We start from the raw sequence: 60,948 nt of genomic DNA, 5'->3' as shown, positions 1-60,948 counted from the left end.
CATGTATGGAGACATCTTGCTAGGAAATAATTTTATTCATAAATAATTATTATTTTTTGTCTTAACAGATCGTCTTACTTTTACTGTTGATAACAAATCAATAAATATTCCTTTACTATCCCAGTATAACCATGTTTGTGATACTAATTTTCATTCATAAATAACTAATATTTTTGAAATTAGAGCTATCAATGAAAGATATTGACTTTATAAAATTTTACAAGAAAATTTTAATGAACAATCATTGAAGCTTTGGAAGCGTAATCCAAGATATTGTGAACTTTGTTGAAACAGCAAAATCCGATTCCGAATTAAAGTTTCCTAAAGCAAAAAAACCAGAAGGGTGCGAGTCAATTCAGTAATTTTTTTGGGTCTTTTGGCCCATTTTTATTGTGAACCGCTTATGTAGCCTAAGTCACTGGCAAGCTGTTCCATCCTTGCCCGACAAAATGAGTTGGGCCCAAAATGCCCAATCTCATTCCCTATTTTTAATTGAATTTTCTTCTGCTTTGTAGCAAAAACCCTAATTTCCATCAGTCTTGCTCCAGGCTTCAGCTGAAAAAAGTGTCTCCTTTTCGTCATCCATCGGATCCTTCTTCTGTAAGTGTTAATCTCAAGCTTCAAAATTTTGTTTTCTTTTATATCAATCAATTTCACCAAACACATTTTATTAAATGAAATTTCTTTTATCTCAGGATCCAAAAAGGAATTATTTTTAATGGCCGGCAAAGCAGCGCAATCTGTGGTGAAGGCAGTTGGGGAATACCAATATCCATGGCGTGAGAAATTGGCTAAGTACAAAGTTGAGTTATCAAAGGGAGTGTGGGGGTATTGGGAACTTGGAGCCTGGAAGCCTCTGGGCATCAGCGCTAGACGTCGAGCCAGGCTCCGAAAGGAAGTGCTTTTAGCAGGCCAAGATTGGCCGTACGATCCAGAGAGGAAAGAGATGAAAAGTAAGATGAAAGGTCACAAGTGCGACAGAATAGCTGCTGAGAAAAGGGAGAATACTGCAACTTTGATGCAGAAAATGCCTGAGATGTTGCTTGCTTATAAGAAACGTAGGTGGGAGAAGAAAATGAAGGAAGAGGAGAAGTTGAAAGAAAAATAAATCTGAATATTTTTAGATTTTTTCCCCTTTTTTTGGATGAAAATAAGAAAAGATGTTGGGTTTCGAGTTTGCAAATGCTAAAATCTTGTACTGATGATGATCAATGTTAGGTTTTATTTATTTATTTATTTTTGGGATTATGTATACGCTGAATTTTGATACAGATCTTTAATGGGAATATTTGAAGACTTTAAAACTGAATTTTGATGCTGTATTTGTTTTCCCAAATGAATGCGGCAACAACCAACAAGTTCAAAGCGATAAATAATCATATAGTATATGCCAATCCATTGTAAATTACAGAATCCTAATGCCAAATAGAAAAAACAGGAATTGTTGAGGAGCGATAATCCAAGTTGATACCTAAGTGAGGCCCAGAACCTCCAATGTCCAACCATTCTGCCAGTAGATTCAAATGGCCTCGGAGTGACAAAAACAATCACTGGAAGGTTCCACCGAGATTTGAACTCGGGTTACTGGATTCAGAGTCCAATGTCCTAACCGCTAGACCATGGATCCCATGTTCACGGAACCTATGTTCAACGAGATGAACATCTATATTTCCCTAACCTATGTCCAAGTAAGTCTATGGGCGCAATGTGGTGTCGCAGCATCTAAACGTGTTTACTTACCAGCGAGCACTTACCACCTTTGAATTGTCAACAATAAGTACTATTTAGTGGTGGGACCCCTTACTGTCCTTTGGTCCAAACATAAATAAATTCGCTGCCCTTTTCCTAATTCCAATTTAACACAGCACAGCAAAGAACCATAAACCCTTATTTTGTTTGACAAGTGAGATTTAACTGATGACTCCGGGTCTCTCTTTGTCTCTTCAGAATTGCAACATTTACTGACTGCTAGACTCCTACATCTATTACTTGTATAGCATTTACTACTTCTGTTTGATGACTCAAGGGATGTCCTTTCTTAGGTTTTGTTGTTCCTACTGCCTTAATTTTAGTTAACTTTTATAGGTTGTGCGGTAGCCAGCTGATTTCCTTCAATATTTTGTGCCGAAAGCGTTAAATTTCAATTAAACTAACTGCCCTTTTAAAAGCTCTTCCTTGTATAATGATCAACATCAATATCGAAGCTGCACCCAAACTGGAGGTGTAGGGAGAGAGCTTAGACTGGTAAGTCTTTGTGCCATAAACGGTCTCTCTCTCTCCATTCCTTGCAAAGAAGTAGCAAAAAAGGTGGAGTTTGGGAAAGATGAGTGCAAGTGGCAGTGAGGGTAGACCTCAAGTGAGTACTCAAAGAAAGAAGCGAAAGCGTCAAGAAATAAGTCAAGGGAGTACAAGTCCAGTGGTGGAAGAAATTGGGAAGCATGATGGGAATGAACAAGTCAAAGTCATTGCTGGAAATGATGGTGATCAGGGAATTAAAAGCTGGTTTGGTGAAGGCAGTGGTGGTGTTGAGAGTGTTTTCGAGTGGTTTGGTGAAGATGGGGGTGTGAATGGAGGTGAAACTTTTAAGCTTTGGGGTGTTGAAGCTGGGTTTGGACTTGGGATTGTTGGGTCTCGTGAAAGTGCTCATGGGGTTCAAGGAGGGTTTGGTGGAGAAACTGGTGGAAATAATGGTGAAGTTGTTGATTGCAAAGGTTGCAAGCCATGGTTTGTTGAAGATGGTGTATTTAGGAGTCTTGGTGGCGGGGAAATTCAGATGGGTGGGTCTGGTGGGGTTGCATTTGGAAATAGTGGAATAGGTCTTGCTGATGGACTAATGCAAGGCCTGTTTGGTGGAAGTGGTCGATCAAATGAGGCTTTGAATGTTGGTGCTGAAGGAATCCAGTGGTTTTCTGGTGAAGCTGAGTGTGGCAATGTGGATGGTAAAGGCATTCAGGGCTTGTTTGACGAAATTGCATGTGCAAACGGATGTGAAACTGAAAGCCTTGCTGCTGGTGAGCGAAACGGAGGTCAAGGTGGTTCCTTTGAAAATGTAGGCGCGCACCAAGGCAGTAAAGATGAGGGGGGGCAGGCTAAGGGTAAGCGTGGTAGGCCAAAGGGTTCTAAGAATAAGAAGAAAATTCTTGGTGATGAACAAAATATTGAAGGTTTAAGTGATAATAAGGTTAAAAAGCAAGATCCTCTTAAGGGCTCAAAGAAAATGCGAAGTTTTTCAGGTGAATGCATCAAAGGAGGAGAAGATGAAATTGAAATTGTTAGAAGGAAAGTGAATCTGGGTCAGCAAAAGGGGAATGGGCAGGAAGATGTTAATGTTGAGGCAAATGACACTGTGCAGTTGAAGCCTAAGCGTGGTCGGCCAAAGGGTTCAAAGAATAAGAAGAAAATTCTTGCTGCCGGACAAGGCATTAAAGGGTTAGGTGGAGTTAGTGATGATGGTACGATTAAAAGTGAGATTTTTTGCACAGTAGAGAAACAAGCTCCGGTAAAGGGCTCAGAGATAAGTCTTCCAGGTGAGAATCGAGACATGTATTGTCATATAGTGGGGGGCATTAATAATGGCGGAAATCAATCTGTGAGGCCTATGGCTTTGGAAAACGAGGGAACTAACTTTTTATGGGAAGGAGATGGGGTAATACCTTCTGAAGTTGGTGGTGGTAGTCAAGAAGGAAATGATCGGGGTAGAAGGATAGAGAAACAAGGCCAACAAAGGGGGCATGGTGGACCAAAGGGTTCTAAGAATCAGATGAAAATAATTGCTGAAGAAAATCACGATCTGTCTGGTAAAATTGTGGGTGAATGTGCAGATAGAATTCAGCAGGAAAGTTATGCTGTCCAACCAAAGAAAAGAGTTGGCCGGCCAAAGGGTTCAAAGAATAAGCAGAAAAGGCTTAGTGATGAAAAACTTGGAATGTCAAGTGAACAGCAGACATTGCAATCAAAAGATAAGCAATGCTTGCCCGAAGGTTCAAAGGATAAGAAGGAAAATAAAGAAGGTAGTGAGACTCACGGAGTGCCTGTTGAAATTCTAGAGGGCTATTATGTTGATAAGGGATCTGTTTTAGTGAGGACTGCCCTTGAAAGGGAGGAAGATAGGGTAGTGCCTGTTGAAGCTATTACTTTGGGTGAGATAAATACTGTTGTAGACAAAGAAGGTAGGAGAATTCACTCGGATGCTAATGAAGGTAACTCTGAGAACATGGGTCCTATGGTTAAACATTGGTGTAAAGAGGATTTGAAGAATAAGGAGCCAACTGTTTCTGCAAAAGAAGAAGCCCATCATGGTGGGGATGTTATTGGCAAGAATGATGGTCGAAAGCAAAAGTGGAAACGAGGCCGACCAAAAGGTGCAAAGAATAAGAGAAAACTTTTTTTTAGCAAGGAGTCTGTGAGAAAGAAGTATAGAATTGACAAGTCTCAGGCACAAGTAGAACAAGGAAATAACTTGAAAATGGGCAAGGGTGTTTCAGGTAAGCATCTTCAATGCAGTTTAAACATGAAGAGGAAAGGGTTCACAGCTGGTGTCCGAGGCAGTTTAAACATGAAAAGAAATGTATTAACAGCTGGTTTTGGCAATGCTCAAAGGAAGAGTAGAGGGAGGAAAAAGAAGTGTAGTAGTCAATCAGAAAGTTCAGTTTCATTAGTGAGTCTTTCCATAACCATGTTTTTCATAATCCTGATGAGGTTTTTGAAAGAGATTATTAATTTAGGGCATGTCAACATGTATGTGAAATAACTAAACCATAAAGCTTTACACCCAATCTGTTAGTGAGGACGACTACAGGGAATGTTAGCAAATTTGCTGCTTTTGAATACTGAACATGTTGATAAATTAAACTTCTGATATTGTTGTTTCCTGATACCCCATTAGGACATACTCTTTTGCCAAAAGGAAATCCCTAAACTAAAAAGAATAGAATTGAAGATTTAGCTTGACTTGCGAGTGCTGTAGAAGGTTTCCAAAATATTTGAACTGGTTGCAGTTATATTTTCTGTATTTTGCTACATGGCTCATGTATAGTGGAGATTTGCATAAAGAAATAAACAGATATTTCTTTGAAAGAATCAATTTTTTTCTTTGAAGTAAATTTTACACTCTCTCTCTATCCTCCCGCACCCCCCCCCCCCCCCCGGTCTTTTTTTTTTTTGGTATTGGTTAGGGAGATTTTTGGTGTGGGAATATAGAAGATCCCTGCTGTCAAGGCCAGTCACATTTCTTTTGAGTGGTAGGAGATGGGAATGGACATCATACGGGCTGTTAGGTTACTTTATTGTTCCTCCCCCAAATGCTTAAAAAGATATCAGAGGCCCATAAGTTACCAGGCATCTCTTGCAATATTTGTGCTTGTTTACTGTGTCCAAATTGTTTGAGTTTGCTATTTTCTCCCCTATAACTGTGTAATCATTGGTTAAGAGCCATCAGGAGGGGAGCCATTTTATTTATAAAATGAGAGGATAAGTTACATTCACTTTTAAATTTTCTTTTCCATTGTCTCAGCTAAATTCATTGTAAAATCACATTGACTGAATGTCTCAATTCCAATTTCTGGTGGCAACTGGCAAGTTATTATAGCTTGATTTCTTTGTCAGGATGATACCAGCCAGAAGAATGCGCACAGGGGTTTGATGTGCCATCAGTGCTGGAGGAGTAAGAAGAGTGTTGTCAATTGCTCCAGTTGCAAAATGAAACGCTATTGCTATGAGTGCCTTGCAAAATGGTAAATAGATCTTGCAAATCTCTTCTTCTTGTTATCTGGAGAACAGTTAAATTCTTCAGCTTTGGAAGTTAAGTTGGCTTATTGAATTAGCATCTGTATTATAATTGATATTTCATTAGACCATTGTTTTGAACACTGATATCCATTCTGTAAATATGAAGGGGATCTAATGCCATTTCAAATGAGTTATATCAGGTATCCAGAGAAAACAAGAGAGGATATAGAAGTTGCTTGTCCATTTTGTCAAGGCAATTGTAATTGCAGATTATGCCTCAGGGAGAATTTAATTGTCATGGTATGTGCCTTCTGTTAGTTTTCTTCTCTCTTTCTGTTTCATTTGCTTAACTTCTGTGGCTATACATGGTGATACAAACAACAACAAAGCCTTTTCCTACTACTTGGTTTAGTTGGCCAGCATGAGGCTTTATTTTGGGCCATTACCTGAGAAGACCAATAGGAGCAAGGACCTTTTGAGCAGTGCCTAGTTCTTTGTCTCCGATGTTCAAGCTATCTTAAATTTGTCTCCTGGCATATATTCTGATGCCAAATGTCACATGCTAATTTGACAGGATGAACATGATGAAGCAGATACAAATATCACACTGCAAAAGTTGCTTTATTTGCTACATAAAATTCTGCCTCTCCTTCGGCATATACAACAGGAGCAACACACTGAATTAGAGGTGGAAACCAGTATACGTGGTACCATAATGTGATATGACTACTTTCTGTAAGTTTTGGTTTTTATACGAGATGATGTTCAGAATGCTAAGTGATGTGTGCCTCCTTATTGTTCATAGGTGAGCAATTGACAGAACAGGATATAATGGTATCTGTGTTAGATGATGACGATCGAGTGTATTGGTATCATCTCATACTCTTTGATTCCCAAGGAGAAACTTTTTTTTTTTTTTTTTTGTTCTCTTTATATTGATTGTCTCAAGTATTTGTTTTATTTTATTAAACATGGTCGGCAGGTATTGGATTATCATGTTGGTTACTTGGAAACAACTTATATTCTTTACATCTTATCTCTCTCTTGCTTTTTTAATAAACATGAGACTGAATTACTTGTAAACCTAAAATCAGGACGGAAGGAATGGCTGGTGTCTGGTTCTATATAAATAGAAGATGTCATTTAGATCCATGGTTATCTGTTTGCAGTTTAGTTTTATTTTTTTTCTAAATTTTTAAGATAAAAAATGGTAGGGAAAATAGTGGATGTGGCTCTGAAAGATGGGGTTGTTTGTAAGAGGATAGGAGATGTAATATTTTCTGATAATACTAATTTTAGGGAAGAGGTAATTAGTGTAGTTATCTTATATTTCAACTAGTAGGATGTGATGGGAAAAAGGGTTAGCCTAGGACAGTGCAGATAAGATGAGATCAATTCATATAACTTACCATTATTTTGTCCTTCACTTGTCTGCTTGGCCCCGTCTAAGTTGTCTTGTGGAAATCAAAACCATTTCATGCCATTAAGAAATGTGGGCATTTATTAATGATCCTTTCTCTGGAGTAGAGAAATTGTTTATTAATAATGGCATGCATCATTGTTGACAGTTCTAGCTGTCTTCTATTGCCTTTTGTATTTTCATCTTTATTATGAATTTTGCATCTAAAGATATTTTTGTTATAAATAACTATTTAATGATACTATTTTCTTGGCTGGAGAAAACTGGATGTGTGGTTATATTCAATAGTTGCAAGTTTTTAGCTTTGCTGTTAATGGTACTAGCAGCCATGACTATTATTTTTTCGAGTGTCAAAAGGCAACACATATTTACATGATATTATGACTATGAATGTCTTCTTATTTGACAGTGACAATTGCAATACATCCATTGGCAATTTCCACAGAAGCTGCCCGAATCCTGATTGTTCTTATGATCTATGTATCACATGTTGTCATGAAATTAGAAAAGGATCTCAGCCTGGAGGTAATGAAACAAAATCTTCTCACCAGCTGTCTGTTGAAAGAGTAAATGGTCAAGCTACAGATTCAGATGACCAGATTCCTGCAGTGACAGTAAGATGTGGTTGGAAGAGCTTTGTGTCAAACGAGTGCATCTCGGATATGTCATTTAATGCTCTTGATTGGAGATCTGAGGCAGATGGTAGGATTCCTTGTCCTCCAAAATATAGGGGTGGTTGTGGTAGTGAGACACTTTCACTGAGACGCTTCTTTGAAGCTAATACAGTTGACCAACTGATTCAGAGTGCCGAGGAACTTACCATTAATTTTCAGTTACCCGATATCGAGTTTTCTGAAGGATGTTCTTTGTGTCAAACCAACAGATCTGCAGGAAATGAAGCAAAAAATTTTGAAGTTAGACAGGCAGCTCATAGAGAGAACAGTCATGATAATTTTATCTACTGCCCAAATGTTATGCAGTTTGAAGACAAAAAAGTTCAGCATTTTCAAATCCATTGGATGCGAGGTGAACCTGTTATTGTTAGAAATGTACTTGAAAAAAGTTCTGGTCTTAGTTGGGAACCAATGGTTATGTGGAGGGCTTTTATAGGTGCAAAAAAGATATTAAAAGAGGAGGCAAAGAGGGTTAAAGCAATTGATTGCTTGGACTGGTGTGAGGTATCTTTTCTTCTTTAGCATGTTTAAAGGCTTCTTTTGTGATTCAATGGTTTCATTTTACTGATCCATTTCTAATTCTAATTCTCTTTTTCCTTCTTTGCTATGTGCTTCATGAACATCTTGACTTTTTATAACTACATTCAGAACTTTTATGTCTTCTATGTGATAAAACTAAGGTATTTGATCTATGGTTTTCAACCTGGTTATCAATGGTCTAAGTTGGTTTTTATTGAATAGCATGTTGCAATTGAATAATGAAAGCATTTATTGTTTATGCTATCAATTGGTGAGATCATGTTTCATCTTGTCTAGTGCTTACTGTGGAAAAACTAAGAAATAAAACTGTGTGGAAAACTAAGAAATAAATTGAATGTATATTGAAAAACTGCTCATTTAGAATTATACAAGAACCTTAGGTTTATATACAACTAACTAGGGGTTAAACTAGGAAACTAAATCTTCCTAAAAACTGATCCTATAATTGAGGGATTGTCTATCCTAATTTTTTATCCTTAATTTTAGGGATACAAATACTTAATTCTAGAGATACAAATATAAATATACAGATTACAAGATTACAACCAGCTGTAAATAAGTGTTTTCCCACACTCCCCCTCAAGCTAGTGAATAGGTGTTTTCCATTCCCAGCTTGGAAATAATTTCTTGGAATGTTGCACTGCTGAAACCTTTAGTCAATACATCTACAAGTTGACCATTGGTTGATATATAAGGTGTACAAATCAACCCACTGTCTAGTTTCTCCTTTATGAAATGCCGGTCTACTTCAATGTGTTTTGTTCTGTCATGTTGCACAGGATTGTGTGCAATGCTTATTGCAGACTTGTTATTACAGTAGAGTCTCATTGGTCCATCCCACTTGATTTTCAAGTTTTCTAGGATAATCTTTAACCATATTAGTTCACAAATTCCTCGAGCCATTGCTCTGAACTCTGCTTCAGCACTTGATCTTGTCACCACATTCTATTTTTTACTCCTCCAAGTCACAAGATTATCACTTAAGAAAGTGCAGTAGCTTGAGGTGGATCTTCTACCAGTTATTGAACCTGTATAATCAGCATCTGTATATGCTTTTAGAACTAGCTTCGAATTTCTTTTGAATAAGATACCTCTTCTAGGATTGGCCTTCAAATAGTACAATATACGGTAAACAGCCTGTAGGTGCACTTCTTTAGGACTATGCATTAATTAACTTACCACACTCACAGCATATGCTATATCAGGTCTAGTATGTGAGGGATAAATGAGTCTTCTAACTAATCTTTGGCACATCTCTCTATCTACAGCAGCATCTTCATTAGCTTCTCCAATTTTATGATTAGGCTCTATAGGGATATTTGCAGGTTTACATGCAAGCTTCCCAGTTTCCTTTAGAAGATCCATCACATATTTCTGTTGTGAGATGAAGATACCATGCCGTGAATGAGCTACTTCAATTCTTGGAAAGTACTTCAATCTCCTTAGCTCTTTTATCTCAATTCTCTAGCCAAACACTATTTTAAAGATTCTCTCTTTTTCATTATCTCCGGTTACAATTATATCATCAATATACACTAATATAACTGTGACTCTCCCTGAATCAAAGTGCTTGATAAACAATGTGTGATCTCCTTGACTCTGTTTATATCCCATTGCTAGCATCACTTTAGCAAATCTCCCGAACCAAGCCCTAGGAGACTGTTTAAGGCAATATAAAGCCTTTTTCAGCTTGCATACTTTGTTTGCTTCTAGATGACCCCCAAATCCCGGTGGAATCTTCATAGATATTTCTTCTTCCAAATCACCATGTAGAAAAACATTTTTTGCATCAAATTGTTTAAGCTGCTAATTGTAATTTGCAGCCAATGATAACAAAATCCTAACTGTATTCATCTTGGCAATTGGAGCAAAGGTTTCCTGATAATCCACTCCATAGGTTTGAGTGTAGCCCTTAGCCACTAACCTGGCTTTATACTTTTCAACAGTACCATCTGCCTTGTATTTTACAGTGAAAATGCATTTACACCCTACTGGATTTTTTCCTTTAGGTAACTCTACCAATTCCCATGTCTTATTTTTCTCTAAAGCCTCCATTTCTATTTTCATGGCTTGCCTTCATTTTTCACTGGATAATGCCTCGGATAATGTAGTTGGAACAGAAATAGTGTTTAGGCTCACAAGAAAATTTTTGTGGGATGGTGAGAATTTTTCAAATGACACAAAATTAGAGATTGGGAATAGTGGATACTTAGTACATTCTTTGGTTCCTGTCCTAATGGCAATAAGTAGATCATAATCACTAGTTATAGTTTTAGGAGATTCATGCTCATTTTGAGAAACAAAATAAAAAACTATAGTTACCTTATTTCCAAAGTTAGGATCAGGGTTTTTGACTGGCACTGGTTCAGGATCTGAAACTTTCCTTCTTGAGTACACCTGTAATTCCTTCATAGAATTAAGAATAATATTATCCTTTGTCACATCTTCTGTATTTGGAATGGGTTCAGACTCAAATTCAGTGTTTGACTTGAGCTTAGCAGAAACAGATTTCGACTCAGAAGAATTAATGGGTGAAAATGTTGAAGAAGAGGACAACTCAAGCAAAAAGAAGTCTTTATCCTTATCTTCCATGAATGAAGTCTCCCCCTGAAGATAAGGTTGAGTAAAAAATGGTTTACTTTCTTCAAAAGTGACATCTGTAGACACATAGAATTTTTTGGTAGGAGGATGATAGCACTTATATCCTTTTTGAGTTGAGGAATACCCCATAAAGATACACTTAATCGCTCTTGGATCCAATTTTCCCCTGTTATGACTGTGAATATGAACAAATGATGTACAACCAAATATCCTAGGTGTGAGATTGTTTGTGGTATTAAGGTTGGGATAGAATTGTGAAAGTAGTTCCATAAGAGTTTTAAATCCCAAAACCCTTGAAGGTAACCTATTTATAATGCGTGTGGTAGTGAGAACAACTTTCCCTAGTAAGATTTGGGTATATTTGCTTGGAAAAGGAAGGCTCGGGTTGTGGCTAGTAAATGGCTGTTTTTTCGCTCTGCCACTCCATTCTGCTGTGGAGTATTAACATAAGATGACTCATGGATAATCCCCTCCTTTTGGAAATAGGTGGATAGACTCTGGTTGAAATAGTCTCTTGTATTATCAGACCTAAATCTCTTGATTCTCACTCCAAATTGATTTTGGATCATGTTTTGGAAGTTTAAAAGCACACTATTCACATTTGATTTGGATTTAAGTAAAAGAACCCAAGAGACCTTGGTACAATCATCTATGAATGAAACAAATCATCTTGCACCAGAAATATTAGGAATTGTAGAGAGACCCCAAATGTCACTATGAATAAAGGGAGTAGAACTTTTTTTGTTACTAATTGGAAAAGACACACGTCTATGCTTTGCAAGTTCACAAACATCACAATGAAAATCTTCGACATTTAATCCTTTGAACAAAGAAGGAAACATGTTTCTCAAAGTTCCAAAAGAAAGATGTCCAAGATGAAAATGATAAAGCCAGATTTTGTCTTTATTGGAAGATTTTTCAGAAAGAAATGACAAAGATAAACTATTCTTGATATTACTTGTGTTATTTGATGTCTCAAGATAGTAGAGTCCATCCTTCTCCTTAACAAGTCCAATCCTCTTCCCTGAACTCTGGTCTTGAAATTCACAATAAGAGGGATAAAAGTCACTTTGCAATTCATATCTCTGGTAAGTTTTTGTATAGATATCAGATTAGTAGACAATCTAGGAACATGAAGAACATTTTTAGAACAAACGAGGGATTCACTTGAACATCTCCTGCCACTGTAGTAAGTGAACCATCTGCAACAACAATTTTCTTATTACTAGGACACAGGGTATTTATACTAAACTTTTGTGAGGAATGTGTCATATGGTCTGTGGCTCCTGAGTCAATGACCTAAGAACTCGTAATAAGCTTAACCGAGACATTTAATCCATGAGAACCAGAAGCTTTACCTGAACTAGAGACCTTACTCAAGGAACATACCACAGTAGGCTTTTCAAGGGTTTTCAATAGGTTTTTTAGCTTTTCAATCTCTTCCTTGTCGAACTCTCCTTGTTTCCGAGACATCTGTAGTACTCTGGTAATTTTCTCAGTTGATACTTCCTCAAATTGGGTGGTAGTGATATCTTTTTTTGAACTGAAATAAGTCTTAAGATATAACTAGAAATGACTCATAGCAATGAAGGCTAAAGAAAGGAAAAATAGAATGGCTATGAAGGCCTTAATAGGGTTTGACAATGAAGGCCTAAACAGGGTTCGGCAATGAAGGCCTAAAATAGAAGTCAGCAATGAAGGCTGAAAATTTTGCTTCCCGATAAGAGCCTAAAACTCTGATACCATGTGAAAAAACTAAGAAATAAAACTGTGTGGAAAACTAAGAAATAAACTGAATGTAGCTCATTTAGAATTATATAAGAATCTTAAAGTTTATATATAATTAACTAGGGGTTAAACTAGGAAACTAAATTTTCCTTAAAAACTGATCCTATAATTGAGGGATTGTCTATCCTAATTTTTTGTTCTTAATTTTAGGGATACAAATACTTAATTCTAGAGATACAAATATAAATATATAGATTACAAGATTACAACCAGCTGTAAATAAGTGTTTTCCTACACTTACAGAACTGAATGAAAACTTTATAACATCTGCAATGAATTCAAAAGAAGCTAAGAAGTTATTTCCATTTTCATTGTTTTTAGTAGTTTCAATAGTGACATACATACTCACCCCAGCGGGCCATTGTTGCCTTTGTCTCATTGCTATTATCTTCTTTATTTCCTTCTTGGCGTGTTAGATCCATGAGTCAAAAACTAAAAGAAGTTTCAAGGGATAATGGTTGGTGTGCAGAGGTAAGGTTCACATCATAATTGTATAGCATGTCTAACAGTCATTATTATTTGGCTTTTTTTGTGTAAACTCCAGTTTCCATTGTCCTCTACTTCTAATTATCCAATTTCTAAGGCATTTCTTGGATCTTGTCTATGAGTATAGATTAGTACCTCATTATTTGTATATGCATAACGTACATGTTTTCAGTCAAAAGTATCATTTCCTTGGCAAGACTTTTGGGTGAGTAGAGCAGGAAATGAAAAATTTTTAGTAGTAATGTTTATTAAATGCATTGGCCGTTTTCAGGTTTTCTGATTTTTTTTTTTTTTTTTTTAAGATTTGAATGCCTCTTGAGTACTTTCTGTTCTTCTGTGTCTGTCTTGCATATTTGCATATGCCTGTACATATTTAGATGTCACCTGCTACTTTATGTGGCAGAATGGCACATGGATTTATGCTAAAAGTAATTTTGCACAAACTGAAATGTGAACTGCTTTTTTGTCTGTTCTTGATGCTGTAGGTTGAAATAAATATTCTTCGGTTCTTCAAAGGCTACTTGGAGGGTCGTAGGTATAGGAACGGATGGCCAGAAATGTTGAAGTTGAAGGATTGGCCTGCATCAAATTCATTTGAAGAGTGTTTGCCTAGGCATGGTGCTGAATTTATTGCTATGCTTCCTTTTAAAGATTATACTCATCCAAGTTCCGGTATCCTGAATCTTGCTACCAAACTTCCTGCTGTCTTGAAGCCGGATTTGGGACCCAAAACGTACATTGCCTATGGATCTTTGAAAGAACTTGGCAGAGGTGATTCAGTGACAAAACTACATTGTGACATTTCTGATGCGGTATGCAATAATCTTTAGAATAACTGTTGGTAAAGTTTATGTGTAAGGCATTGTTGCTTTCTACAAAGGTATTGATTTTTTTCATCACTTTTCTTCTGTTCATTTACCTTTGACAGGATCAACTAGTTTGTTCAAGACTTACATATAAGAAATGCCATTTCTTAAATTGTCTGTTTTCATGTCTCGAAGCATGCACATTCGTAATTCTACCAATCCTATATCTTTTGATATTCTATGACTAGGAGAATGCTTAAACTAATCCTTGATTTATTGCTTGACTTGCCAATAATACAACTGCCTCAGGACAATTGTTATTTCACTTTAAAAGCATGATCTGCTTTTCTGTTTCCTCACCTGTCTACGATTTGGATAATTTCTCACTATGTAATTTGGCTTTTTACTTTGATGTTATTGTTTCTCTTCTCTTTCTTTCTCTGCCACTTCGGATCAAGAATCTCTGAACTTTTCTCTTTCTCCTATGTAGGTTAATGTGCTGACTCACACGACTGATGTTAAAATTCCGCCATGGCAGAATAAAATCATTGATAAGTTGCAGAAGAAATATGAAGCTGAAAACTTGCATCCATATTGCTGTGGTCAGACACGGAAGGTGCCACGGATATTCAGAAGAAAGAGGCAAAAGAGACATCATAAAGATGAAAGCAAGAATCCTGAATATTCTGCAAAACTAGACAATAGTGTAGGCAAGATTCAGGATGTGGCTGAGCATATTTTCTCCTTGCCAGGTGTTGATTCATGCTCGAACTCCACTGCCACTGGAGAACTTCAATTTTCACATCAACTTGATGCTAAACATGAGATGGAGGAAATGATGTTTAATCAAGAACATAATCAAAACAATGTGGGTGAAACACAAAATATCAGCAAGGGGGGTTCTCTTAATGGAATTGAGGATTTAGGGTCTGTAAGACCTGATACAAATACGACTAGAGAGTCTGTTACAGAAAACCAGTCTTCAGAGAATGCATATGGTGCTGCTGTTTGGGATATTTTCCGGAGGGAGGATGTACCTAAGTTAACTGAGTACTTATGGAAGCATCAGAAAGAGTTCTATCACATTAGTAATCTTCCTGTAAATTCTGTGCGTATCACTGCCTTCTCATGCCATTGCCCGTTGGGATTATATTTTTAGGAAAATTATTTCAAATTGATGTGCAACATGTGCTTTAGGTTATTCATCCTATTCATGATCAGACCCTTTATCTCAGTGAGAGACATAAAAGGCAGCTGAAGGAGGAGTTCAGTAAGAAATTTCTTATGTTAAAGTCTTTTTCACTATACACTAAATCAACTCTATCCTTTTTAATGGAAAATTGTTCTATAGATGTTGAACCTTGGACATTTGAGCAACATGTTGGTGAAGCTGTTTTCATTCCTGCAGGATGCCCACATCAAGTAAGAAATAGACAGGTGAGGTTCCTCTGGCAGTCATTAGGCCTCTTTTTGATAAGCTTGTTATATGGCAATGCTAGAAACCCTATCTAAACTTGCTTTCTTGCATGATGTGGTTGTGTTTTGTCCTCCACCGAGATGCATGTTTCTCTGAGGTAGTTTGAGTGCCTGAACTCAAATTCTGATCTGTATTTACATATTACTTTATTTCAAAGGCAAGGGATATTGCAGATCTGTTTTGATTATAACCACTATCGGTAATTCAGCATTTATTCATTAACCTTTTGATATTGCTTTCTTATTCAAGTTAACACTTTCTTACCTTATTTTCCAGTCATGCATTAAAGTAGCCCTTGATTTTGTGTCCCCTGAAAATGTGCAAGAGTGCATAAGGTTGACAGAGGAGTTTCGCTTGCTTCCGAAAAGCCATAGAGCTAAGGAAGACAAATTGGAGGTACATGTTTTTTTTTGCCAAAATTGGAGGTACATGTTACTTTACTCATTTTTAGGCAGCACATAGTTTATCTGGTCCCTACATATTAAATTAATTTTGCTCTTTGCACATATAAAACACAAGTGATGACTCATGTGTACAGATAGCTGTACTATCAAAGTGCTCATTATTATTTAGAAAGACTGGCTTTGATGTTCATGAGACAAAATTACAGATGTTTGTCAACTGCATATTATTTATGGCATGCTTTTTGTGGTCAATTCTACTCAAATTTGACTGCTTTAGTTTACAAAATATAAAGATGTTTCTTATTCAAGCAAGGTATTCTTTGTATAGGTGAAGAAGATGGCAATATATGCTGCAAATCTTGCAGTAAGTGAGGCCAAAGATCTGAGTACAAAACTCAAGTAAGGTCATGTTTGCTCTTTACCTCTTATCTCCTACTCATGATTGTAATCTAGTGTCAGTCTCGTCAAAAAGTGTCTGGGATAATTGTTAGATGTCTTTTTAAGTAGCTGCAACATGTGAAGTTGCTATCTCAAATGAATATGTTTTGACTGGAGTACGTCCACCGTTTCTTTAGTTAGGAGGGCAGCTTCACCATTAGAGAAAATATGCAGATTCCTTAGAGCTTCCTTAATTGCTATGGGGAATTTCATTATCTGATAAAATTGCAGATTCCTTGAAGCGTGCTGTTAATAGAATTTGATGGGAACCAATCACAACATAATAGCAAAGAACTATTTTATGAACAAAGGCAAATGAACGTAAATTTGACTCGTTATTAATATAAAATAGATGAATAAAACGACCATATTGAAGGCAGAAAGCCAACATGGCAATTAATCTACTAATTTACTATTAACTGATGTTTGAGTTATATCCTAACATAATTTTGACTTGCCCTGCATGTTAGGGTCTACTTTGAATCTACTGCAGACAAATTTTCTGTGTAGAGACTTATTGAAATGTTGATCAGAGATTGTATGGTGAAATGATGTAATTGTTGTTCTTTATCAGAACTTTATTCTTTGTTAACCAAAAGTATGCTTGCCTTTCAAATTGTGAACCCAATGGCAAGTGGTTAGAACTAAAACCTACGACAATATTTCTGATGGTTGAGTTTTTACAACCAGCATCTAGATACTATTTGCTTGCTAACAGAAATGCCACATGCATTCATGATGCAGTGATGGAAAAAACATTCTGGTCAGTTTTGCATGGATTGGATCAAAAATGTAAAATTTAAACTAGACTTTACATACCATTGAAAACTAGGATTTACTATTTTCATTTCAGTTTTTCATTTCATTGACGAGGGGATTTCTTTTAAGACTTTCTCATGTTGTTGTGGGGGAGGTGTTAAGCACCTGATAAGCCAATGCAGTGGGGGATCTACCTTGTTGACTGGCATGATGAATATGCTACTCTTGTTGCTGATACTATGATGGCAATTCTAAGCCTCCCACGGAAGTTTATAGAGGTAAGCAGTGAAAAACTTGAGGGAGGGTAGACATCAACTTGTCCCATAGAGCTACTCACTTATTTGAGCGTCTTTTGACAAATTGGCAAAGCTGGATGCATTGAACTTTAGAGACAATAGATGTGGATTTCAGTACTGGGCTACTTATAACAGCCAACAGCAAGGTCTCTTTTTATGTTGATGTTGATGTTGAGACTAAGTTTGCATACATTTGTTTTAGATGCAAGAAAAAGGGGAAAAAAGACAGAAACCAATAAAATGGTTGCTTTACTTTCTAGGAATTATATGACAGATGACTAGTTAAGTTACCTGCAAAGCCAATGCTTCACTTGGTATGTAGAAATTAGTATGTTGTTTAATATCAAATTGTTTTTCTATTAGGCCTTAGATTTGTTGGCTTGAGATTGTCATCATCAGTCACTTTGCAGTGCATGTAATGGAGATAAGCAAGCCTAATTGTGGCTGTGCCCTCCACAAACACCAACCCATAAAAGAAAGTAGTTGCAGATATGTTAAGAGCAGGTTTTACTAACAAAGCCTGCAACAATATTATTAAGTTGTTTTCCACAGCCTTGGATGTTGATTATTTCTGCTGCATTGTGCAGCTGGTTTTTGTGTCAAACCTGCCCAAATACAAGCCTTCATTGCTAGAATGAACTAGACTACTCGAGACATGTATGTCAGAAATTTTTTTCTTTTCTGTAATGCAATATTGTGTGAGAATTGAGAAGGTTTCATGAACATTATTACCATATGATTTTACAGTCTTCCAACTTTTTCATTTTTTTTTTCCTTTTTCTGTTGTCTGCAATTCTATCGTTGGCTGGTGTGTCAATGTCATATTAAGACAAGAAAATCATTGAATTAGCTTGATGAAAAAAGAACCTTTTCAATCTGTTTCTTTCTTTACTTTAACCATTTCTGGCTACCATCCAGAAAAAAATGGGTAAGTTGTTGAAAATCATGTCAAAATTATATTGACCCTAGCATCTTAGTCTCCTTGTTTGAAGGCTTGGTCCACCTAGGGTTGCCAAATGTGATTATGATCAAAAAAAGATTTGGAGTATATCCCTTTACCCCTCTATGGATGAATGCCCATTAACAAAGCAATAGTGAGACATGATTTAAATATTTTGCCCATTTGGACATTTCTGCATGACAAATCTATAAGGGGAATTTGCAGCATTAATCAAGCCAATCCTATACCAAACGCCTTTATCAAAATTATAAGATTAAATGTTACATTCAACAGAAGACAAATGCTATTTATTCAACCTTGATTATTTACCATTACTTAGATTCAGATAATGTTATCCATTTGGAAAGTGTCCATACATATATTGTTATCAAATACACTAGAATTTGACACAGTGAAAAAAAAATTTGTCTTAAAAAGAAGCGTTTTGAAAATAAAAAAAATGCAAAGTTGGATAGCTTTTTTTAAGTGAATGGACATGTATTATCTTTAGTTTTAAATTTTTTACAGTAGTTTTCTTTGGTTCTTCGTCAACTTTTCAATTCAGTTGGTGCCATTTGATTCGTAATTCCATAATTATAAGTAAATTATTTATAGTAGTTTTTAAGAAGTGCGCAGTTTTTTAAGAAAAACAAGTACCTTATTTTAAAAATATAACATATAAAAAAACTTAAAAAAAACCAAATTCTTATTTTATTATTTGATATCATGATTTAATTTATTTTTTTATATTTTGTATAACTAAGTTGATGTCAATTTTTTTCCAATAATCTTTCTTTGACATTTTGTGCTAACAAAATTTTGAATTATCTTTTGATATTTTAATTCCAAAAAAGTCGTCGTTTTATCTACTTTTTACCCTTTTTACCCCCCAATATCTCGAAGGATATTCCTAAACTTACATGTCCTCTTCTGTAATTAGATATTTTATTTATTTTTTCTTTTTCACATCTTTTATCCTTAGAATAAAATATGTCTGTTCTTCACATTTTGATCTTTTCTTCCCCTTCTATCTACTTCCAACAAATAATTCCCTCTCATATTCATGATAATCGCAAATCTAAGAAAAACCCAATTTCAATTCAACTTTTAGATTTTCTAGCCCCTTTAAAAAAATTTCATCTTGAAGAACCCTTGAAATCTACCATCTCTTTGACCCCCAAATTTCCTTTGAATTGTCTATCTTTCTCCTTTCCATGGCTGCTGCTGCTGCCCTCAGATCCAAATCTTCCGTCGAAACAGCCTCTTTAACGGTCTCTCAATTCAGGCATTTTTTATCTAATTTCATGCACTATGGCCGCATGGCTAGCTCCTCTCACTGTACCGCCAACCGTACCAAATGGGACGACCACTTTGTCAGCACTCCTTATCACTTCACTTCTTTCAAGCCCGTCTCGCTTCGCGGGGAACTCATGGAAAAGGGTTCCCAATTATTGGATATTAGGAGGAACTCCCACGGTTTAAATAAGGATTTCGATAGAGAATTTAGAGAGAAATTGAGTTATAATAATTGTACGGTGTTGAGTTCTCATGGGGACCCACCGGAGGTTTGGCAACCTCCTGGGGATGGGGTTGCGATTCGGGGGGTGAATTTGGGCCGTGGTGCTGGTGGTGGAGGAGGAGGAGGAGTAGGTGGAGGGGCGAGTACGGGTTCTGGAGGCGGGTTTGGGCCAAGTTCAAAGGATGGTTGTTGGGGGGGATCTAATTTGGGGCATAATTTTCCGACTCCCAAAGAGATTAGTAGAGGATTGGATAAGTTTGTGATTGGGCAGGAGAGGGCAAAGAAGGTGATGGTTATAATTGTTTTATTGGCGTTGGAGGTTTTTTTACTATAATTATTTTACTCCATTTCAACAAAAGTACTTAGAAATTAGAAACTACATTGATTGATTAGTTCCTTAATTATACTTGATCGGTTTGAAGCTGTATGCGTATCATTATCTTAATTTGTGTTTTTATTAAGACGTTGAACTATGTTCTGCATTTGTCATAAGGGTTGTTAGTACACTGCCACTTAGGGGAGTAGGTTTTTATCATTGATGAGGTGGTCAAAATTGAATGATAACATTTTGTTTTTTGGTCTAATGTTATGCCATGAATGCAGGTTCTATCAGTGGCTGTTTACAACCACTATATGAGAATCTACCATGAGTCTTTACAGAAACGGTTAGTTTAGTACCTTCAGGATATGCGGTTCTTGTTTTAATCTGTTTCCTTCATTTTATTCCTACACTTGTAAGTTCATAACAGTAGATGGTTGAGGTAGTTAATTGTTAGACATGGAGCTTTGCAAATGTCTAGAAACCATTTGATTCACACATCTGAAATATTTAGGAAAAAAGAAAAAGAAGAGAAAGGAAAAGGAAAAGAAAAAGGAAAATGTCATAGCAATACAAAATTACAAATGAAATTTTAGAATATTGAATATCCTTAGATATTTTCTATTCCTATTAGTTGTGACAGTTAGTTATTGCCAGTATTGTTTAGTGAGTTTTGAGCATATCAAGGATAGCTTTGAATTAGAAAGTCAGCTTTCAAAAAGGTGGTAGCTGTGTCTATTGTTTCTTATGGTTAATATCAGTTATTAACATGTTTCCTTGGTAAGCTAGGCCTACAGGAGATTCAGGTAGCAGTATAGCAGATGTACTAGATGATGATATGGTGGAACTGGAGAAGAGTAACATTCTTTTAATGGGGCCAACCGGATCAGGTAATTTTTCATCATACTAGGCGTGCAAACTGAGCTTTCTACTTCTATATATCCACTTGGTGATTGTTAACTGTTTGACATAGGTTCCTTTCAAGGGAGGTTTTCTTTGATTGAGTTGCAGTTAACTTAATTTATTACTGTCTTAACCTCTTTATTTTAACATTTAAATACAGCTGTTAGGATTTATAAACCTCCATTTTTACTCATTATTTTTTACTACAATGGATATCTTATTCTTGTTTTCCAGTCAATTCTAGATTATCTTTGGTAGTTTTGATATTTATTTGACTATAATCATCTTTATTTTCTGTTACTAGTCTCACATCTTCCCTTTTGACATTGTTTCAAGGACAGGGAAAACATTACTTGCCAAGACCTTGGCTCGCTTTGTGAATGTTCCATTTGTTATTGCAGATGCAACTACCTTGACTCAGGCAGGCTGCTGGCTCTTGATTGTTTTGATTAAATGTCTTTATTAATTCCCTGCTTATATGAATTAATTTCCTCTTCTGGTGCTTTTCACTTTCATTTAATTAGCTGTGCGATAAACAACTTAGTCCTGTTTTATTAAGTGTAATAACCTACATGGGTCATGGAATTTTGTTTTGTTTTCTATATTCCTGATGTGCTTCTAGGATTATTTTTGGTCTTCTCTGTGTAAAAGAGTATCATTTAGATGAAACTTAGGTAACAAAGATGATCAAATTGCTCAATGGATCATATAGACATTGATAGTAAACTGGGTTTTCCCTTCAATTGTACCGTCTTCCCCACAAGGATCTTCATGGAAGGAGTACTATTTACTACCAGAGTTTGATGCTCTCTCTGTCGGTGTCCCCCTGGAAGGGAATATCTCTTTGCCGTGCATCAGCTGTAGACAATCATAATAAATTTGAATTTCTTTGGCATTTTTATTTTATGAAATTAAGAGTGAATATATGTTTTTATATAATTCCTTGTTGTATTCTTCATCTATTTTATGAAAATATTTCATCATTGATTATACCTCTTCTTTTGAAATTTGGTTATTTACTTAACAGCTGTATGGAACTAAGTTGTGTCCTTCCTATGCTATTTGCAGGCAGGGTATGTAGGTGAAGATGTTGAATCTATATTATACAAGCTTCTTGTGGTAAATTCGAGAGCCTTATGTACTCTACATGAATTAAAAAGCTTTACCTTTTAATGGCATGCATTTTCTATCTTTACTGAAGTTAACTTTATTATTTATGAATATAAACATTACATTAGATAGGTCTTCATATGATAAACTTTAAAGTAGAATTAGTAAGAGTGAAAGATTTTTAGATTAGCATATCAAATTCACTTGCGGTAGGGCCAGCATAATGTAAATGGAACTTCTTTATCTCATGAGGAATTTGTTGGCATTGTACTCTGATGCATGTTGTTGATTGATACCCCCTTTTTGAATATTCTTTTATGCACTTTTTAGGTTGCTGACTATAATGTAGCAGCCGCACAGCAGGGCATCGTTTACATTGATGAAGTTGATAAGATTACCAAAAAGGTTCCTTTCCTTCTTCTGTGCAAAATTCTTTTGCTTTTTTGTTGTTCTTTCTTTATCTCTTACATTTTGCTATGCAGGCTGAGAGCCTTAACATTAGCAGGGATGTGTCTGGGGAGGGTGTTCAGCAGGCATTACTAAAGATGCTAGAAGGAACAGTAAGTGCATGGTTTGCTAACTGTGGAGTATTATATTGTAAATGACAATTAGAAGTTGTGGCACCAGATTTTAGGATTATTGGCTCTAGTTATGGATCAACTCTGGATCAGATGAAATTGCAAATTGTTATCTATTCATAAACCAACTAATAACTAATTGTAATTAGTATTTAATTGGGTTGATTTATAAGTGTTTCACTATGCTGATCCATGGAGCTTTTTTTTATCCAGATTGTTAACGTTCCTGAGAAGGGGGCTCGAAAGCATCCTAGAGGTGAAAATATTCAGGTACATACACTCAGTTTTGTAACAGTGTTTGATGGGTGTTTACTTATTTGCATTATGCTCTATGTCAAGCACATGGATAAGATATTCATGTTGCTGTTGTTGTTTCAAGATTTGATCAGGATTCATCATGGCAAAGTCTCTATGACTCTAACTTCGCTGGGTCGTGCATTGTCATGCTTATTTCCACCTCTATTCAGAACCGCTTTGTTTCTGTTGATTTCTTAATACTTTTTCACAGATTGACACAAAGGATATACTATTCATATGTGGGGGTGCCTTTATTGACATAGAGAAAACAATCTCAGAAAGGTTATACCAATATAGAAATTACAATATTTCTATCCAATACTTTTAACATGCTGCTAGTTTTTTACCCAATATCAATTTAAAGTTTCTTGAATGCATTTCAGACGTCAAGATTCCTCTATTGGTTTTGGAGCCCCAGTGCGTGCAAACATGAGAGCTGGTGGTGTTACAAATGCTGCTGTGGCATCATCTTTAATGGAGACTGTAAGTGCGCTATAGCATTCAATAAGAAAATTATTCCTAAATAGTTGAGACATAACATTTTAGATACTCACATTCTATATGAACCCCTTTTGTTTTGCAGGTTGAAAGTAGCGATCTCATTGCATATGGTTTGATACCAGAATTTGTTGGACGATTCCCAGTTCTTGTCAGTTTATTGGCTCTAACTGAAGAACAACTTGTTCAGGTGAATGTTTTACTTTGTTTTTGGCTCTCTAGTCTGCAAATTTATATTTTTCTAATAAGATTTTAGTAGTTTATTGTGGGGTGATGAAGAATGGCAGGAAGTGGTTGCTGTCACTGTTGCAGTCATAATTTTAATTTCTTTTATTAGTTTTCAAGAATGAAAAGTGCACTTGTGTTGCCTTATCCTTTATCTCTAGACATTTGTTTTTTGTTTTTTTTTTTAAATGTAATGGAAGATTAATGGTCTATGCAATTTGTCTACTTAACTATAGTCTTCGAAGGTGCTACTATTGTTATTTTAAAGTATTCCTTGCTCGCATAAGTGATGCGATTGTTTAATTCAGCTCCTATATTACTCTTACTGAAACCAATACTTTTTTAGGTCCTAACAGAGCCAAAAAATGCCCTAGGCAAGCAATACAAAAAGATGTTCCAAATAAATGGCGTAAGTTGAATTATGTCCCTACTTTGAAATGCTAATTCCGTTTGTATTCAGTACATTTAATTTGTCTGCAATTATGTACAACCAATTAATTTCACTTTGATCTTCTTTCCCTCAGGTCAAACTGCATATGACAGAAAATGCTTTGAGATTAATTGCCAGAAAAGCAATAACTAAAAATACAGGGGCCCGGGGATTAAGAGCCATCTTGGAGAATATCTTGATGGATGCCATGTATGAGGTATGTTGTGTTATGCTATTCTTATTTTTGTCACCTGCTATTAGCCATAGATTGCTGGTGTTATGGTGGAAGCCATTGTTGGTGGATTTGGTGATTTGAGTGAAGAAAGTTATTAAAGTTGATTTATGCTTGATATGGCCTGTTTATTACATGACTCTAAATGCTATCTAAGAATTTCTGAATGCATAAATCTGTTGCTTGCCCCCAGCTTGTGGCAGATTAAATTACGAAATTTTGGTGGCTATCAGAACTATTAGAACTGTGGTCGTGAATAGAATTATATTCTAAGCTTCTCTTATTAGAACTAAATGACCTTTCTTAATAGGACTTCTCTGTTTCTCTCGCTACAGACCCTACCTTGAGAGATATCTTCGGTGGAGTTAGAACTATCTTATGTGGCATGCTTTGGCCTCTTATGGACTTGAGCGTTAGTATGACAAGTCCTCTGAATGGAATGACCATTTCCAGTTCATCCCTTTATGGGCCCCACGCTGGTGGGACCATAACTGTTTAATGACCTTTTACTCTCTCCAATCAATTATCCAAACAGAGTGATGGCCAAAATAAACCCTGATTCAATGCCATTTTTGAGCTCAGCTTGATGCTTTCACAGGCGTGCATTTGGAGATCTTGCAACATACAGCAGAAAGTTTTGCTAGACTTTCAGTTTATGGGGATAAAAAAACACGAACCTCTGACTAGAATGAATTTAGAACAAGGTGTCAGTGTCACTGAGTTAGATTGTATCTGTGTTCCTTCCAGTGACTCTTAAATTACTTATTTGTTTTGGACCAATTGCTTTTAGATACCATGCAACTGTAATATCATGGATTTTATTATATCTCTGCTTGCAGATACCGGATGTTAGGACTGGCGATGATTTAATAGATGCAGTGGTAGTTGATGAGGAAGCCATTGGATCTGAAGGCCGTGGAAGTGGAGCCAAGATTCTTTATGGTAAAGGTGCATTGGACCGTTACCTTTCACAACAAAAATTGAAGGACTTGGAGGTGTGTATGACTTGGTCATTATTATATTTATGTGACTGTAATATAGGTCAGTATTTATAATTTGTGAGTAGCTAATATTAAAAATTCTGGCGTTGCAGACAACTGTGGAGGGATCGGATGGGGAGGCTGAGGTGGAAACGGAGCTTCCTTCAGTTGTTGCTAGCATGTGATGATTTTGATGAAATTGTAGATGTAACTTAAATTGTACAGCACATTAATTTAATAGATTATACATACAGTTACCACCATTTTATGAAACAACATGCTGTTTTAATTCTACTTAGCATGTAGCAAGTAGCAAGTAGCAAGTAGCAACCAAACCCATCCCCAAAATGGATATTTTGGTTGATTTCAGTTCAGTTTTAGCAATCAATAATAATCAGATAGTGTTTGGAATTCAGTGCTGTATGAGTTATATTTTCAAGTATCACATATGGTTTGTTCTTGCTAGCTATGGCATTTGATGATTAGAATGAAAATTTTGGAAGATATTTATATATTTTGCAGTTTTAAAACGAATGCATACTATTAAATCATGATTTACGTCCGCCAATTGTCATAGTATTTGTGTAGACTTTGATTGCACTCTTCAGTCCTCGCCTTCGGCAGCTCATAATTTGTGGCACCTTGTGATTTAAGCTTTTTATAATTGCGCTTTTTAATGTAGTAAGCACAAACCATACCCATATTATATATATATATATATAAAATCAAATACAATCCCTTATACCCTCATTATTAATAGTTTATTTAACAAATGTTTAATTTAAGTAGTAAGAATTCATAAAGTTCCTAATTAAATAAATAGGATTAAATTTTATATGTATGCCATCAATTAACATATGCCATTATGTTTTCGGTAAATTTTAGAAAAAGTCAAAATTAAAATTATTATAATAAAATGTAATTATAAGAATTTAGGTTTTTTATTTTTTGAAAAAATTTCCCACACATTTAGCATCATTTTTTTTTTTTTTTATTTATAACAAAAAAGGGAGAAAAAAAAAGACACGAGTTGAGAGTGTTGTCCTTACCGGTTAGGGCAGTTACCATAGATTTACCTTTTTGGGGTGGGGTTTGTTTTATGTTGTAAATTTTTTTGGAATTTTGGGTCTGTTTCAAATAAATAGTTGAACCTTGGACGATTTTTGGGAGGGGATGTGTATGAATGGAGTTGGATAGTATCGAGTGTGTGTCATCCATGGATGGAATGGATGAGGATGAGATCCATCACCATAATCTGCATCATCCACACCCTCATCATGGACAACATCAATTCTCATCGTCAAAGCCTCACAATGGCACTAACAACACCAACAATGCTAATACCATCAACAATATTGTGGCTTCTACGGCGATTGCTCCGGCAACCAGCGTCCATGAATTGTTAGAATGCCCTGTTTGTACCAATTCTATGTACCCACCAATCCATCAGGTCTGATTCAATTTTATTTTAATCTTTTGCATTGCAATTTTGGGGGTTTTGCCTTTTTATTTTTGTTGTTACTTTTGCTATTTTTTGTTGATGCTGAATTTGATTGCTTGATTGGTTTCAATAGATTTGCTGTGCCTTTGAATGGAATTTTGTTATTTTTTGTTGCTATGAAGAAATTGATTTGAGATTGTTTCTTGATTGGATTTAAGTTTAGGTTTTTGTAAACCCCCTTTTGGAATTACGGAAAGCATTATTTGTGTTATGGTCTCTTTTTAAAACATGAATTCTGGATTTTTTAACATATTGTTTTAGCAATGCTGTGGTAGAAATTAGAGTTCTTCATTAATGTTGCAAAATGGTTAGCAGCATGGTTTGCAAAATTGAAATTAATTGTGTTGACGCCTAGAAAGGAAAGATGAAGAAGCACTTATGATGCAACATGTGTCTTAAATTGGATTTAGCCATTGGATTGATCTTGCTGCTAATACATAGTCACTTCCTAGAAAGTCTTTGACGTATATTTACTGTGAGAAAAACCAGTTAGATTGCATATTTGAGTTTGATGGAGGTGGTTCTTAGACATTGGAATATTAATTTCCCTAAAGAAATATTACATTGACAGGTGTAGTGATCCAATTACTAATGCACTTGATTAAAGTTTTCAGGGAAAATTTTGGGTTTTGGGATAGTTTTTCCCTGACAACTTCGTCAAAATAGACAGCCACGAAAAACTGCAAGTTCCACTCTAAAGGAGGGAATTGGTTAATTTTTCATATTGAGAATCCTTTCAAATTAGAAATGTTTCTGATCGGTGGAGGGATGTTTTTCAGTTTTTTACTAGCTTTATTGGAGAGATGTTGTGCTGGAACCCTGCAATCTTAAATTTTTGTTTGATTAGATAGCAAGGGTAGATTATACTGTTAGATAGCAGGGGTAGATTATACTATTAGGTAGCAGGGGTATTTGTAAATAATAGAGGATAAATTGCTCGTTTTAACAGTACAGCTTTTTGCAGTGCCACAATGGACATACACTTTGTTCTACCTGTAAAACAAGAGTACACAACCGATGCCCCACTTGTAGACAGGAACTTGGTGATATTAGATGTTTAGCATTGGAGAAGGTGGCAGAGTCCCTTGAATTGCCTTGCAAATACTACAATTTGGGATGCCCGGAAATATTTCCCTATTATAGCAAGCTCAAACATGAGGCAATTTGCAACTACAGACCATACAATTGTCCATATGCTGGATCAGAGTGTTCTGTTGTTGGGGATATTCCTTTCCTGGTAGCCCATCTGAGGGATGACCACAAGGTGGACATGCATACTGGTTGCACATTTAACCATCGTTATGTGAAGTCCAACCCCCGTGAAGTGGAAAACGCTACTTGGATGCTAACAGTAAGTTTTATAATTTTTGTTATCTAGCATTTATTATTTTCTGAAGTGGCCCACTACATTTGAAAACAATAATAAGAAGTGCCCTATTTTTCAGCCATGCCATCTTTTGATGAGTTATTCTGGGATGGTCAGATACAATGGGGCACACTGCAACAAGCTGGAGAAAACGGCAATACTTTCTGCCATGAAAATAAAATGAAGAAGAAAAAACAACATTATTTTCTCCTAGAAACGAAATCTTTTGGTCTGTAATAATCTTCCTAATCTGAGCCTCAATCTGCTGGCTTATCTGCTCTTTGTCAGGTCTTCCATTGTTTTGGTCAGTATTTCTGCCTTCACTTTGAAGCCTTCCAGCTGGGCATGGCTCCTGTCTACATGGCATTTCTCCGTTTCATGGGTGATGAGATGGAGGCTAGGAACTATAGCTACAGCCTTGAGGTTGGAGCAAATGGCCAGAAACTTATATGGGAAGGTACCCCACGTAGCATCCGTGATAGTCACCGGAAAGTAAGGGACAGCCATGATGGTCTAATTATCCAACGTAACATGGCACTTTTCTTCTCTGGTGGGGACAGGAAGGAGCTAAAGCTGAGGGTTACTGGCAGGATATGGAAGGAACAACAAAATCCGGATGCTGGTGTGTGCATACCAAACTTATGTAGTTGAGAGAATTGATTTTGACAAGCTTTTTTCTTGATTTGTTTTGAACGATTTCCGCTGTGTGTTCTACCTCCGCCAACCCTTTCAGGTATGTTGTAATGGATGGAAGTTTTCAGAAGGCTTGAAAAGTTTTCAGCTTCAATGAAATGTGTAATAAGCATATTTTCCTCCCTATCCATCTGTTTGCAATAATATGATCAATTTAACTGATGCTCGAATAGAGTATAACTCAGGCATCCTGTCATTCTACACTTGGTGATGTTGCTAAAATGTGCGAATGATCGTGCATTCATCTATAAATCGGTAATGAAATTATTCAAAGTCCGGATTAAAATGGTTTCTGAAATTTTCAGCTCGATCGGTTTGCAGTTTTGCAAGTTTTCCATTCTTCGTTGAAATTTGTTCCCTTTTTTTTTTGGTCTCCGTACTCTCCAATTCACCCCTCCGCAGTTGGGATCAAGACGTTGAATTAAGACCTGGTTTGCCATCAATCCATTTTATCGCTGCAAAAAACAGTCTGGCAGAAATCAACCCATCCTTCCCCCTTTGTTTACCAATGAAAACATGAATCCACCTTCTTTGCAGCCCCCAAGAATCTTTGCTAGATTGCTTCTCGTTGTTTATACTTATCAAGTTTACTTCAAGCGGGAATTGCATCGATTAATGGCTTTCTCAGTGGGCCATTTAATTTTGTAATTTTTCATGAAGAATGAACTTATAGGATTTTAGATATAAGCAACAAGACCGAGAAAGTTCAATTAACAAATGGGCAACGTGCTACAGCTATATTAATGGTGGAACCTTTTCGTGATTAGAGTGAGAAGACTAGTCCAAGGGAGACGATCTGTTTGACGAAAGCCCGATGCTTTTTTAGCGATGAACCCAATTCATATGAAAATCGCTGTTTTGATTTATAATGGAAAGCCAATCTACAAGTCCCTGATAATCATTAATTACATTGATACCATAGCGTTTGGAATGACAAGTCTCCATTGCTATCCCTCTGATGCTTTCCAGCCAAATCAAGCTAGATTCTTGGCAGATTACACCGACAGAAAATTTAAGTCCTATTTTTAACTTTTATTTTTAATGTTATATTTGATGGATGGATTAGCTTGCATATATATGGTCTTTGCGAGTAGGAGGATGCAGACGAATAAATGGGGAAGAGCAGAAGGAAGAAGAAAAAGGAGTCGCAAGGATGCTTGAAGATTTGGGAAAAGGGGGGGGGGGGGGGGGAGGGACAAAATATTGGCTATGTGGAGCTAAAGCTTGTGCCTGACTTTCTAGAATTTCAGTGTAGACTGAAGAGACTGTTCCAAACTCATCCAAAGAAATTTAAGGCGTATCCAAGTCTCTTGCTGTTGCTGATCTCCTCAGTCCTCACAAAATCAATGGTTTCGCAGTTACAAGTTAATAAGGGATTGAGGATAAGACTAAACAACTTCAAAAAGGGAAAAGTTGAATTTTGTAGAAATGATACTGCTTACCAAGCCCGATAAGATTCCATCCTCGGTTTTACGCTTGATAGCCAAAATAAATGAAAACAAAAGAAAAATCTTGGGGGCTGAAAATCCACCCTTAAATAAAAGCTATGCCCACTATTCCAGCACTAAAAGAAGGGAGCTCAACACATGATCTACAGCACTCCGAACAAATTGTGCCATTTGAAATAAATTTTCAACACGCATTCCCACCAACAATTATGACCGTACAGCCAGATTTGCAATATCCCTTAATTACAGATAAATTGATTAGACAAGCAGATAACACTACGTCCATAAAGGAACACAAGAAGAAACTTTCTCCTTCCAAAACCAACGAGCTATTACCTGCTCTCTATTTGCAACACCAGTTTTAGACCACGTTTCATCAGAATGGCTTCGTATCAACAGCATCAGAATCTGCAACCGTAGCTTCAGTCATTGTATTTGCATCAACAGCAACAGACTCTAGAACATTAGCTTCCTCAATAGAACCTTCACTCCCATCTTGTGCTTGCGCTTCACTCCCAGAGGAAGCTTCAATGGTGTTTTCAGTGGCTGAAGTAGACTGAGATTCATCTTCTTTTTTCCCAAACAACTTAGATGGAAGTAAAGAAGCGACAGCAGCTTTTGCACTTCTCTTGGCTGCTTCCGCAGCCTCAATTTCTCTAGTCTTAGCTTCGGCCTTCAGTCTCTCTTTCTCCTCCATAAGCTTTGTCAAATCCTCTTCTCTCCCTTCCTTTCTTAACTCTTGTTTAACAAATGCTTGCAACTCCTCACTAAAATCAGCATGTTCATCGTCTAGCATCTCATTAACCATTTTCAGCACCTCATCCAACTTCCCCACATCACTAAGTGCTTTCATCATAAACTTACAGCTTGCATCATCCATCTTAAGCTTCTTGACCATTGTATCATAGAACGATTTCGCCTCATCCACCTTCCCTACTTTAACCAATTCATCAACCAATCTATTATAAACAGCCAAGTTTGGCCTCAAACCCGACTCCACCATCTTTCTAAAATAAGAAGCCCCATCATCAATCCTATTCACTTCAAAACAAGCATCCATCAGCAAAACATAAGAATACTCATCAGGGCTAACCCCCTTATCATCCATTTCACCACATACCTCCTCAGCTTCACCCAAATGTCCATTTTGACACAACTGATCAATCAAAATGTTAAATGACAAACTATCCGGACTACACCTATAATCACCCATTAACCTAAAAACCTCCATGGCTTCCTTAAACTTACCTTCTGCGCAATATCCATCAACAATCACATTAAAGCTTCCCAAATTCACTGCTAATCTCCTAGGAGGACTATGCTCATTTTTCATCCTATCAAACAACTTTAAAGCCTCGTCAAACTTCCCATTCTTACTTAAAGCGTCGAGAACATAATTATAAGCAATAGCACTCATTTTAACCTTTGAATTCTCCCCACAAGCTTCTTCATAACACTCCATAGCTTCCTTCTCCATTCCCCTCATGAAATAACCTCTCATTAAACAGCCATAGACCACCCCATCTTTCTTCTCTTTTAACTCCTCAAAAAGCTTAAAAATCCCATCTGAATCCCCACTCTTGGCACAACCCAACATCAAATAACTATAAACAACAGGGTCACGAGCCAAACCTTTCTCCACCATTTCCTCCTTCATTTCCAAAGCCTTCTCCAGTTTCCCATTATCCACCAGCCCTTTCACTAAAATCCTATAAGTAGTAGGAGAAGGATTCACGGGGGACTCATTGCTAAACTGCTTGTAATGTTCGAGGGCAGTATCGGGTTTTTTACAATCAAGATAAGTTTGGAAAATAAGATTGTGGGTAATCACATTGGGGGCAATTCCGGCTAGGGTTATGAAGCGGTGGAGAGAGAGGAGATCGGCGTATTTCGATTGGCGGAGCTGGGCGTTTAAGACGGCGTTGACAGTGTAAATTGCGGGGCGGCAATTGGAGTAAACAGAGTGGCGCGTGTAAAGAGCGGCCTCATCGAGGTCGTTGTCGCGGATGAGTTTTAAGATCTTGTTGTGGAGGTTGAGGCGGTTGCCGGCAAGTACAGTGACCGGTTCGGGGATTTTAGGGGCATTAGGGTTTTGGATTGGCTTTGGTGGGGCCACCCGCTGAGCCAGTTGTTGAGGGCGTTGGACAGAGGAGAGAGGGGGTTCAACGCGGAGGCGACGCTTGCGACGACGGCGTTCGGCGGCGGCTTCTTCCGGGGTGTTAAATGAGAGGTGGCGGAGTGCAATGAAAGAGGGAGGTGAACGGCGGTGGGGTTTGGAAAGGGTTTTGAGGCGGGTGAGGAAGGTGGGCTTGTAAAGTGCCATTTTTTGGGAGGTTAAAGAAAGGAAAGGGAGGGTTTTGGTTTTGTTGACGGTGAAACTTGGTAGGGTTCAGCGGAGGGTTTAAGGGATGGCAAGGGGAATCGCTTGGGTGCTTGTGTGGTAAAGTGACTGACGAACACTTTGTAGTCTAGGATTTGGGTTGGTTTAGGCCCAAATCCATGACCCACACTAATCGCTTCTTATCTCAATATATGGTCCTAATTCCTAATTCCCATGGGCTTCATCAACACACCATTGATTTTCTGTCAAATTTTGGTCCCTTACCTTCCACTAAATAAACTGAAGAAGAAAGTAATAGTATTCGCAATCAAGTTCATTTCAAACTCGAGAACCAATTTACTATATATGGTGAGCAGCGAGTTAGGATAAACCATCATATCGCATAGCAGTCACAATTCAACAGCTAATTAATTAATCTATGATTCTATTCTATATGCATGCGTGGAATTCCTCTTCAATTCTTGAATTCCGAGTTTAATAATCTAGAGATCCAGATCTGCAAACACTGCTTTATATCATTTATATTTTGCCATTGGAATATTTACAGTATATAAGATTTTGAATCATGCATCACCAAAAAAATATGCAGAAGAACGTGTTCATGAATGAATGATACCATAAAATTTATAAAATGTGGCACTCAAATCTTAAACCAAAGCATTGTTTTTTTTTTTTTTTGGTCCTTTGCAAACTTACCAATTTGTGATATACATCGACAAGCAGACGAGTGTAAAAAAAAGTAGATGCCTAATATTAGTTGTACTACCATTGCTGGTCTTAAATTACCAATCTTTTTCGCTTTTCCTTTATATCAAATAAACTGTTTTTTAAAAGACACAATCCTCACTTATATTTCATTTGAATGGTTGGCCAAAACAGGATTCTATCGCATCACGAAAATACCTTGTCATGAGCTATACACACGAAGCCCTAATTAAATTAAGACACTAAAAGACGGACACTCAAAGCTTTACCTTGAAACTAGCAAATCAAAGAAACCTATCTTTTCGACTTTTTTTTTTAAATTTGTAATTAAAATTTATATTTATTAAATATAATTTTTTTAAAAATAATTATATAAATCAATTCAATTGAATTAAAATAAAAAAAATAGGATATGAATAACTTGAAGTTTAGATTTTTACTCAACCTTAACTTTGGATTAAAAGTGATTACTGTTTAGTGTTTACAAAGTAAATTGTCATATTAAATGTAATTTTGTTATATTAAACAATTAAATTTCTATTTAATTGTTATTTTTACTTTTTTTATTTATCTTTTATTTTCATTTTATTTTTGTAGTTTTTTATTTTTACTTTCTACTAAAAAAAAAAGCAACAACTAAACTAAACCAACTTAATTCCATTAAATAATAGTAAATTTATCAAATTAGTGTTGTCTTTTTTTTTTTAATTGTGGGACTAAAATGACTACTTTTTTCCCCTTTTACGAGGAAAGGTTGTTGGGGGTTCCAATAAGTGTTTACAAGCAGAGTTAGGTTTGATTTAAATATAACTAGCACAAAGGCCTGTGTGATATTATAGATTTATTTTACTGATAAAAATAAAATTTTTTGTTATCAAAGAAAAGTTGTATTATTTAATCATTGAAATGAAACAAAGCAGTAAAAGTAATTGCATCAAGTCAGTTATAGATTAAAGAAAATATAGTAATTCAGAGTCAAAGTTTTATGCCGTTCAATATTATAATATCAAAATGGTTCTAAAAATAAAAAGTATATCAGTTAAAGTCAAAGTTACAAAATAATAATAAAGAAGTTCATTGTCATGATAGATAATCATTTCAAAAGTATTGTGTGTTATCATAGCAAAGAAACAATAATCACCGACCTTCAGCTAATTGTCACTAACAACTTTCTTCCATCTTCCTAAATATGACTTATTTTGGATATTGTAATATATAATTCATGATTGTTCTCTTTATGAACCAACAAGGTGATAAAGTATGTCGTTAGGGAGATACTAGTAGAAATAAGTTGGAATATGCTACGGAAACAATATGATAAAAAATTATTAACAAAATTTGTAAAAAGTGATAGGTGATAATTTCAAATGTATGGTTCATTCAATTCAATTCATTATTGAAACTATACAATAATATATGACAATAGTCTATGCATAATTTATTAACAAGATGGAATATGATTCGACATTTGTGTTGGTCATTAAGTAATGAAAACTAGGAGGATACAATCAATGCCATTTTCACTTTCCATAGCTCTAGCATAATAAGATTGAGTATCATAATTTGAGCCAAAAGTTGCCTAATTTCTAAAATCTTTTTTAACTAAAACAATAGAAAATATAACAAGTATAATGTATGTCAAATAAAAATCTTACTTTTTATTTCTTACAGGTTATTTGATGTTATAATGATGGTTGATTCAGGATGCAAAAAAACTTTAAAATTCATATAATTATTGTATGTGAAAGTTAAATATATCTTGGTATTTAAAATGATGTATATCAACAAATTCCTTCCATCCATTTTGGAAGCATCATTGGCTATCAATTTTTGTCAACTCCATTTTGAATGAATTTGGAAGAAAACTATTAATATGCATTGGTATTGGAGTTTAAATAGTTGACACACACTTTTAAGCAAAACTTTATGGAAGTTCCTGTAATGGTATTTCGTTTTTAGTTTATCGATATAGTTTTTAAAGTACAAATGAAAAAGTATAATGAAGATAATTGGTTTATGATTTTGTTAAAATTAACTATTTGTAAATAGTTAACATTATAGATTCTAAGGTGACAATATTTATAAACAGTTAAAGAATTAATAACAACAGGGTAATAATAAATAAAGTGATACCAAAATTAGAAGAATTATAAAACGTAAAATAATTATTTTTAGAGAGAAAATGCAATGATGACAAAATAAATTGGCATAGTGCTACAATCGGTTGAAGTAGTGCTAGATTTAAATTCAGATATTTTATATCAGTAAAGTTATTGTACTTTCATCAGGTTTTGAAATTCATAGTATTAATTTGAGATTTTTTTTTTTTACAAAAAACATGTAAACAAAAAAAGGGACAAAAACTCCAAATGTCAAAAAGAAAGCGCTAAACACTTTTAGTAATCTGAATCAATCCCATAAAAAAAGAGAAACTCAAAGATTAAAATTTTTACATAAAAAATGTTTTCTAAAGAAAAGAATCTATAAACAATTAGTAAAAATACTTTAGATCTCAAAACCCTAAAAAACTATTTACAGAAAGCAGAAAAGTCACACCAAAGTGAAATTGAATCTATGGTTTCTTTGTTAAGATATAGAAATAAAATAAAATCCTATATTTGAGACAGCAAAGTTGTTATTGTACTAGTGAGAAAAAATAAACATAAAATTATCAAACAGAACAAAGTTGTTTTATAAATTGAGTCATAAGAAAGTTTAGAAATAAATATAAACAAATACAACTTTAAATCATAAATCAAATATAAAAGGAGAAAAACAAAATAAAAATAAATTGTGAATATATTTTTAAGGAATCGAATTACAATAGTATGGAAAAAACAAATAAAATATAAATAAATTAAGTAGGGTTGGAAATATTATTACGACAAAATCTTGTATAGTATCTTAATGATACAAAACCATAGTGAATCATGAAAGTTCGTTGAGATTTATAGCATCTCTATGTGAGAATAATCATGGTTGGGCATGTTTTTTTTCTGAAGATAATAGGTATTCGATAGAGAAAAAATTGGGTATTTGGATTTTGATAGAGAAATTTAGAAAGGTTTGGATAGATCTAGTGTTAAAAAGGTTGGTAGTCTGATTGTTTTGGGGTTTGATGAGGAGTTAGTATAGTATTTAATATTTGATTCAAATTGTTAAAGAGACCTGGCATGTGGCGTATGGCATACAATGGGATATATTTACGAGATGTTGATAGAATTGGTAAGAAGTGCATTAAGAGGGTTGTTACATTGGAATTGCATTGTTTTGATGAAGAGTAGTTATAATTTTTTTTTTTTTACAAAAGAGTTACTATATATAGTATTTAATAGTATGTTGAACTTATTATAAACCACTGTGTTGTCCTGGATGATGTTGGGGACAATTTTTTTATAATGAAAGTGAAGAATATGAATGAAAAATAAAAAATTTTAATAATTGCATCAACTAAGGAATGAGCAAAAAGAAAAATAAGGTAGTAAAATGTTTAAGATCATAGAGTAAACGAAGTATAATTGTTATACTTGAAGTTATAATAAAGTAAAAAAGATATTTATTTATTGTTAAGATTAATTATCACTTTAAAAGTGTTTTTTTTTTCACATAGTAAAAAAACAATATTTACTAGCTTTTAAGTGATTTTCAATAGTAAATTCTTTTTAGCCTATTGTGAAATATTTTTGCTTTTAGCATTGTTATGCATAGGCCAAAATTTGCTCTCCCTAGATATCAACAGAGTGATATGTGTGTTGCTCAGGTATATATTTGTAGAAATATGCTAGCATATATTATATCATAATAATATACAAGAATTGTTAATAAACTTTTTTTAATTTCATAAATTATTTTTTATGTAAATCATAGTTTATAGATAATTTATTATTAAAATGTAATGTCTTTTGGTAGTTGACTTGATCAACAACCAATGAAACATAGGTAATTTGTCATTACCATTATTTTTATTTTGTATCCTTTGAGGATGATAAGATTGAGCATGATAATTTAATTTAGAATTTAAATTTTCAATCTTTACAATTTCTATTGCATCTAGTATATTGTTACTAGAAGAACTTGTTTGGTTTGTTGAATCTTCTTTGGAAAGAATAGGAAGGAATAAAATGATTGTAATTTCATGACATAAGAAATATATCAATTAGAGGTAGAGTGAAAACATTACCTTTTGTTGGTTGAATATCATTATAGTACTTGCTAACTTAGAATGCAAAAAAGTTTCGAAAGTCATATTATTGTTGTATGTAAATGTTAATAAATCTTGGTATTTAAAATGATGTGTATTTACAAATTTCTTCCATCCATTTTGGAAATATAATTGGTTATCAATCATTGTTAACTCATTTTTGAAGATATTGGATAGAAAACCTTTGACAGCCACAAGTTTTGGAGTTTTAATAATTGACATATATATTTGACCAAAATCTTTTGATATTTTTTGTAATAAATTTTCTTGTTAGTTTTTGAATATAAATTATTCAAAATATATTCTGTAACAAAATGTAGTTTGTGAAAACACTTTTTTCATAAATCTTCTAGTAATTTTGTAAAAATGAATTCTTAAAAATACTTATTGATAATAAAATGAATGATAATGATTCAAATAAAATACAAAACATAAAAATAGAAGAAGAACAAATGATGAAAATATAAAAGAACTTGTGTTCAAATTTTTTACCACAAAATCCCAAACGATGTTTTTATGAAGTAAAACCATGACAAAACGTAAAAGATTATTGAGATTTCTGCCATATTCAATTGAATGTTAATTATCGTTAAACTTTTTTTTTTTAAGAAAAGGTAATCACCACTGTATAATTTGTTTTAGGAAAATAATGGAATGCTTTGTATGGTTGAAATTGTGAGTTGTGTTATAAGAGATTTCAATGAGATTTGGTTGAGTGTTGTTTTAAAAAAGTTTGTAAATTGATCGGCTATATATATATTTTTATGAGAAGTGAGTGCAATAATTAATATACATATTTAATTGATCAAAGATAGTTCAACTATAGTAGGTAGGTGAACATTTGTATGGGGTGGGTGTATTTTTTTTTATTTATGTTAATATAGTTGACTTACAGAATGAGTAAGCAATATATTTATGAGAGTTGGTAGATTAGCAATTTGGTGTTTTTAATGAATATCAGGAATTCATAAAATTTATGCTAGTCTCTATTTTTATATGTTAAAACAATCATATGATGTACAATTAAAGCATGGAAAAGATTTAGCTTATAAATAGTATATAATATCAAATATCAAGTTATAGCTGCATAAATTTTACTACAAATAACCAAACTAAAAAGTAGCCAATATAGAAGCTATAAGTTACACTATATAACTTTTCATAACTCTATAAAGCAGTTAATACAGAAGTTATAAGTCATATTATATAACTTTTCATGACTATTTTGACAACAACAAAACCAAAAGGCAATCAAAACATGAGTTATAAGCCATTATAGAAGCATAATAGCTTAATGGTTAAAAAGTATCATAACAAATTAACCAAAAGTTTTAGAAAGGGTAGTCAAGCTTTTTCATGTCTAATGACGATTAACAGTAATATTGAAAATTTCCTTCATTAACCATCTTAAAGACACAATGGTCATCGGGGTTTAAATTATTATCCATCATAAATCTCATTCAACCACCCAAAAAAGCTTTATTATAGGGAGAGTACCTAAAATTGATAGATCAGGTTAAGTGATTTTTTGGTGTTATCAAAATGACCTTAACATTATGCAGTTGTAAGTAATTTTTGTAAAATGCTGCTGGGATATGCTGTATTTAAAAAAAGTAAAAAAAAAAAAGCTTGATCAAGAAACATAGAAGGGTTATCAATAATTATGAATGTATGTTTTATTTAAACATTTAAGTCATTCAAATATGAAAAAAAGTATAATAATAGTTTATTGATAGCACATTACTAGAATGCATAATGATTGAACATTTGTTTTGGTCATGGTACACAAAAATAATGGATAGTCAGAATCATCATTATCACTTTTATTGTCAACATTTTTATCCAATTCAATTTTTATATGATGATCTGATTTAGAAGTTAAATTATTAAGTGAATAATTTCTCTAACCATTAGTTTTTGGCTTTTTGATTTATAATGTTTTTGTTGTTTACCCTTTGAAGAGGTTTGTCTAATTCATTTACTCTTTTTCAATATAAAAATGTAAATATAAAGATAAAAAAATAAAATACTTTGATTATATCAATGGAATACAATTGAAATTAAAATGTTACCTATCTTTGTTTGAATGATATTACTTGTGATAACAGTACAAGGTTGAGTATAAAGAAACATATGAAAACTCATATTTTTGTTGTATTTTAATGTGAACATATCACCACATTGCAGACAATGGGCATCAACAAATTTTTTCCAACCATTTTTGAAGCATAGCTAACCACTAATTTTAACAAAATCCACATTAAATTTAATGGGTAGCAAACTTGTAATGTATACGGTTAGTAGAGTCTCTATATATAATAGTTGCGTCTCCAAACAAACCTCCAATAGCCTTTGGTATGACAACATTCATGTGTAATAGTTTACTAAAAAATTCAAAAAAATAATTTCTTAGTTTTACTCATAGATGTATGTGTTGATATAAAATTATAAACTACATTTATAGTATAAAGAATAAATGATATTTTTTTTATATCAAGCATTAGTATCTTAAACAATAAAAAGGCTTATCATTAACAAAATGGATAACAAAGTAGGGCGTAATTGACAATTTGTGGTTAATTCTTGCTTACATATATTTCAAATAAATTAAATAAATAGAAAAGACTTTATATATTTATATATGCATGTAAAAAGGAAATCGGATTCTTAAATTTCAATGTTAAATAAGAGTGTTAACCATTGATGTTTCATTTTTCAGTATAATGTTTTAGTTTAATAGATGGCTTATATTTGTGTAGTTAGTACATTAAAACTTAGTGAGATCAATTGAATGGTGTATTTTTTGTTTTTATGTTAGTTGTATACACTTGTAATTTATTGTTCGCGATAATGATAGATAATGTAAAAAACGTCTTTTTTTTTTTATTTTCGATGTTTGGATGATTTTAAAATAGTAAAAAGGTGAGTTATGAAAAGAAGCTACGACCATTACCAATAAACCCAAGGTCAACAACTGCAATTACATCTTACAACCCATAAAACAACATGCATGAAAAACATGAAACTAATATGTTCGATCAATTCACAATTTATAATTCAGATTGCAAATTAGAAAAACACAACTTAACAAAACAAATGTACAGTTAAAAAAAATTCAAATAGGAAACTACTTTGCAAAAAATCTTACTATTACATAAGAAGAACAAATTTCATGAACACATGAAAACAAATCAATGCATGAAAATAAAAGCTATTAATCAAACAACATGTAAGCCTTTAAACAACAATGTAAAAAAAAAAGAAAAAAGAAAACCATCAATAAATAGTGAACCATCCAAAATGAAATCTGAAAAAATGAAAAAAATTAAACAAGATTAATAATGTAATCAAGATGAAAAATAAAAACTTGCCTAGAGGAAGAAAACAAAGAAGATAGCTAACAAAGCGAAAAAAGTAAAGAGAAATAGAAGTAGGAAGCGATGACCAGAAAAGAATGACAATCTAGTGGAAAAGTATAAAGAAACAAATTGAAATTAAAGGATTTTATTATCATTATATCTTTTGTAATATCTTCATGACATAAAATCTTGAATATGGTCGATACATGATTAAGATATCTAAGATTTCCATTGGATGAAAAATTTTTGTTAGCCATTAGTGAAGTGAAAGCTTGAACACTTATGGTTTTTTTATTATTACAAGATTTGCAATTTAGTGTTTGGCAAGTAGAGAAATAGGGATTGAAGTAAATTTAAGATTTGAGAATCAGGATTTTTTAACTAAAAAATGACGTAGGATTTGAGGTTTTGTTGTTTTGGACTTTATTTCATCCGATGGTTTTGTTTGGATTTATTCTTGTTTGAACTCTGGCATTATGAATTTCTAACTTATCAGCATGGTCAACTATCAACCCATGTTTGAGTTGAGTTAAAGTAGAAATGTTTTATGTTAAATTCTTTATTTAACTTAAGTTGAAATTACATTATATTTATAATATTAACTTGTTTTATTCAAAATTATAATATTAATTTGTTTTAGTAAAAAATTACCAATGAGAAATTTGTTTTTTTTTTTTTATATAATCCTTAAACATCTAGAGTATTATAAAAAATTAATTTTTTATTTGTTACTTTCTTATTAGTTATTTTTTCTCATTATAAATTATTATTCATTTTTGATAAAAGAATGGAAATGCAAAGTTTTGAATAACAAATATAAGTAGTTAGATGTTTCATTCTTAATAATAGACATTAAATTGCTCTTTACTACGTATAAAAGATGATGTTTTTTACAGTTGTTTGATAGATACAAAAAAAGATATTATGTATACAAGAATAAAATTTAGACTATATCTTAGCAAAATAGGAATATCAATAATTGTTTGACAAAATGAGAACACTAAAGTAGCAATTTTGCTATTTAACAAAATGAGAACATTGATGTTCACATGGTTTTGTAATTAAGCAGTACTATAGGTGAAAATGTCGACCTTGTTCGATTCAATCTTGTGATATATGCATTGATCTTCAGGATTAAAGTGATTTTCAATTGCAAAGCGATGACGCCACTTGAGAAAGTTTTATTTTTTCTGATGTAAATGTAATGGACAGACCATTCTATTTGATGTTGATTCATGCTAGTGCCAATGTTTTGAATAGAGGATTCTATTTCTTGTTTTAGGATTGAAAGGGTTAAATCCTTTAAATAAGCTGGAAGAAAGTGTTTAGCAAATGCTGTAAAAACATGCTATATAAAGAGTAACAATGGTATTGATTAGGAATATAATCAAGATTGTTCAAATCATAAGTTGACATTAAAACAAATAATCACAAAGAATAATGCAGGCAAGGAAAAATACAATGCTGATTACTCAAGGTTTAAACATTTGAATCTCATTCAACTTGTTGTCATAACATTAATATCTTAAACAAAAGTTAATCAAAGTGATAAAAGTTGAGAGATTCCAATAACTCTATCAATTTGAAATACTGTAAAACAAATATATATAAAAAAATAAAACAAAATTTGAAGCAGTTACTATGTACAAAAAAATAGTATGATTCAATCAATAAAGTACATGCCTAGAAAAATATTCATTTAATATATGCATAAAAATCAATTTATGCAAACAAAAATTATAAAATGGAAAAAAATGCTTAGAACACATCTGCATTGAAAAGATGAAACAATTAAATCATGATCATTATTTTATTTTGATTTTAACAAAAGCAAATAGGCAAAACAATAGTATGTAATTAAAGTGTTATAAAGCATTTTTTTTACCAAAATATTAGATGTTTGCACATTGGTTAAACTCATTGTGCATTGAAAGAGTAAAAGGTCATTGTCTGCATCTAATTTTGAACTTGAATCTTCGATTTTAATAATTTCAGGAGGTTGTTGGTCTTGGTCATTTGCTTGTTTTTTGGTAAGAAAAAATAATGTGAATTTAATTAGTCCTTTATAATACACTTTAGTATGAGAAAATAAGATGTTATCTCTTTTCATTTATAAGTTAGTAGTTATCAGTAAAATAGCAATTCTATCATAAAGATAAACATTGAATGTGACATTATGGTTATACTTGAACATAATAAAGTCACCCAATTCAATATTATGGGCAATGATAAAGTTTTGCCATCCATTATTAATGAAAATGTTGTTATTCACTCGTACCAAATCTATTCTAAATGCATCTAACATTAGACCTCTTAGGGAGGTAGTCCTTGAAATTTCAATATCTATCATGTAATGGTTAATGAACGTTCTTGGCAGGCACTGAAAGTTTTATTCAATTTTATCTTATGATTAAAAAAATAACTTTAAGTGGTTTATGTTGTATAAATAAAGGTAGACATGTATATTTTAAATCATATGTAGAATGTGTTCAACATAGGTATTTACATAAGTAAAATAAAATTTTTTATTTTTTTCAATTCACTAAAAAATATTGTAACATTATCAAGACAAGCATACAAAAAAGTGCAAAAAGAAATTAAATCAACAAAAAAAAAAAATTCTAGACCACAAAATGAATAGATGAAAATGGATTTTAAAATTTTCTATGTAAAATCCACTTTCAAACAAAGAATGACATTTCATTGATGATCTTGACATGTTGAAAGATAAAAGATCTTTAAAAACAAAATTGGGACCAAAGCGAGCCTCAAAAGCAAAAAGTTTGAGCCTTTTGCTAATATATAAAACCCTACTAGTGTGTACTAGCCCTACTTTTGAAAAAAAATTATATGAAAAGCTAAATCTCCTAAATTATTCAAATTCACCTCTTTTTTCATCTAATCTCACTAACAAAAAGTTGACCTGGAAAACAAAAGTGAAAACTTTCTATCACTAAAAATAACATTTTTTGTATGTGTTTGTTATATAGTGTTATAGAAAAAAAGACTTGTACAATTTATAACTTTGAACAAATATAATCTGAATAGTATATATACATGAGAATTTTTACATGCATTCATAATTTTTGCAAGAGCTTGAAAATTTCAGAAAATGTTACCACAGAATCCTTAGAAAAAGATGTTGGGATAAGCATTTTGAAAAATTCTGGGATGTTATTTTGTTTGAGCAAAGCTATGTCATCTAGTTCATATTGATTGGTTATTCTGTAGTTGAAGTTCTTCAGAGAATGTAAAAAGGTTAAGTGAGTTGTTTGAGGTTTTTAAGAGAGTTAAAAATTTGTAGGCTTTTGTTAATGGGTTTTAAAAAAATGAGTTAATGGACTTTTACATTTGAGCCCAAGATCGAAAGAATTCTGTTTTAATTGACTATTTTTTGAGTTTAAATATACATAGGTTACATTTTATGAGAAATGGCTTAAAGGCAATAAAGAATGGGCTGTTGTAAAGTTTAGGCCACTCTTTTATGTATTTGTCACTATTTTTTTAGCTTTTAAATATTTTTTGAAGTGTTTTTTTTTTTGTTGGTTATAAGTGTTAAATTTAGATTCTTTTATAATGAAAGAAAATAGTTTTAAAAAAGTGAATAAAAATTATAGACATTTATTAAGTATATGAATCACTTTTAATTAATTATTTAAATAAATTATAGTTAAAAAATGTGTTTAAATTAATTAATATAAACTATAAGTGGATAATGCATACATCTTTTTGAAGAATAAAGAAGCTAAACATTTTTGCATAGTATGAAATTTTCACAAATTAGTAAATGAATTGCAAAGAAAATATTGTATCACTGATGTCTATGGTGCATCATCTAATGAAGGATGACATTAATGGGTTTTTTCTAAACAAGATATGATCAAAGGTGCACAAATGATAAATCTATTATGGAATGATATGGTTCTTTGCTTTCTATGGTGATTTGCAATGATGACTCTAACATAAGGCTATAATATATGTTTTTTTTTTTTTTTCTGTTGCCATATATGTGTAAAAAATAGTTTTTCTATTTGATATAATAGAGATGGAATTTCAAATTAATTCTTAAAAGTTATTTTGTTATCCATCACTGTTGAATATCTACAAAATAAATGAAATTTTCTTAACTTAAAAAAAAAATGTATTAACTCTATACATGCATATATTCACCTTAGAATAGTTTGGTTGTGCATGGCAACATTGTCTTTAAATTCAAAAAAATAGTATCAATATGTGTAAAAAAAAAAAACTAGTACTTAATGATCTTCATTCATCATTATTTTGTGCCTATAAAAAAATGGCTTAATAAGTTAGCATTTTATATAAATAAAGGTACTTGAAAAACAAAAAAAAAAGTGAAAAAATGGAATATATAGTCTGATATTCTTTGAAAGGAAAAAAAAATCAATAACAGAATTGTACAGTTGTCTTCAAAAGATGAAACTCAATAAAATAATTCAATTTGTCATTTAGGATAAACAAAATAAATAAAATAAAAACATAAAAGGAATGATTGAATATGGGTACTTACTATTACATAAGAAGCGTTACAAAAATATAACACTTGTCAATTCATTTTTATGCTAAATATCAAGTTTGTCTTATACTTTTTAATCCTATATAAACCAATCAGAGGTGATAGTACCATTTTTTATTTTGAATTAAAAAGCTTATGCAAATAGAAGTTTGCTAATATATACCTTGGTTTCTTTACAAGAGATTATTTAAAAAGGTTACAATCAGATATATTTTTCTTTGTAAGAGACTCTTCAAGGAATAAATCTTATGGGATCAAAGTTCATGATGGTGAGCTTAGAGGTTGTGATTGGAATATAATGATTGGTTGGTCTAAATAATGAATTGGTGCAAGCGGCATGGGAATAGGTTGGGTTGTTTCTTGTTGTTGAAATGATTGATTCAATGCTGTAGCTTTTTGTTCTATTCCAGTTACCACCGTATTTACACTTTGTCCTTTCTTTGTGTTGCCAGAGTCAAATAGTTTGTAGTTAAGGATGTTGTTCGTAACACCTCTCTGTGTCAATCAAATTTCAAGTGTCTCTTATTTATCATGCAATTCAATGATAGGGGTTGGAAGAAAAAACCCATCAATTTTTTCTTTGGAAGCCACTTTTTAGATTATTAAATCAATGAGTTTTTTAATTATTTTTTGGAATGCTAATAGATCCATTTGTCCCATGGAATCCCTTATAACCATATTAAGCTTTATTCTATTAAGAAAGTCTTAAAATAAACAAAATTGTTGATATATGTTCTATCCAATAAATAAAATTGTAAAAAGCTTATGTAAGCATTGAAATTTTCTCTATGTTCATGTGCTAGAATGATCTATGATTTGATGTAAAGTTTTTAAGCATTGATTGCATGAATCAACATCTATAATTGTTGTTCAACAATAAAATCTTGAATTCTATGAATAAAGTACAAAAAAAAAATAGTAAGATGTTTAGAACCAACAAAGGTTAAATAGTATAAAAATGGTGCAAAAAAGAACACTATAAAAAAGGGCTTTAAGTTTACAATATGTTTTTAGCTTGTTCTTAAAACGTAATTTTAGGTAGTGTTTTTTTTTTTTGTTTATTGCCAACTTTTTTTTTCCAAAATTAGATACATAATAGCCAATAGATTAATAATCGATAATATAATAGTGGTAATTTAATATCATACAGGTATTATGTAATAAAAACAAAAAAGAAAAGAAAATCCAATGCAATAAATTATATTGTGGAATTGAAATTCAAATGGTTTATTTTGTGTAATAACATGTAAAATGAATGAAAGTCCAAATGATACATTTTGTGTAATCTTAGAGTATGTACAACAGAGATATACATACAATAAAGATAAAAAGCTTATGCCTATCATAACATATAAGAGAAGAGCGTAACCACAAAACCATTATGATAACAGACCAGAGCAGAAAGTAAGTGGAAAATTTTTTTTCATTTATTGTCATCCTTATCAAACATAAAAACAACTATTTTTCTTCAAATTTCAAGCTTAACTAATAATAAAATTGTTTCTCTATAGTATAATTTTACCTTTTATGCTTGAAACAAAGAAAATATAACAGTTAGATATTAGAAGCAACAAAGCTTGAATAGTATAGAAACAATATAAAAGCAAGATTGTAAAAGAAAAACTTAAGTTTGGACTATGTTTTATTTTATTCTTACAGTATTAATTTCAAGTAATTTTTTTTTTTTGTTTTCTATCAACTTTTTTTTTCTCTTGTTAGATATATAGTTAACAATAGAGATATACATTAACAAAGATTAAAAAACTCATTCATTATTATAACAGACCAAAGAAGAGTACAACTGAAAAACCATCATCATAATAGTCTAGCGAAGAGTGTAATTGAAAAACCATTTTCCATCTAGTGTCATACTTAGCAAAGAGAAGATAAACTATTTTTCCTTTACTTTCAAACTTAAGTAATAACAAAAAACTTAGTTAGAAACTAAAAAACCATTTGTCTAACAGGAAGTTTTAATGTTATCATTGTTGTGAGCTACGTTCATATAAGAGTATCTTGATTTTAGCTGGATTGAAATTGAGGAGATTTACAATAGAAACTTACCTGAACCTTGTTTTAGCGATGATTGTACGTTCAATAAGATTTTGTTACGGAAAGATCTCAACATTTACTCTTTGATTTTTAAACCTTCATTTATTAAAATTCTAAATGTTAGAAGAAACATATGAATAAAGTCTATTATATTTATATAACAAATGAGTAAACGATATACTTTTCTTGAGTTAGTTTTTGAAATATCCAAGTTTACATAAAGTTTAGTTACAGAGTAAGAGGATATGTATATTATAGCTGTAATAACAATTTTGTTGCTTATCATACAAAAGTGAATGGAACAAAATTATTGAAATAAAAATATATTTAAAATTTTGAAAATTTTTTCTTTTTTCAACTGACCTTTATAGCTTCTAATAATTGTTGCTCTTACAATTATAACAACAACATTTGCAATATGCTTAAATAGTAGTTTTTCATTGATTTGGAAAATTTGTCTTCCTAGGAGGTTTCTCTTAAAGTTTTTTCATTGGATAGTAAAAGCAAAATAAATGCAAATTACACAAAATGAAAGAGAGGAAAAAATTGGCATATATTTGTTAATTGAAAGACTTGCTAAGTTCTTGAATGATAAGATTTCACTTGTCAACTAGTTTGCATGATTGCATTTTAACACTTTGAACAAAACCTATTGATCTAAGTAGACCAATTCAAGATTGGTTTAAAATGCATTAAAATTAGTAAAGACAAAAAATAAACAAGGATATAATGGACGTAATAGGCAAGTATTAAAACAAAGCATAGATTAAATAACCTATCATGTATTTGTCTTAATTTATTCTTTCATCAAGTGCATTATATGGCTGAAAGGTAAAAAAATGTTGATGATGCATAGCTGAGTCATCTTCTATTTCCTTGATTTGTGTATTTTTGATAAGTGTGATTATATTTTGTCTGAGCACAAAATTAAAAGATGATTTAGTATTCTTATAAAAAATCTTAAAATTTCATGTATACCATATTCTTTAAGCACTGATTTAAAATTTTTTGCTTCGAAACTTCTAATCACAACATACATGCTTTTATTTTCAAAAAATGTAGAATGTTCATAAGGGGTAATACAATATTACAAAAACCATTCTATGTAAATTTGTTTGGTTATTTAAGTTTTGTTTGTACCTCAACATCTATAGCAAAAAATTTTGAAATCATAAGTTGATTTGTTTTAAGATTTGTTGAATCCCAAATGTGTATTGCTCTAACTTTTATGATCAGGTTATAACCAAGTCATGATAATTGTGATAAAAGGCAATAAGTCATGGCTAGTTAACTATAACAAAAAAAAAAATAGTTCATCAAAACAAATTAATACATTGTCCAATATATGATATAAAGAATCAAAGAAAAAAACTAAAAAACAACTTTATAAACATATAAAGGTAACTATAGATTATAGCTAGTTTAAACACAGGAAAGAAAAAAGAAGTAAGAAGATAATCATAATTGGAAAGATATTAAAACTAATAGATTTAGAAGGATAGTAAACTTTATCATACATAATATTAATTATAGGATTGAGAGATTAGATTTAAATACATGAAAGAACAAAGAAGAATAATCATAATACTAAGTGTTAGCCTTGAATTGATAAGTATTTTGAAATGACAAACTAAAAATTTACAAAGATTGAATTAAAATTGATTTAAACTTAAAATAAATGCTTTTCTAGCCTTATTTCAAATTCAAGCAAGAACAATCCACGGTGCCTTGATAGTGGATGCTCAAAACATATGATTCGAGATAAGACTCAATTCAAGGAATTAAAACCTAAAAGTGGAGGAAATGTTACATTTGGGGACAACTCCAAAGGACAAATTAAAGGAATTGGCTCCATTGGTAACAAATTTTTTACTACTATTGAAAATGTTTTACTTGTAAAATGACTCGACCATAATTTACTTAGCATTACCCAATTATATGGTAAAGGACTTAAAGTTGTTTTTAAATTCATGTGTTGTTAAGTGATTGATATCAAGATTAACAAACTAGTTTTTACTGAACACCATTAAAGAAATCTTTATGTTGTGCATTTGGATGATCTGTCTTTAAAAAAATTTGTTTCATGGCTCAAAAGAAAAATGATAGTTGGATTTGGCGTAGGAGACTTGGACATGCAAGTATGCATGTAATTTCAAAACTTTTATAAAAAGATTTAGTAGTTGGTTTACCAAAATTGAAATTTGAAAATGACAAGGTTTGTGATGCATGTGCTGAAGGAAAACATAAAAAAGTGTTTTTCAAACCTAAGAATTGTGTTTCAACTACTAGACCAATTCAACTACTAATTATTAATCTTTTTGGTTCTACTAGGACAATGAGCCTTGGTGGTAAACAATATAGGTTGTTATTGTTGATGATTTTATTAGATATAATGGGTTCTCTTCTTGCATTCATAGAATGAAGCCTTAAAAAAATTCATCACTTTTGGCAAATAAATACAAAATAAAAAAAATTCAATCTATAGTATTAGAAGTGATCATGGAAAAAAGTTTGTAAACCTTGATTTTAATGAGTTTTGTAGTGAAAATAATATTAGCCATAATTTGTTTGCTCTTAAAACTTCTTAACAAAAATAGATAGTAAAAAAGAGAAATAGAACTTTACAAGAAATGGCTAGAACCATACTTTCTGAAAATAATTTACATAGATATTTTTGGGTGGAAGCCATAAATACCTCTTGTTATAATATAAATAAAGCTATGATTAGGCCAATTTTGAAGAAAACTCCTTATGAATCTTTTAAAGGAAAAAGGTCTAACATAAGCTATTTTCATCCCTTTGGTAGCAAATGTTTTGTTTTGAACAATAAAAAAGATAATCTTGAAAATTTTGATGCAAAAACTAATGAAAACATTTTCTTAGGATATTCTTTGAATTCAAAAGCTTATAGAGTCTTGAATAAAAGACATTGGTTGTTGAAGAATTCATACATGTTATTTTTTATGAGTCTAATCCTTTTTTGAGAAAGATATCTCTTGATGATGATGATTTAGGAATACTTCAAGAAAATTTCAATGGTGCATTACATGACATTAAAGAGAACTATGAAAAAGAAAATGATGAATTTCTATAGGAACCATAAAAAATAGAACATGAACCAGATCATTATAAAGAAAAAAGTATGTCAAAGATAATGAGATTATTGGTGATCCATCTTAAGAGGTAAAATTAGATCTTCTTACAATATGTGTAATTATGTTGTTTTTCTTTTTCAAATTGAACCCAAGAACATAGATGAAACTTTAGGAGATGATAATTAGATTTTGACTATGTAAAAAAAGTTGAACCAATTTGAAAGAAGCTAAGTATGAAACTTTGTACCTAGACCTAGTGATCATCCTACTATAATCACCAAATGGGTTCTTATAAATAGAATGGATAAGCATAGCAATCTTGTTAGAAACAAAGTTAGGTTAGTAGCTCAAGGGTATAGTAAAAAAAAAAATTGATTATGATGAAACCTATGCCTTAGTTATAAAGATAAAAGCCATTAGAATATTGCTTGCATTTGTATGTTTTAAAGATTTCAAGCCTTTTCAAATGGATGTTAAGAGTGCATTTCTAAATAGTTTTATAAGTGAAGAAGTATATGTAGAATAACCTCCTTGCTTTGAAAATCCTCAATTTCCAAATTATGTTTACAAATTGACAAAAGTTTTGTATGATTTAAAACAAGCTCCTAGTGTTTGGTATGAAAGATTGTCAAAATTTTTTATTAAAAATGGTTTTGATAGAGGAAAGGTTGATACTATACTTTTTATTAAAACAAAATGAATTGTACAAGTATATATTGAAAATATTATCTTTGGTGCTACTAATGAATTTTTTTTTTAAGAATTTGCTAAGACAAAGCAAAGTGAATTTGAGATGAGGATGATGGGATAGCTTACATTTTATTTTTAGGATTATAAATAAAGCAAACAAAAAATGGTACCTTCATCAATCAAGTAAAATACATCAAGGACTAGCTCAAAAGGTTTAGAATGAAGAATTCAAAGCCACACTTAACTCCTATCAGCACTTCAACAAAGCTTGACAAAGATGAAGGAGGCAAATGTTTTGACACTAAATTATATAAGTCTATGATTGGCTCGTTGTTATATCCTACTACAAATAGATCAAATATAATGTTTAGTGTGTGCTTATGTGCTAGATTTCAATCACTACCTAGAGAATCACATTTACTTATTGTTAAAATAATTTTTAAATACCGTAAGGATACTCATAATTTAAGATTATGGTATCCAAATGGATCATCTTTTGCTTTGCATGCTTATTCTAATACAAATTTTGGTGGTTATAAAATTAATCGAAAAAACACTTTTGGTACTTGTCAATTGTTTAAGAATATGCTATATCATAATTTTTCAAGAAATAAAATGGTATTACTCAATCAACAACTGAAGCCAAATACATAGTAACCAGTATTTTTTGTAATCAAGTTTTATGGATCAAACAACAATTAAAGGATTTTGGAATTACCATGGATCACATTTCTATTAAATTTGACAATGTTAGTGCTATAAATCTCACCAAAAATCCAATTCAACACTTAAGAACCAAGCACATTGAAATTAGGCATCATTTCATTAGAGATTATGTTCAAAAATGTGATATTGTGCTTGAATATATTGATTCTTTGCATCAATTAGCTGATATATTTACAAAACCTCTTGATAATGATATATTTTGCACAATTAGGGGTGAACATGGTTTGATGAATGCTCATTAGAGTGCAATTCTTGATTGACATATTTGTGCTTTGAACAAATGTGTGTTTATTTTGATATATTTTTGTTAGATTATTGATCGTGATCATGTTTTTGGTTATTTGATGCACTTTTGGAATGATCATATTGCATAAAATTTTCATGAAATTTGTTTAAAAAATTGCTACATGTAGAACTAATCAATCCTATCAAGGACTTGATTGATTAATTTTTCAACCAGAAGTAAAATTCACTTTGGAAAATCAAAAACCGATCGATCCCCTAAAGAACTCGATTGATTAGTACATGGGTGGTAGTAGGGGTGTAAATAATACACCATAACTCGCAAGCTACTCGGGCTCGACTCGAATAAAACTCGAATTCGGTTTAGTTATTATTGAGTAGAGCTCGAGCTCAAACAACTCGATTTATCAAGCGAGTTGAGTTCAAGCATTATGATACTCAAATCGAGTAGCTCGCAAGTCTTATAGAGCTTTCCTATATTATTATATATTATTATTTTATTTACCAAATTACTATTTTACCCATACTATATATATATATTCATAAGTAACCTAACTTAAAAAAGCTATCTCACAATCACTCTGCCAACAAATCATGACCATATTTTTCTTTCATATTTCTTCTAATCATTGCTCTAAAAACAACTCTTCGATCTCTTCTCTCATCTGGCCACTAGCCTTTTTTTTCATAGCCTTAAAAACGGTATCTCATCACTCTGGGTTCAACTTATTGTTTACCTCAAGCATTTTCTAGATCACTTGATCTCTCACCTCTTGTCTTTGGTATGATTTTCTGGATTGTTTATTCTCTTGCCCTTCAACTATTAAAATACATAGTAATTTTTTTGGCAAAAAAATTTAATCATCTAAAAGCTTGAAGGAAACTCTTTCTTAGGTCTTAAAAATTGGTTTAAACCAATGGAATTTTTTTTTATCATAATGCTCTTTGGAAATGTAAATTCACACTAAGACCTAGTTTTATATTTTGATTTGGAAGAAGCAATTCTGTTTTGTTTTATTCTTTTATTCACTACTTATATCCTACGAATGTTCATTCAAATTTACTTTTCTAGATTTTCTACTATAGTTGAAACAAGTCTCTAAATCTTTCCAAAATCACTAATAAATTATTAACAAAGGATCATTGTAAGATTGGCAAGGTAGGTTAGTATTTATTAGCTCAAAAAAAGAAATTCTAGACAGTAATTTTAGAGCTGCCATCCTGTATTTTGTTGATTCAAAACAAAAACTTCACTAGTTTGAAATTTTAGAGACTGAGAAAGAGATGGAGTATAAGTCAGTGCTCAGTTAAAGACAAACAAAATAGTTGGACCTTATAAAAGCAAGCCAAAGAAGCACTGTAAAACTATTTATGTGTTTTATTTGAATACTTTGATAAGAGACCTTTTTTTATGTTTAGATAATTTTACAGATTTAGTTATTGTGTAAGTTGTTATTATTGTTATTATCATTATGAAAATATAATATTTATTAGCTTGATAAAAAGTAGTTGTAAAATATCTTAAGCTCGAGCACAAATAATCAAGCTTTTATCGAGTATAAGAATCGAGCCTATTTTTACATGTTAAACGAGTTTAATCAAGCAAGCTTAAGTAACTTAATTTTTATCTCGAGTCAAGCTCGAACTAAAAAAATAGAACTTGATCAAGCTCAAGTTAAGTTTTGATCTTCAAATTTGGAGTCAAGCTTGAGCTCAAGTTTGATACTGTATCGACTCAAAATCTATCATTACACCCATAGCTGGCAAACTTGAAATGCACCATTTTGAATCACATTTTTTTTGCTTCTTTTTCCTTTAAACCTAGCCAAGCCTCATTCTCTCATTTTTCCCCAACATAGTTTCTCTTAAACCCTAGACGTTCAAGTCACATATTCTCTAAAAAATTATCACTTTCAATCGAAATTTTTTGCCAAATTGATAATCTTTGCTTGATTTCTTGCATATTTCTTCATAAAAAATCTTCAAATCACACAAAAATCACTTCTCACATTTCTTTTTATAAAAATTGATCCCTCTTTTAAATTTCACTCAAACGCCATTTCTTACTCAACCTTCTTGCGTTTCTCAAACATATATTCACTCCTATCATCTATATTAAACAATTCTTCTATCAATTTTGCAAACACCTATCAATTTTCTCTCTTTTCAATTTACAAATTCACCATTCCTCCTAAGACTAAACCCCTTATTGCCACAAGGTAAAATCCTCTAAGGGGAGTTTCTAGCTTATCCATCAAACCTTTCTTAAACCAAAATTTTGAGAACCCTATAGCAAAGAAGAGATACAAGACTCATTTTGCTCATAGAGAAGTTAAGCAAGGAAGGTTAATAAATCTTGAATTGCTCCAATCTATTATATTTTCATATTTGCATGTTTTTGAGAATTTGGTTGGATTAATTATTTTAGCATGGAAGAAATTGTGTTTGAGAATTTAGTTAGGGTATTTTATAGCAATGCTAATTGTTTTAAGGTTGATGGACATAGAAATAGATACTACATTGATAAATTTAAAACATATATGATGGGCAAAGAAATTATAGTTGACAAATAATTATTGGCTGAGGCATTCATGCTAGATGATGATAGAGATACAAACACTAGTTGTGATTTACTTAGATTGGCTCAAGATATTTTTGAGAATGATGATTTGAGGATTGCTCTAACTCAAGCTTCTAGGTTGTCTATGCATGATAGATTGCTTCATCTTATAGTCGTACATACGTTAGCACCATTCGAAACACAATACTCCACCATTAGAAAGCAAGATTATTAATGGATGTATAAGACTAAGCATAACAAAAAACCTAATTTAGTGCACTTTATTTTCTATGATATGATAAGGGCTATGCAAAATAGGGACTATATTTTGGTTTATGGGATAACTATTAGCGACTTATTAAAGAAATCAGCTATTAATACAATAAGTGATAAAAAGATTATAGTAAATGATGCATGCAATATTCTTAGAATTCATGCACTACATAGCATGGGATACATTTAAAATGGTGATGGTATATGGATTAGAAAGAATGAAATTGGAGTTAAGCAAAGACAAAAACATAAGTTCCAAAATGCTTAATAAGAAGGTGTTTCTAGTCCACCATTTGATACTTTAGGAGCTTTACAAATACTTATGACCGAAATGAATAGCCTCTATACTTTAGTTAGGGACATGAATTCTAACCTTGAAAATGTGGAACTCATTCAAAATGCCTTGGTTAAAGACATTCAACAAATGAAGATTGTAATGGAGCAACACTTTCAGCATTTTTCACCTTATCCTCATTCATCTTGTCAAACCTATGATGCGAAGCCTAACTTGTTTTTCCTACCTTTTCATCTTTTTAAGGTTTTTTTTTTTAACAAAGCTTTTTGTAGTATTTGACATTTGCACTTTGCATTTTCATTAATGGTATGAATGTTTTATGAAGTTGCTTTTGAGAAATGGTAGATTGATATTATGCTTCATTGAGAATTGCTTATGAGTTTCTTAACTTACTATGGTTCATGAATTACTTATATTGTACGCCAATGTTTTGAACTATGATATTGAATTTAAATAATGTTAAGTTGCTATTTTGAGTTGATGATTCATATGTGATAGGATTGAATTGCTATTGTGACCTTGAATTGATTATAAAAGTTTATTTTGTCAGGATATTGACTCCCTTTTGCTATGATAAAAAGGGGAGCAGTTTGTGTTTAATGAAAATTTTCTTGTGTTTATATGTTTCTAATTCTAAAGGCAACGCTTTAATATGGGAGAAATTGAATTTGTGAATTAAAGCTTTTAAATGTGAATTTTGCTAATTACAAAAATAGCAAATCTTGACAAAGGGGGATAAAATTATTAGGTTGTGCTTTAATGAAAAATTGCTATTGCTTATGCTTATAAATGCTCTTAATATTGTAATGTGCTTATTGTGCTAACAATAAAATGGATGGATCTATTGCAAAATATACTTGTTGAAAAATGGCTTTTATTTTTTGGTTAATTGGGCTTATATTCAGAGGGAGCTTATTTTCAAAGGGAAAAATGTTTTCAAAGCAAAACTTATTTATTGGTTTTGTCATATAAAAAAGAAAGAGATTATTAGCCTTGAATTGATAAGTTTTTTAAAATGACAAAACAAAAATTTGAAAAGTTTGAATTAAAATCGATTTGAACTTAAAATGAGTGTTTTTCTAGCATTCTTTTAAATGATAAACGCTTTCAAAGTTTTTAAACATGTTTTGCTTCTGTATAAAAAATGGGGGATGATTGGTTCCTTAAAAACTTGACCCAATCGATTCTCTTTGGTAGGAGATCGATTCTTTAAAAACTTGACAATCAATCCTCTTTGGTAAGGGATTGATTGATTTTTGGCATTTTGAAACTTGGGAGCAAACTGTGTAAAATATGGATCGATTAGGTGGAAAAGGGGATCGATCCTATCCCTTAGAGGATCGATCTCTTCTTTTTTTTATGCATAAAATGTTTCAAAATAAAGCAAAGAAGATTGTTATCGATTACCCTATAGGATTGATTCGATCTTTTTAAATGAAATATGTTTTGGCATTCAAAGCCAAAGTCGATCGATCCCCTTTAATACAATCAATTGGTTTGGCCCTAAAAAGCTTAAATGATCACAATTTTCTTGTAATTTGCAAAGGCTCAAAGCATTAAATGAAACCATTGGCTCTTTTCACCTTTCTACATATAAAATAAAGTCTCCCACTAGACTGAAGCCATTACGAGTTAAGAAAATTTATTACTTCTATCCTCCATCTTCTTTAAGTATTAAAAAACTTATTATTGTGTGAAATAGTAGAAAATTCATCTTGTATTCATATTTTCTCTTTGATATCCTTCTTAGAACTTATTTGTATTTCAAAATTGCAAACACCCAACCTTAGAGAGGTTATCAAGTTTGCAAAATTAGTTTCATTTGTATTGTGAGCTTGTGAGCTTAAGGGAAAAGTTAACCGTTAACAGACTTAGTTGTCTTGTAAGCTTAAAGAGGAGGATAACCCTTAAAAGGTTGTGTCCATTGTATTAAGCTTTAAAAGAATCTAGGTTGTAACATTCAACATTTTGATAATGGATTCAACTTCTTCGTAAGTAAGGCTAAGTGATAGGACATAAGTACCTAGAGGAAAGGTTGAACCTCTATAAATCTCAATGTTTGATTCTTTAACTCTACATCTTTATATTTCAAGCTATCATTATTATGCTTACATTTTGTGTTTATTAGCTTAGAAATTTATATTTTTGGTTATTGTGTTAATTGGCATTAAAATTGCAAAAATTTATAATTAACCAATTCATTCCCCATCTCAATTTATTCAAGTCTTTGAGCTAACACTAAGCTCATAAAAACTAATATACTTAGAAAGATAATATGGTTTAAAATGCATATTACTTGCATGACTTACAATTCAGCTTCACGTGATAACCTTACAAAAGCAAAATATATACTTAAGTGTTACTAATTGTTTACATGTTTACTAAATTTGGACCAGAGATATGTCACACACAGATTAAATATTTTCAGTATAAATATAGCAAGGTTTGAAAAAGAAATAATACAATTATCATCACTACAACAATCACAATTTACAACTATGACAACTTTTTTAAAAGAGAACCAAAAAAAAAATAAAATTGTGCAAGACATATAACAACAACAAAATTTAATGTGAAACAACCTAGATCCAAGTTGTCAAATATTTCCCTATATGTAATTTATTTTGTTTCAGAATTGCTTATACCATGTTCACTTTGGATCAAAATTTTTAGACCACGGTGAAATGTCACTCTTGAAAGAGCAACATGTAATTGTTCATGTGTAAATACGAGTGTGGGCAAGTATAAACCAATAATGTCTAGTAGTTGCCCTTGACTTTTATTTATTGTCATAGTATAACATAATCTAGCAAAAAATTATTTTCTATTAAAGATGAAATGCAATTTTTTATCGTTAATTCTCATGATAATTCTAGGTAGAAAAACCTTTTCACCAATTTGAGCACCAATTATGATTCTAGCTTCTATAACATTGAAGCTAATTAGGTGACCAAGAGTTTTGTTCCATTGCATAAACCAGAAGATTGATTTAAGTTTCTAAGAGTCATTATAACACAGCCAATTTTCAAGTTAAGCACATGATTTAGGATGCTTAAAAATCTAAGAGAGTTGAGAAATTCATGAAGGCATAACGAATCTCTGTTTGGCAAATAATTTCATAAAATTATACCAAATCTCTATTTGATAAAGAATTTGATACTTTTAAAATTACGTCAGAACTATAATAGCACATGCTTAATTTTAGAACTAAGTCAAGTATATGAGCATTAATAGAATCAATCGTATCATTGTATGTGTAACAACTGCTCTTTGGCTTTGTCATAACATATAGATCCATGAAACTATCGCTAGATACAACCTAAAGAGTCACCACATATGTATGGGAAACGTTATGCCACCCTTACACGCTCGTCCAAACGACGATACCATTTATCTTAAATTATCTTAAAGATCTTTAGTTCTAAAGGTCTTTTATTAAATTTTAACATTTAAATATTTGAAATAACTTTTAAGATTCTCCACCAATTTGGTAGAATTTCTAAAAATATTTTCTCACCTCAAGAGTATTGAAGAATTCAATTTATTTTCTTGAAAAGGCTCTATCATCGAAAAAACTTAATCATTTACTTTTTTGTTAAATTTTTGTTTTGAAAATATATCTAATTCTTCTACCATTTGAACCAAAATTAGAAATATTTTCTCACCTAGAAATCTTTTAGATAATCATCTATTTGCAATTACTAAGAATTTCATCATTAGAATTTATTTTTTATTTTACAAGTTTCATTTCCAAATTTTTCACCATTTGGGCTAAGTTTAAAAATATCTTATAAATTTTATTTTTAAATTTTCTATCATTTGGGCCAAATTTAGAAATATTTTCCCTAAAATTTAGTCTCAATTTATTCATCATTTATCTTTTAAAAAGAAAAATAATATGACATTTATTTTTTAAAGTCTCATTTAAATCTTTCTACCATTAAGGTTGAATTTTTTTTTTTAAAAAAATACTTTTCGCTTAGAGATCTTATGGAAATTCAACCATTTATGAATTTTCTTAAGATTTCATCTTTCAATAATCATCATATATTTTTACACAAATTTTTAAATTATATTTTTAATTTTTATTCAAAAGAATACAATTACTTTTGTTAAAATTTAATCTAAATTATCATACTATTTGAGTTAAATTTAGAAAAATTTCTCACATAGAAATTTTTTAGAAGCTAGCCATTTATAATTTCTAAAAATTTCATCATTAGATAATTATAATTATTTCCAAAATTTTATATAAAGTTTTATTTTATATTTTAATTTAGGATAACTACCAAATTATTTTTTAAAAAAACTTAATCATGCAAAAATATTTCAAAAATAAACAAATAAAATAAAATAAATAAAAAATATACAAAAAGGGCTCGGCTTGGCTTGGCAAATGGCTTAGCTTTAGGAATAGAAATCAATTGGAATGGCTCAAATTTGGCTCGGCTCAGTGGTGTGGCTTTATAGGTCAGTGTTGAATTTTGTGGAATGGGTTGGTTCTCAAGCATGGGCTTCAGATCCAAATCCGAGTTGAGGCACAAGTCCTCTTCATTTAGTTGAAACGTAACATTTTATGCTGCTAAAAAGCTAAAAATTTTCTTATTCTTTCATTTCTTCTGCCTAGCTTCTTCCTTTGACTTTATTCCCATCCTTTTCTCTATAGGAAATAGATGAACAATAATCCTATTTTCTAGATTTTAAATAGTAATGTCATCGCCCACTGCCACGCACCGTTGCTATCCACTCACCAATACAACCTAAAATTTCACCACTATTTCATCTCAGTATCCTCGTCTTAGATTTGAACTCAGATTTTTGAAAATCATCCACTGATGGCCTAGATTCGAAGCCAAAGTTATGGTATTTCACCACTCAATGAAGTTGATTTGTTTGAATGTTATTCTCATCTCGATGCTTTTCATGTTTGCAAGTTTTGAATCTCTAAAATTGCACCAATGGTCATCAGCCTTGACCTTCATTATGTCGCTTCTGTTTCTATCATATGCCAGTCACATACTATATCGTCACTGCTATTGTCAATAACCCTAGATCAACCTTGGCTTACCTCTTTTGTCCAACCTCTATAGGTACCACAAAGCTTTAATATCGATTGTGGTTGGTGTCTTTTTTTTGTTTGGCACCACAAAAAAAAAACCCTAGATTTGTTGTTGTCAATTTTTTTTTTTTTTAGAATTTATACTCAAATTGATGGCTTGTGTTGATAGGATGATGTTTTCAAAAGTGATTGTTTATGAAAAGTTAAGACTTTTGCTTATGAGGTTTCTGTGTTAATGGTGAATTATGGGTGATTATTGATTCTGTCTGCAAGTTTGTGGTTTCTTGAATACTATGTATAGTGTCTATGTTGGTAACAGTAGGTTGCTGGTTGTTTGAAAGTTGGGTCTAGGCAGAA

General features: G+C 32.2%; 4 protein-coding genes, 1 non-coding gene and 1 pseudogene across 9 annotated transcripts; 4 read left to right on the top strand and 2 right to left on the bottom strand.

Moving 5' to 3' along the window:
* Nucleotides 1-462: 462 nt before the first annotated feature.
* LOC111291324 (uncharacterized) lies at nt 463-1,236 on the top strand. The gene is made up of 2 exons (XM_022882995.2): nt 463-600; nt 696-1,236. The coding sequence occupies exon 2, from the start codon at nt 719-721 to the stop codon at nt 1,106-1,108; it is 390 nt and encodes a 129-aa protein (XP_022738730.1). The 5' UTR covers nt 463-600; nt 696-718; the 3' UTR covers nt 1,109-1,236.
* A 319-nt stretch (nt 1,237-1,555) lies between these two features.
* TRNAQ-CUG (transfer RNA glutamine (anticodon CUG)) lies at nt 1,556-1,627 on the bottom strand. The gene has a single exon. It is a non-coding gene; the product is annotated as a tRNA-Gln (tRNA).
* A 75-nt stretch (nt 1,628-1,702) lies between these two features.
* On the top strand, nt 1,703-17,785 carry LOC111291322 (uncharacterized). Of its 4 annotated transcripts, XR_016346304.1 has the most exons (14): nt 1,703-4,657; nt 5,605-5,732; nt 5,928-6,027; nt 6,302-6,434; nt 6,533-6,596; nt 7,557-8,325; nt 13,722-14,048; nt 14,533-15,150; nt 15,240-15,312; nt 15,394-15,479; nt 15,796-15,915; nt 16,252-16,322; nt 17,250-17,398; nt 17,490-17,675. XR_016346304.1 is itself a non-coding variant. In XM_089767951.1 (13 exons), exons 1-13 carry the CDS (start codon nt 2,324-2,326, stop codon nt 17,279-17,281), a joined length of 4,830 nt encoding a protein of 1,609 aa, XP_089624077.1. In that variant the 5' UTR covers nt 1,703-2,323; the 3' UTR covers nt 17,282-17,785. The 4 variants fall into 4 exon arrangements, 3 of the variants coding, with proteins under 3 accessions (XP_089624077.1, XP_089624076.1, XP_022738727.1); XM_089767951.1 differs by having other exon boundaries at nt 17,275-17,785; XM_089767950.1 differs by having other exon boundaries at nt 17,250-17,785.
* A 1,536-nt stretch (nt 17,786-19,321) lies between these two features.
* Nucleotides 19,322-25,892, top strand: LOC111291323 (CLP protease regulatory subunit CLPX1, mitochondrial-like). Its single transcript, XM_089767952.1, has 15 exons — nt 19,322-20,161; nt 20,479-20,540; nt 20,984-21,084; nt 21,439-21,522; nt 22,170-22,216; nt 22,538-22,612; nt 22,690-22,767; nt 22,999-23,055; nt 23,294-23,364; nt 23,466-23,565; nt 23,666-23,770; nt 24,152-24,214; nt 24,330-24,452; nt 25,307-25,462; nt 25,561-25,892. Exons 1-15 carry the CDS (start codon nt 19,571-19,573, stop codon nt 25,630-25,632), a joined length of 1,785 nt encoding a protein of 594 aa, XP_089624078.1. The 5' UTR covers nt 19,322-19,570; the 3' UTR covers nt 25,633-25,892.
* Nucleotides 25,893-26,502: 610 nt separating this feature from the next.
* Nucleotides 26,503-29,169, top strand: LOC111289605 (E3 ubiquitin-protein ligase SINAT5-like). Its single transcript, XM_022880776.2, has 3 exons — nt 26,503-26,897; nt 27,913-28,299; nt 28,603-29,169. Exons 1-3 carry the CDS (start codon nt 26,631-26,633, stop codon nt 28,963-28,965), a joined length of 1,017 nt encoding a protein of 338 aa, XP_022736511.1. The 5' UTR covers nt 26,503-26,630; the 3' UTR covers nt 28,966-29,169.
* A 1,235-nt stretch (nt 29,170-30,404) lies between these two features.
* On the bottom strand, nt 30,405-32,900 carry LOC111289604 (pentatricopeptide repeat-containing protein At3g49240, mitochondrial pseudogene; annotated as a pseudogene). The gene has a single exon (XR_016346303.1). The product of XR_016346303.1 is annotated as a pentatricopeptide repeat-containing protein At3g49240, mitochondrial pseudogene (transcript).
* Between the last annotated feature and the right edge of the window lie 28,048 nt (nt 32,901-60,948).

Source organism: Durio zibethinus, chromosome 11 (assembly GCF_047325235.1).
Source record: "Durio zibethinus cultivar Kanyao isolate XHJ-2024 chromosome 11, ASM4732523v1, whole genome shotgun sequence".
NCBI lineage: Eukaryota > Viridiplantae > Streptophyta > Magnoliopsida > Malvales > Malvaceae > Durio > Durio zibethinus.
Note: the sequence above shows the minus strand (reverse complement) of the source record. Positions and strands in the feature narration are given on the sequence as shown.

Coding starts and splice junctions, on each gene's coding strand:
- LOC111291324 (XM_022882995.2), top strand. CDS start 719: ATGGCCGGCAAAGCAGCGCAATCTGTGGTGAAGGCAGTTGGGGAATAC.
- LOC111291322 (XM_089767950.1), top strand. CDS start 2,324: ATGAGTGCAAGTGGCAGTGAGGGTAGACCTCAAGTGAGTACTCAAAGA. Junction 8,326..13,721: donor ATTGCTTGGACTGGTGTGAG/GTATCTTTTCTT, acceptor TTGATGCTGTAG/GTTGAAATAAATATTCTTCG. Junction 16,323..17,249: donor GATCTGAGTACAAAACTCAA/GTAAGGTCATGT, acceptor ATTTCTTTTAAG/ACTTTCTCATGTTGTTGTGG.
- LOC111291323 (XM_089767952.1), top strand. CDS start 19,571: ATGGCTGCTGCTGCTGCCCTCAGATCCAAATCTTCCGTCGAAACAGCC. Junction 24,453..25,306: donor TGATGGATGCCATGTATGAG/GTATGTTGTGTT, acceptor CTCTGCTTGCAG/ATACCGGATGTTAGGACTGG. Junction 25,463..25,560: donor AAAAATTGAAGGACTTGGAG/GTGTGTATGACT, acceptor CTGGCGTTGCAG/ACAACTGTGGAGGGATCGGA.
- LOC111289605 (XM_022880776.2), top strand. CDS start 26,631: ATGGAGTTGGATAGTATCGAGTGTGTGTCATCCATGGATGGAATGGAT. Junction 26,898..27,912: donor TGTACCCACCAATCCATCAG/GTCTGATTCAAT, acceptor AGCTTTTTGCAG/TGCCACAATGGACATACACT. Junction 28,300..28,602: donor ACGCTACTTGGATGCTAACA/GTAAGTTTTATA, acceptor GCTCTTTGTCAG/GTCTTCCATTGTTTTGGTCA.